Source organism: Ovis aries, chromosome 2, assembly GCF_016772045.2.
Source record: "Ovis aries strain OAR_USU_Benz2616 breed Rambouillet chromosome 2, ARS-UI_Ramb_v3.0, whole genome shotgun sequence".
In the NCBI taxonomy this organism is placed as follows: domain Eukaryota; kingdom Metazoa; phylum Chordata; class Mammalia; order Artiodactyla; family Bovidae; genus Ovis; species Ovis aries.
The window spans coordinates 58,628,491-58,699,295 of NC_056055.1; the positions used below are offsets into that span (position 1 = coordinate 58,628,491).

The window sequence follows — 70,805 nt, forward strand, 5'->3', positions numbered from 1 at the left end:
AGAAGGGGACGACAGAGGATGAGATGGCTGGATGGCATCACTGACTCGATGGACGTGAGTCTGAGTGAACTCTGGGAGTTGGTGACGGACAGGGAGGCCTGGCTTGCTGCGATTCATGTGGTCGCAAAGAGTCAGACACAACTGAGTGACTGAACTGAATGAAATTAAAAGAATCTTCCTCACTGGAAGAAAAGCCATGACCAATCTAGGCAGCATATTAAAAAACAGAGACATTGCTTTTCCAACAAAGGTCCATCTAGTCAAGGGTATGGTTTTTCCCATAGTCATGTATGGATATGAGAGTTGGACTATAAAGAAAGCTGAGCGCCGAAGAATTTATGCTTTTGAACTGTGTGTTGGAGAAAACTCTTGACAGTCCCTTGGACTTCAAGGAGATCCAACCAGTCCATCATAAAGGAAATCAGTCCTGAATATTCATTGGAAGGACCGGTGCTGAAGTTGAAAGCCCAGTACTTTGGCCACCTGATGCGAAGAACTGATTCATTTGAAAAGACTGATGCTGGGAAAGATTGAAGGCGAGAGCAGAAGGGGATGACGGAGGATGAGATGGTTGGATGGCATCACCAACTCAATGGACATGAGTTTGAGTAAACTCGGGGAGTTGGTGACGGACAGGGAGGCCAGTGTGCTGCAGTCCCTGGGGTTGCAAAGAGTCGGACACGACTGACCAACTGAACTCAACTGAACTGTTGCTGATATACAGCTACTATCTATAAAATAGTTATTTAATGAGAACCTACTGTATAGCACAGGGAACTCTACTCAATGCTCTGTGGTGAATTAAATGAGAAAGGAAGCTAAAAGAGGGGATATGTGTACATGTATAGCTGATTTACTTTGCTATATAGCAAGAAACTAAACAGCAATCCAATAAAAATTAATAAAAAGTAAATAAAAATTTTAAAACATACATTGAGTAGAACATATAACTGTCCTCCTGAAATCCTCTAACAGCTTCCCATTACATTTAGAACTGAACTCCTAAAAGGCTCACAAAGACCACTTGACCTGGTCCTTGGTCACCTCTTGGTTCAGCCTTTTACTTGCTCAATCTCCGAACCCCTCCTTCAGTCCCAGGACTCTCTCAGGCTCCTTCCCTCACCAAATTCTCTCCGTACAGCCTCCTCATGGCTGGCTCTGCCCATCTCTGTCTATTGAGGCACCATCTGTTTACACCGTGACTGACCACCTTATCAAAAGTACCCCTGCCCACCCTTATCGTCTCATTTCTTGGGACACTTCTCTCATATCTTTCTAATCTCTGAAACACTAATACTTACTGTAAAATGAGTACATTCTAGAAAGTACATTCTCTGAGAGCTGAGACTATGCCTAACTTGCTCATGGCTATACCTTAGTATCAGGTATACTGATGAGTGCTTGCTTGATAGTGAATTTAAAAAGGCAGAAAGAATGAAATAGATGGCATTGCTGACAGTCTTTGTTTCTGAAAGATTATTTTTCTAGAACATTCCATAGTGAATATTCAAAACTTAACTTTTTAAAAAGTTGGTTATTTTTTAAATAGTGGAGTGAGGATAGGCATGAGACCCTCCACGAAGCCCTGGTGATCCTGGGAAGCTACTTGGCAACTTTTACGAGCCCTTAACTGCTGAGGCCCATCTTTCCACCAGGTTTTTCTGCTGAGGCTGAAAGGCTGATCATAGCATCGAGTACTGACATGTTGTCCTGCAGTTAGAATTCTAGGCAGTGTTTCCACTGATGATGGAATCACTTCTATCCAACTGGCACTGGATCCAATCCCACTTCTCTGACTTTGCACAACTACCTGAAATTTATGACAGGTCTTGGCAAGTTGCAAGCTGTTGAAAGGACATGTTTTATGGGAAAGAAGAGGTAGTTAGAGGAGCAGAGCTGGGGGTGGGGGAGGTGGTAATGCACGATGTTTCTCAGACTCAAAGAGCTGGAATTTTGGAATGTCATCTAAAATTATCTATCCACGCAATCTGAGAGTGGGTCTCTCCCAGCATTGTCCTGGAGCAGTGGACAGGAAAATTATGATACATTCCCTTGTAAGTCAGCACAAAGCCATTCCTAGATGATTGCCCAGAGATTGGGGTGGAGGCTTGCAGAGCTGGGAAATGGGATGAAATTACCATCATTTTTAAGGCTGTCTATATCAAAATATGAAGGATTTTCAGTGTGTTTCACACACATTTTGGGGGCATCTGTTATCAGATTCAAATTGTAGATCTCAGGAACTTGGTGTAACTCCTTCCTTTTCTGATGAGGAAAATAGTCCTGGGTTGAAGGGATAGTGTCAGGTTGGGCCAGTCCTGCCATCAGTGGCTTCATAGATGTTATCCCCTGTGCCCTGCTGGTAATCTCTGCCCCCACTTCACAGAAGGAAAAGCTGAAACCCAGCTCATGTATCTGTCTAGGGTCACCAAGAATCTGAGAAATCAGACCAAGGAGAGAACAGCAAATCATCATCCTTCTATTCCAGAGACTATGACCCTTCTTCTACACACATCCCCCCATATTAAAATGATTTAAAGTTGTCGGTCAAGTCATTTAAATTCTCTGAGGAGAGAGCAAACTCAGAGAAATATGAGCTGAACCTGAGCAATACACAAATCTCGAAAGTGAAGGGTGTGAGCAGGAGCAGTCATACAAGCATGGGCATATGCTGCCCGGTCCCACGCTTCAGGATGCTGCCACTCCCTCCACAGGATGCTGCATCCTCTCCCAACAGCAGGCAAGGCTGCAGACATTATTTCCGTGATTTTGTACTGATGCTGCTTTCTAGTCTGCCAGCCCCAGAGTTGATCCCTGGTATCTCAAGCAGCCTTGGTTAAGCTTGTCCATTTTTTTCTCTGTCCATTCTACCATCCCTTTTCACCCCAAGCTTCTTCTCACCTCTTTTTAGTCATTTATCTCCAATTCACTGTTGCCATTTTGCTGGTCTTCCATGTTTCTGCAACTGCTCAGTGCCACAGGGACATTTTAAACAATCCTTAGGGGGATGGCTCAGAGGAGCAGCTTTCTGGCTGGTGTGCAATATAATTTTTTTAGCTATATAAATTTTGAGATGTGTCTATATAGAAGGCCCAGGGTTTGGGTGATTTTCTCTTCTTCCCTGTGTTTTGAACTTGGCTTGTTTACATACTGCTTTGGTACCCGGAGACACATATGGTATTTTGCCTTTGTTTTCTTACATCTTGAAAAACCTGGATAGCATTTGTTGTTCCAAAGTGATTTTCTCCTTTTTAAAGTTTTCCTGAGGCAAATGTTACACACAGTTGCTTTAAAATATTTAAGTATTCTAGAAATTCAGTGTAGACAGAGAATGTCCAACCTTCAAGACAATTTCAGTTTAGGTGTGTTTTTTAAATAGAGAATATATTCATATGATTCAAAAGTCAAACATATAAGAGTTTTACAGTGAAAATGTCCTAGTTTTCCACCTGTCTAGGTCCCATTGCATCTCTACCTGTAGCCATGTTTCTCAGTTGCTTTTGGATCTTTCCAGAGTTTCTTTAGCAAATATAAGAAAATACAAATATATATTTATTCTGTCCCTTTCTTTTGCACAAAAGGTAGCAAACTACATGCACTATTTTTGCATCTTGATTTTAAAATTTCACAACAGAGCAAAATTTGGCTTAGAACACAAGAAACCAAAAATAAAAGGCAATATGTACACATGTGTATACACACACATGGATGTGCACACTTCTTTTTTTGGTATAACTAAGCAGCCATGAAATTAAAAGACGCTTACTCCTTGGAAGGAAAGTTATGGCCAACCTAGATAGCATATTGAAAAGCAGAGACATTACTCTGCCAACAAAGGTCCATCTAGTCGAGGCTTTGGTTTTTCCAGTGGTCATGTATGGATGTGAGAGTTGGACTATAAAGAAAGCTGAGCACAGAAGAATTGATGTTTTTGAATTGTGGTGTAGGAGAAGACTCTTGAGAGTCTCTTGGACTGCAAGGAGATTCAACCAGTCCATTTTAAAGGAGATCAGTCCTGGGTGTTCATTGGAAGGACTGATGTTGAAGCTGAAACTCCAATACTTTGGCCACCTGATGTGAAGAGCTGACTCATTTGAAAAGACCCTGATGCTGGGAAAGATTGAGGGCAGCAGGAGAAGGGGACGACAGAGGATAAGATGGTTGGATGGCATCATCAGCTCAATGGACATGGGTTTGGGTAGACTATGGGAATTGGTGATAGATAGGGAGGCCTGGCGTGCTGTGGTTCATGAGGTCATAAAGAGTCAGATGTGACTGAGCTACCGAACTGACTGATTGAAGCAGGCTAAATTAATTGAGTCAATAATTGTTCAGCCTGCTCCTCTTTATGGGGCTTAGTAAGAAATAAACCATTAAGAAGGTCTGATGTTCCTTTTCTGATGTAAAAGTTTTGGATGAGAAGATCCCATTTGACAGGTAACAGCAGAAGATGGGAGCAGGGGAGCTGGTCTAAGAGCCAGAATTGCTCAGGTTCATGTTTTGCTTATTGAAAGACACTGAGACGCACCTCTTTTAGGGCCAACCAAAACTGAGCGAGTGAACTGAATTGAACTCTGGGCAATGTATTTAAAAATATATAAAGGTTGAAAGGCGCCTCTGGATGGTGCTGTCTAGCCCCTCATCTTACAGAGGACTAGAAAGTAATTCATTGCCGATCACATAGCACATGTGATGGCAGAAGCAGAAACCAGATTGCTCTTCTTTGTTCTTAGACCAGCGTTCGAAAGGCTGTTTCCCGCTATTTTCCATTTCCTTGTGGAGGAAGGTAGTAGCCTAGTCCTGTCACTAGTCCATCTTTAGAGGAACACTAGGTGGCCTGTGCTCAACTCACTTAGCTGTGTCCCTGGGCTCTCCTAATTGCAACCGACCGAAATCTCACTCAAGCCATCAGAGGGGAGATAAATTCATCTTTGAACCTAGAACCAACTTCAGAGCAAATGGGCAAAGGCAAGGATTTCCTTCAGGGGCAATTTAGACAAGACACCCATGTGCTGGGACTCCCTTCGTTTTTGTTTTGAAAATCATGTTGGAAGGACTCCAAGGGCCCTTGGGTCACACACCCACTCCTACATTTAAAGGCAGAATAGGATAAGCAGCAGCCCCTGAACTGTGATACTGAAGCAAAAGGGACTAGTTCCCAAAGGGGATGCTCCTGGCAGAAAAAAGCCCGTGAAGGCTGGAAAGGCGAACACGACATTTTTCTTTTTACCTTTCCCCTCCTTTGCACAGCTAGGCCCAGTGACTTCATCTCAACTTCTGTCAGTGACCAGAATCCTGAGATATTCTGCTGATTTGCCTGGCCCCCCAGACATTTCAGTTTATCACCATGCAGGCAGATTCCTTAGAGTGAGACATTAGCCCAGCAGAAATCCAAGTTTCAACAGAAAATCAACAATTAACATTATATTCTGAACCGAAGTTTTAAGTGATATTACAAAAGAAAGACATTTTTATTTTTAAATCACTAAGTTCTTATCACTGCAAATTGCACATGAACTTAAATGACTGAACTCAGAAGACTATACATCACTGGAAAATATTTATCCACAGGCAAGAACACATTATCTATCCCAGAGCCTCAAAAAAAAAAAAAAAAACTCTCTTTTTTGTGCACCTTGTTCTATTATTTCAGATTGAGCTTCTGAGATTTATTCATTTCATTCTTCTTCACTCTTCTCAAAAAGAAGAGATATTTCACCCTCTCGTTTAGACTGGTTTAAAAAACTACAGCATTGTTTGTTCTACAAAAGCCTCAAAGACTCTTCATTTCCATTTATGTATTTCAGCCACAGATTCCAGAGCTTTCTGAAGTCTCACTAGTTTCAAACAGTGAAAAGGCCAACAGGAGCAGACCCCCTCTCCACAAGAGCAGAGGATCAGATGTTCTGTGCTGCCTCAGACCCTGGCCACAGTTGATTGCTTTAAGTGTTACCCCCAATCCAACATGTGTTCCTCAAAAAATCTTTTTTAGGATTTTAAGGTCAAATATATATACCAAAAGATGTACCATCTTAACCATTTTTAAATGTGAAAAGAAAGTGAAAGTTGCTCAGTCATGTCCAATTCTTTGTGATCCCATGGACTGGGGCCTGCTTGGCTCCTCTGTCTATGGAATTCTCCAGGCCAGAATACTGGAGTGGGTAGCCATTCCCTTCTCCAGGTAATCTTCCTGACTTAGGGATCAAACCCAGGTCTTCCACATTGAAGGCAGATTCTTTACTGTCTGAGCCACCAGGAAAGCCCATTTTTAAATGTACAGATCAGTAAGTCCATGCAGATTGTCATGCAATCCATCTCCAAAACTCTCTTCATCCTAAAGAACCAAAGTTCCATACATAATAAACAACTCCCCAGGCCTCCCTCCCACTAAGCCCTGGTAGCCACCACTCTACTTTCTGTTCCAATGACTGTGGCTACTCCAGGAGCTTCATCAAAGTGCAATAATACAGTATTTGTCTTTTTGTGGCTGGCTATTTCACTTAGCATAGTGTCCTCAAGGAACCTTTTCAGATTCCCTTCTTAAGCATATGTCATAGCATACGTATGTCAGAACTCCCTTTCTCTTTGAGGCTGAAGAATATTCCTTTGTATGTATATACCACATTTTGCCTATCCATTCATCAGTCAATAGACACTTGGGTTCCTTTCACCTTTTGGTTATTGCGAATACTATGAATTCACAATACTGCTATGAATACCAGTGCACAAAACCTCTTTGAGACTCTGCTTTCAATTCTGGAGGATATGCACCCAAAAGTGGAATACTGGATCATATGGTATTCTATTTTTAATTTTCTTTTTTGAGGAAACATCATACTATTTTCTACAGCACCTACCCCATTTTACATTCCCACCAACAGTGCACAAGGACTCCAATTTCTCCACATCTTTGCCAATGATTGTTACTTTCATTTTAGTTTTTTGTTCTATAGTAGTCCTCCTAATGGGTGTGATTTCATTTCCCCAAGATTTTTAAATGAAACTAAGGGAGGAAGTCAGACTCTCTCATGATGGAAGCTACGGAGATGGGACTCTAGAGTTAATTGTCATATTTCTTGACACGTGAAGATAGTCTGTGTTGTTATTTTAATTTTATCTCATTCAACCTTTATTTGTGGTTGCATCGGGTGTTAGTCGTGGCATGCAGGATCTTTGTTGTGGTGCATGAACTCTCTAGTTGCAGCACATGGGCTCAGTATTTGAGCTGCATTGGCTTAGTTGCTCCATGGCATGTGGGATCTTAGTTCCCCAACCAGAGATAGAACCCGCATCCCCTGCATTGCAAGGCAAGTTTTTAACCACTGGACCACCAGGGAAGTTCCCATGTTGAATTTTTAGGACACAAATTAATTCTACCCATTTCCCCTCCAAAGTTTGGAACCCAACTGAAAACTTTTTAAAAAGCGCAATAGACTTCAATAGGGATCAAAATAACAGCGTCAGTACCTTTCAAGGACAACTGGAAACTATGACTGGAAGTCTAGCTTGTCTTCCCATTCCTCTTCCCCCACTAAACGGAATTTATTTACTAGGCAACAGAGGCAGAGAAGGCCCTGGTGGGTTTACTATACAGAAAGACTGCATATGGCCTAGGGACAGGCAGGATCCACAACAGAATCACAGGGAGAAGGCAGTGCCTGGAACTACCCCTTCACCAATCTCACCACCAAAATAAGCCACTCCTTCATCTCGGAAGAAAGGAGTCTGGAAAAAAGAATGGAAGTTTAGTCCCCAAAAGCTCTGAAAAAGCTTATTTTTGTGGACGTAATTGAAGAAATCTCCCTCCCCTTGCCTCCCTAATAGTTACAACCTTTGGGCTTCTTAGGGCTTCCCTGGTGGCTCAGACAGTAAAGCGTCTGCCTGCAATGCGGGAGACCCGGGTTCAATCCCTGGGTTGGGAAGATTCTCTGGAGAAGGAAATGGCAGCCCACTCCAGTACTCCTGCCTGGAAAATTCCATGGACAGAGGAGCCTAGTAGGCTACAGTCCATGGGGTCCCAAAGAGTGGGACATAACTGAGCAACTTCACTTTCACTTTCACTTTGGGCTTCCTACAGCAGTGGCTCAGAGGTTAAAGCATCTGCCTCTAATGCGGGAGACCTGGATTCGATCCCTGGGTTGGGAAGATCCCCTGGAGAAGGAAATGGCAACCCACTCCGGTACTCTTGCCTGGAGAATCCCATGGACTGAGGAGCCTGGTAGGCTACAGTCCACGGGGTCGCAAAGAGTCGGACACGACTGAGCGACTTCACCTTCACCTTCACAGCAGAGGACTCAGCACTGCAAAAAGGCAACTGTTCTTGCTGTGAAAGGATGCTGTGTTCACATGAGCAGGGCTGTTTCCTGACATCATTACAACTTCTTTGTGAAGACCCTGGGGTCAGCTATGGGACCTAAAGGCTCTGAGATGGGTCTGCACAGAACATATTAAATTTGCTTGAGGCTGTTCTGGTGCCCAAGCATGAAAATTCACTCTCCAATCTGTCTTCCATTTCACATTCTCCCATGTAGGACATTCGACAGAGCTCACTGGAGATTATGTAAGGAACTCAAATGAAGGCATGAAATGACTCCAAATAATAAATGCCAGCAATATTAAAATGCCCTGATTTGAACTATATGAAATGCCTCTACATTATTAAATTCTCAGGGAGGAATTAAAGTCCAAAAAAATAAATATCCTTTCTCTCGAAGGTTGAGCTCTAAAGAAATTAAAAGTTGACAATTATTTCCTGCCCAATTTCTTTTTGGTTCGGGGTCAGGAAGAGGGTCTCAGTCAACAGTGGTGGTAGAGTCTGTCTCTTTCCACAGCTGCTTTCCCTGCAGAACAATCCTGGCTTCAGGCTCTCCAGGCTATCACTCCCTTGCTCAGTTGTCTGGAGTTGATGACTTGTGAACTTAAACTCAGATGGGAGAAACCCATTCTCATGCGGCCAGTACTACAGCCACAGGGCCCTCTCCTCATCAGGCAGAAGTCTAAGGCTGGCTGAGGCATGTGTGCCGTGGCGATAACTCTTCTCAGAAGCTGCTTCTCCTCAAACCCAGCAAGAGGAGGCCCACCTCAAAGAGGCCTCTCTGCCTGCTTGGAGGTTAAGACTGCCCCAGCTATAGCAAGCACATTGCCTCTTCCACATGGGCCTCAGCAGTTCTTGAAGAAATGGAGCTGTTTCTGACTTCTCCAAGAGTCTCTCTAAAGGGAGGCAGGCCTGTGACATGAAGAGCAGCTGCAGGACCAGAGCAGCTGCAGATGCTACCACAGACTTAGAAGGCCAGTCACCTACAAGACCAAGGCTGTTTAACCCAAGGCCCAAGGCACTCGACCCTCCAAGGGAGAATGGGGGATATGGAGAAATATTATTGATATTTACAGTTATAATATTATAATATTAATAGTTAGGTAAGACACATCTTTTCATTGTAGGGAAGAATTATGGGTTTCAAGTTAACCAGACATGGAGAAGCTCTAAATGATTACATTGCCTCTGTAAGTTATGGAGAAAATTTACCTCAGGTTAGTGGAAACTTCAATCCTTGTCCTCTTTGAAAAAGGAAATACTCAAAGGTGTGGACAACTGAAAGTCTTCAGCCTGGTATTTATTTTAACCTAAAGGTCTAAAATGTTAACCTCCAGAGGATAAACAACAAGGACTTACTGTATAGAATAGGGAACTATATTCAAACTCCTGTGATAAACCTTAATGAAAAAGAATATGGAGATATATAACTGAATCACATTGCTGTATAGCAGAAATTAACATCACATTATAAATTAACCATATGCCAATAAAATCAGAATTTTTAAAATTCTATGAAGTTTTCTTTCTTGTTTTCCTTTTTTTTTAAGAGAGAAAAACTTGCTCTACATTTTAAGGACTTTGAGGACATTAAATAACCCAACTAATGCTCACTGGTCTTTCAAGAACAAAGTTAATAATTATCTGGTCTATAGATAGCCTTATCTCCTTCTAAACTGATTCATTGTTTGTTGTATTTTGAATTCCCACTGGTTTGAAATTTAAAGCATGTACAAAGAGAGCAGGGGTGCTTGGTCAAGCCCTTTCAACCCCATAGTACATGATGTGCCTGCGAGCAGCCAGTCACCCATACAAGGGTACTTGTCCTATTGTTGGTTTTTTTTTTTTTTTGTCCTATTGTTTTAAAAACTCTTCAACCAAATTATATTTTAGACTTCTCCTGTAGGTGTGTCAGTTTGAAAACTCAAGCTTTTCGTGTAACAAAATGGTTTTTAAAAGGAGAATCTAACAAAAATTGCCTGAAGAGTAGTGGGAGTTTAAGAGCTCAGGGAACCTAGGCTTTGGACTTCCTTGGAGGTTTAGTGGTTAAGAATCTGCCTGCCAATGCAGGGGACACGGGTTCAATCTGTGGTCCAGGAAGATCCCATATGCCATGGGGCAACTAAGCCCATGGGCCACAACTACTGAGCCCACACGCTGCAACTACTGAAGCCCATGCTCCCTGGAGTCTGTGCTCCACAATGAGAGAAGCCCATGCTCACCACAACTAGAGAAAGTTCACGCACAGCAATGAAAGCCCAGCACAGCCCCCAAAATAAATAAACAGATAATAAAATTAAATTAAAAATTTTTTTAATTCATATAAAAAAAAAGGGAGCTGTGCTTTGGAAGTAATAATGCACAAACGGAGAAGGACTTCAAGCCATACAATAAAGCACATGTATGAAAGACCTGTGTTTTCTATGCAGCAGTTCTGTCAAGAGAGACAGGATAAATATTTGGGGACAGGACCCATTAGTGGACTGTAAACCCTATTTAGCAAGTTGCAAACATAATCCAGTGCATGAAAGTGAAAAGCAAAAGTGAAGTCGCTCAGTCGTGCCTGACTCTTAGCGACCCCATGGACTGCAGCCTACCAGGCTCCTCCGTCCATGGGATTTTCCAGGCCAGAGTACTGGAGTAGGGTGCCATTGTCTTCTCTGATAATTCTCATTAAAGAATGCAAATAGAACACATCAGAGTGAATCACTAGAAGTACAGTGAGAACTATCTGATGAAAATCTCCACTCATTTTGTGTACTCACAGGTAGGTGTGGACCAGGACAATACCTACCACTTTGCATAAAACAGAATTTTTACTGTGGGTTGTGGCTTTTTAAAAAAGTTTGAATACACTATTATGTAGAAACGCCTCAGGCGTCTAAAACACTGAGAAGAGGTTACACGGTGAAGCTCATTTTCCACAGCTATACTAGGACAGACACAGTTTGAAAAACAGACACAGGACATACAGTATTAGAGATTATATATTTGCATTTTCCAAGTTTTCTGTGATAAAGAAAATTGTCATCCACAAAAACATGATTATAAAAAGATCAAATAACCTAGAAGTAAATGGAGTAAATAATATAAAGCCCTTTTTTCATTCCTCCTCTTCCAATCCTAGTGCCTTGGGCAAAGGACACCATCAACAGTTTGATATGCATTATTACAAACGTTTTTCTAGACATGCAGAGACACACATATGCCATGCATATGTAAACAGGTTCCTAACCATATGTATTTAAACAGTCAGTCAGTCAGTTCAGTCACTCAGTCATGTCCAACTCTTTGTGACGCCATGAATCACAGCACGCCAGGCCTCCCTGTCCATCACCAACTCCCAGAGTTCACTCAGACTCATGTCCATCGAGTTGGTGATGCCATCCAGCCATCTCATCCTCTGTCGTCCCCTTCTCCTCCTGCCCCCAATCCCTCCCAGCATCAGAGTCTTTTCCAATGAGTCAGCTCTTCCCATGAGGTGGCCAAAGTATTGGAGTTTCAGCTTTAGCATCAGTCCTTCCAAAGAAAACCCAGGACTGATCTCCTTTAAAATGGACTGGTTGGATCTCCTTGCAGTCCAAGGGACTCTCAAGAGTCTTCTACAACACCACACTTCAAAAGCATCAATTCTTTGGCGCTCAGCTTTCTTCACAGTCCAACTTTCACATCCATACATGACCACTGGTAAACCATAGCCTTGACTAGACGGACCTTTGTTGGCAAAGTAATGTCTCTGCTTTTGAATATGTTATCTAAGTTGGTTATAACTTTCCTTCCAAGGAGTAAGTGTCTTTTAATTTCATGGCTGCAGTCACCATCTGCAGGGATTTTGGAGCCCCCCAAAACAAAGTCTGACACTGTTTCCCCATCTATTTCCCATGAAGTGGTGGGACTGGATGCCATGATCTTCGTTTTCTGAATGTTGAGCTTTAGGCCAACTTTTTCACTCTCCACTTTCACTTTCATCAAGAGGCTTTTTAGCTCCTCTTCACTTTCTGCCATAAGGGTGGTGTCATCTGCATATCTGAGGTGATTGATATTTCTCCCAGCAATCTTGATTCCAGCTTGTGCTTCTTCCAGCCCAGTGTTTCTCATGATGTACTCTGCATAGAAGTTAAATAAGCAGGGTGACAATATACAGCCTTGACGTACTCCTTTTCCTATTTGGAACCAGTCTGTTGTTCCATGTCCAGTTCTAACTGTTGCTTCCTGACCTGCATACAGATTTCTCAAGAGGCAGGTGAGGTGGTCTGGTATTCCCATCTCTTGAAGAATTTTCCACAGTTGTGATCCACACAGTCAAAGGCTTTGGCATAGCCAATAAAGCAGAAGTAGATGTTTTTCTGGAACTCTCTTGCTTTTTCCATGATCCAGTGGATGTTGGCAATTTGATCTCTGGTTCCTCTGCCGTTTCTAAATCCAGCTTGAACATCTGGAAGTTCACAGTTCACGTACAGTTGAAGGTTGGCTTGGAGAATTTTGAGCATTACTTTACTAGCATATGAGATGAGTGCAATTGTGCAGTGGTTTGAGCATTCTTTGGCATTGCCTTTCTTTGGGATTGGAATGAAAACAGACCTTTTCCAGTCCTGTGGCCAATGCTGAGTTTTCCAAATTTGCTGGCATATTGAGTGCAGCACTTTCACAGCATCATCTTCCAGGATTTGAAATAGGTCAACTGGAATTCCATCACCTCCACTAGCTTTGTTCATAGTGATGCTTTCTAAGGCCCACTTGACTTCACATTCTAGGATGTCTGGCTCTAGGGGAGTGATACACCACCATGATTACCTTGGTCGTGAAGATCTTTTTTGTACAGTTCTTCTGTGTATTCTTGCCACCTCTTCTTAATATCTTCTGCTTCTGTTAGGTCCAGACCATTTCTGTCCTTTATCAAGCCTATCTTTGCATGAAATGTTCGCTTGGTATCTCTAATTTTCTTGAAGAGATCTCTAGTCTTTCCAATTCTGTTGTTTTCCTCTATTTCTTTGCATTTATCACTGAGGAAGATTTTCTTATTTTTCCTTGCTATGTAAACAGGAGACTGCAACTAAATATTATTGTGTAACTTGTTCACCATAGCAAGTTGTATTTGTCTTCAATATTTGCATTTGTCTTACTAATATTTTCATGTCCACACTATAAACCTGTTTTTATGTGCTGCAGAGTATTGCATGGTAGGAATTGACATGTACTAATTCAACAATTTCTTCATTTATGTACAATTATGTTGTTTCTAATTTATTATTTCAAAAAATACTTCAATACACATTCTTATACCTGATTCCTAGGCACTTGTATAAAGATTTTTTAGACTGGATGCCTACAGTCAAGAGTTTTAAAATCAGAGTCTTGTTTATGTTGTTTAGTTGCTAAGTTATGTCCAACTCTTTGTGACCCCATGGACTGTAGCCCTCCAGGCTCCTCTGTCCATGGGATTTCCCAGGCAAGAATACTGGAGTGGGTTGCCATTTCCTCCTCCAGGGGATCTTCCCAACCCAGGGATCAAAGCTATGTCTCTGGCATTGGCAGGCAGATTCCTTACTGCTGAGTCACCAGTGAAGTCCAAAATCAGAAGGCAGATACATTTTAAAAATTGATATACACTGCCAAATTTCCACCTGAAAGGCTATATGGACTATTACTTTCTCCAACGACAGAGTGCTCATTTACTCACATTATCTCCAGTACTGCTGCTGCTGATGCTAAGTCACTTCAGTCGTGTCCGACTCTGTGCAACCCCATAGATGGCAGCCCACCAGGCTCCTCCATCCCTGGGATTCTCCAGGCAAGAACACTCGAGTGGGTTGCCATTTCCTTCTCCAAGGCATGAAAGTGAAAAGTGAAAGTGAAGTCACTCAGTCATGTCCGACTCCTAGTGACCCCATGGACTGCAGCCTACCAGGCTCCTCCATCCATGGGATATTCCAGGCAAGAGTAATCTCCAGTACTAGCTCTTACCAATCCTTTCAAATCTGCCTTTTTAAGGAAGAGGAAAGTGGTCCTCATTTTAATTTTCGACTGTTTATGAAGTTGAAAGTTTATACTTGCTTATACTTCTTTATAAAAATATCTGTATGCCTTCTGTCCATCTTTTGTCTGGCTTATAAGTGCTTTAATATTATGGATCTTTAATTACGTTGTATTTCACATAATCTCTCAATCTTTTGTCTCCTCTTTATATTTATGTATCGTTTTTTGGCCATGCCACATGGCATGTGAGGGATCGAAACTGTTCATGCTGCAGTGGAAGTGTGGAGTCTTAACTACTGGACTGTCACTGAAGTCCTTTTAAAAAAGAAAATGCAATCAAATCTATCAGTTTTTTTCTTTCTTTCTTTCATGGAAATTGGGCTTTTCATCTTGCTTGGTAAGGTTTTCCTCACTCCGCCATTATAAAAGATTTTTTTCCCCATCATTTCCTTCTAATTATATTCATATTTCCATGCAGAGTTGGACACGACTTAGCAATTGAATGACAGCAGTTTAAATTCATTTGGATTTTAATTCTGGTACACGGTATGAAAAGAAAACAGTTTTCCAAATAGTCAATAATCTCAGCATCATTTATGGAAATGTTCAACTCTTCCTAAATCAGGTATCAAACCCACATCTCATGCATTGCAAGGCAGATCCTTAACCACTGGCTGACCAGGAAAGTCCTTTTGGAAATGGTTCATAAGTTCTCCAAAAGAATGTTTTCTATTCATGATGGATAGAAAATATAAAGAATGTTTTGAAATCATGGTGGATAATATTTAATATCTTCCCTCTCCTATTTTTGGGAGGGGAAAAGGCCTGAGATTTTTAAAATTATACAGTAAAAATGATGCTTTTGAGGGGTGGGTACAGTTCCATTAAGTTAACTTATGTATGGATTCATGTTACCAGCAACGCAACCAGACTATGGAACAGCTCATCACTGTAAAAAAACCCCTTGCACATCTTCTTGGTAATCAAATCTTCTCACCCCAACTCCTGGCAGTCAATGATCAAAATCTCATTACCATAGTTTTGCCTGTTCAAGAATAGTATATAATGGAATCACAATGTATCTTTTGAGACTACATAAAGATGTAAACTTTTGGTTTCATTAACTTAGCATATTATTTTGAATATATGAGTTAAAAATTTATTCCTTTTTAATTGCTGAGTAGTATTCCATTGTGTGGATGACCATGATTTGTTTATCCATCTACCTGCTGGAAGCTATTTTGATGATTATGAGTACAGCTGCTATAAACCACTGCTATAAAACATGTACATGTTTTTATGTGAACACAAGTTTTCATGTGGGCTTCCCTTGTGGCTCAGCTGGTAGAGAATCTACCTCCAATGTAGAACACTTGGGTTCGATCCCTGGGTTGGGAAGATCACCTGGAGAAAGGAAAGACTACCCACTCCAGTATTCTGGTCTGGAGAATTCTATGGACTGTATAGTCAATGGGGTCACAAAGAGTTGGACATGACTGAGTGGCTTTCACTCATGCTTTCAAGTTTTCATGTAACTTGTGAAAATGCTGGTATATTTAAGTTTAAAGACACTGCCAATCTGTTTTGAAGGACTGCATCATTTTGCATTTCCACGAGCAATCTGAGAAGTACAGCTGCTTTGCAACCTCATCAGCCCTTGGTTCTGTCAGTTCAGTTCAGTTGCTCAGTCGTGTCCGACTCTTTGCAGCCCCATGGACGGCAGCACGCCAGGCCTCCCTGTCCATCACCAACTCCCAGAGTTTACTCAAACTCATGTCCATCGAGTCCGTGATGCCATCCAGCCATCTCATCCTCTGTCGTCCCCTTCTCCTCCTGCCCCCAATCCCTCCCAGCATCAGAGTCTTTTCCAATGAGTCAGCTCTTCCCATGAGGTGGCCAAAGTATTGGAGTTTCAGCTTTAGCATCAGTCCTTCCAAAGAACACCCAGGACTGATCTCCTTTAGAATGGACTGGCTGGATCTCCTTGCAGTCCAAGGGACTCTCAAGAGTCTTCTCCAACACCACAGTTCAAAAGCATCAATTCTTCGGCGCTCAGCTTTCTTCACAGTCCAACTCTCACATCCATACAAGACCACTGGAAAAACCATAGCCTTGACTAGACAGACCTTTGTTGGCAAAGTAATGTCTCTGCTTTTGAATAGCTATCTAAGTTGGTCATAACTTTCCTTCCAAGGAGTAAGCGTCTCTGCAGTCACCATCTGCAGGGATTTTGGAGCCCCCAAAAATAAAGTCTGACACTGTTTCAGTGTTTCCCCATCTATTTCCCATGAAGTGATGGGACCAGATACCATGATCTTTGTTTTCTGAATGTTGAGCTTTAAGCCAACTTTTTCACTCTCCACTTTCACTTTCATCAAGAGGCTTTTGAGTTCCTCTTCACTTTCTGCCATAAGGGTGGTGTCATCTGCATATCTGAGGTGATTGATATTTCTCCCGGCAATCTTGATTCCAGCTTGTGCTTCTTTCAGCCCAGCGTTTCTCATGATGTACTCTGCGTACAAGTTAAATAAGCAGGGTGACAATACACAGCCTTGACAGACTCCTTTTCCTATTTGGAACCAGTCTGTTGTTCCATGTCCAGTTCTGTGGCTTCCTGACCTGCATATAGGCTTTTCAAGAGGCAGGTGAGGTGGTCTGGTATTTCCATCTCTTGAAGAATTTTCCAGTTTATTGTGATCCACACGGTCAAAGGCTTTGGCATAGTCAATAAAGCAGAAGTAGATGTTTTTCTGGAACTCTCTTGCTTTTTCAATGATCCAGCAGATGTTGGCAATTTGATCTCTGGTTCCTCTGCCGTTTCTAAATCCAGCTTGAACATCTGGAAGTTCATGGTAACTGTATTGGTTCATGGTTCATGTATTGCTGAAGCCTGGCTTGGAGAATTTTGAGCATTACTTTAATAGCGTGTGACACGAGTGCAATTGTGTGACAGTCTGAGCATTCTTTGGCATTACCTTTTTTGGGGATTGGCATGAAAACTGACCTTTTCCAGTTCTGTGGCCACTGCTGAGTTTTCCAAATTTGCTGGCATATTGAGTGCAGCACTTTCACAGTGTCATCTTCCAGGATTTGAGATAGCTCAACTGGAATTCCATCACCTCCACCAGCTTTGTTCGTAGGGATGCTTTCTAAGGCCCACTTGACTTCACATTCCAGGATGTCTGGCTCTAGGGGAGTGATACATCACCGTGATTATCTTGGTCGTGAAGATCTTTTTTGTACAGTTCTTCTGTGTATTCTTGCCACTTCTTCTATAATATCTTCTGTTTCTATTAGGTCCATACCATTTCTGGCCTTTATCAAGCCCATCTTTGCATGAAACGTTCCCTTGGTATCTCTAATTTTCTTGAAGAGATCTCTAGTCTTTCCCATTCTGTTCTTTTCCTCTATTTCTTTGCATTGATCACTGAGGAAGGCTTTATCTCTCCTTGCTATTCTTCAGAACTCTGCATTCAGATGCTTATATCTTTCCTTTTCTCCTTTGCTTTTCGCATCTCTTGTTTTCACAGCTATTTGTAAGGCCTCCCCAGACAGCCATTTTGCTTTTTTGCATTTGTTTTCTATGGGGATCATCTTGATCCCTGTCTCCTGTACAATATCACAAACCTCCGTCCATAGTTCATCAGGCTCTTTGTCTATCAGATCTAGTCCCTTTAATCTATTTCTCACTTCCACTGTATAATCATAAGGAATTTGATTTAGGTCATACCTGAATGGTCTAGTTCTTTCCCCTACTTTCTTCAAGTTAACTCTGAATTTGGCAATAAGGAGTTCATGATCTGAGCCACAGTCAGCTCCTGGTCTTGTTTTTGTTGACTGTATAGAGCTTCTCCATCTTTGGCTGCAAAGAATATAATCAATCTGATTTCGGTGTTGACCATCTGGTGATGTCCATGTGTAGAGTCTTCTCTTGTGTTGTTGGAAGAGGGTGTTTGCTACGACCAGTGCATTCTCTTGGCAAAACTCTATTAGTCTTTGCCCTGCTTCATTCTGTACTCCAAGGCCAAATTTGCCTGTTACCCCAGGTGTTTCTTGACTTCCTATTTTTGCATTCCAGTCCCCTATAATGAAAAGGACATCTTTTGGGGGTGTTAGTTCTAAAAGGTCTTGTAGGTCTTCATAGAACCATTCAACTTCAGCTTCTTCAGCATTACTGGTTGGGGCATAGACTTGGATTACTGTGATATTGAATGGTTTGCCTTGGAGATGAACAGAGATCATTCTGTCGTTTTTGAGATTGCATCCAAGGACTGCATTTCGGACTCTTTTGTTGACCATGATGGCTATTCCATTTCTTCTGAGGGATTCCTGCCCGCAGCAGTAGATATAATGGTCATCTGAGTTAAATTCACCCATTCCAGTCCATTTTAGTTCACTGATTCCTAGAACATCGACGTTCACTCTTGCCATCTCGTTTGACCACTTCCAATTTGCCTTGATTCATGGACTTGACATTCCAGGTTCCTATGCAATATTGCTCTTTATAGCATCGGACCTTGCTTCTATCACCAATCATATCCACAACTGGGTATTGTTTATGCTTTGGCTCCATCCCTTCATTCTTTCTGGAGTTATTTCTCCACTGATTTCCAGTAGCATATTGGGCACCTACCGACCTGGGGAGTTCCTCTTTCAGTATCCTATCATTTTGCCTTTTCATACTGTTAATGGGGTTCTCAAGGCAAGAATACTGAAGTGGTTTGCCATTCCCTTCTCCAGTGGACCACATTCTGTCAGACCTCTATAGCATGACCTGCCTGTCTTGGGTGGCCCCGTATGGCATGGCTTAGTTTCATTGAGTTAGACAAGGCTGTGGTCCATGTGATTAGATTGAGTAGTTTTCTGTGATTATGGTTTGTGTGTCTGCCCTCTGATGCCCTCTTGCAACACCTACCGTCTGCTCCAGCAAAACACAGCCACTGCTCCTTACCTTAGACGAGCGGTATTTCCTCACAGCTGTCCCTCCTGACCTTGAACGTGGAGTAGCTCCTCTCAGCCCTCCTGTGCCAGCTGTGTAAACTGTGGGCAACTCACATAATGACTCATCTACAAAATGGGTATGGAAGCAGTTCCCTACCTTATAGGGTTGCATAACCTGTAACATGATTAAGTGTCTTGGTAAATGTTTGATTCTGCCTGGTTACTGTGAATGAAAATACACCAATGACTTCTGGCCATATGATTTATAATAGTTTGACATTTAACTAAGTGGTAAAACTATTTATTTTTCCCACCCCTTTCTAGTCCCCTTAGCCAACTTTATTATTCATATTTTCTCCCACCATAGAGTCTTAGTTTTAAGATAGTAGAGCTTTATCTTGCTCACTGCTGAAACAGCACCCAGAAAAGTCCTGTACATATTAAGCCTTCAGTAGACACTAGCCAATTGAATGGTGCAAATTGCCAAAAAGGAAAGTGTACCATACACCAAAATGTTCATTATAATAAAAAGTAGAAATAAATCTTTCTCTAATGGCTCCCAGTCATATATTTTAAAACACCAAATGCTATAATAAAAACAAGTAATTTATTAAAATTTGAAGGTAAAAACATAATTTTAAAAGATTTAGACCTATGTCAGGCGTGATAGAGTATGGATGCTTTCTTGACATTCAAAATCAGATCCAAGAGTATCATTTTCAGAATGTTCAAGAAGATTGAGTTTACTTCTAGTTGTCTTTGATGAAACAGTCAGTATTTCACTCTCTTTCTTAACAGAAATGTGTTTTTTCGAAGACTCGCTTTTAATTGGTTCATTAACCAATGAGCTATTCTGCCCGATTCCTCTGCTTTTCTGCTTTACAGGTGAGTCAGAGCAGGAATGCAAGTCCTTCCCAGGCTGTTTCTTAGCAGAGTGCTTTTTGATATATTCACCTGTTTTGGTCATTTTTTCTGAGGCAGGCCTGCTATTTCTAGATAACTCCTCTTCTTTTCTTTGACTTCCAGTTCCACAAATTACATCTGCTGAAGGAGCACATGCTCTAGCAATGAAATCTTCAAAAGACTCCTGCCGCTGTTCTGTGACTGGGACTCCCAGGTTGTCTTTGGAAGTCTCTAAGGTCTCCTGAGTAGAGGCTGGGACATGGAAGGTGTCGACAGGCAATGGAATTCTAGCATCACCTGTAATTTTCTGAAACTGGAGAGAAAAACAAGACAAGACAAAAATTCAGTGATGAACAAGGCCTACCGTTGAAAGCATTCAGTCGCTTCAGTCATATCCAACTCTCTGTGACCCCATGGACTGTAGCCTGCCAGGATCCTCTGTCCATAGGTTTCTCCAGGCAAGAATACTAGAGTGGGTTGACATTTCCTTCTCCAAGGGATCTTCCTAACCCAGGGATCAAACCCATGTCTTTTCACGTGTCCTGTATTGTAGGTGGGTTCTTTACCTCTAGCACCACTTGGGAAGCCTAACCATTAAAAAGTGGAGTCTGAAATTTCAATGTTACTCTGCGATCTTATTATTAAAACAGTCAATTGATAATTTAGAAGATTTCAGAGCCAGTTTTTTTTCTAATTATATCTTGCAAGTGATTCTCAACTTAGATATATCCAAGATTATGTCTGCTACATTTTCAGACTTCAGTGTTTACGGTAGTTATTACCTATTTCCTTTCCCTTACTAAAAATAAAACCCTATTCTGTAAGAAAATTAATTTCTTTTCTATCCTCCAGGTATATGTAAACCAGTTTTTTACACAGTTTTACAAAATGGAAAACATGTAAAAATGTGTCCAGTTTGTGACCAGACTGTGTATCCAAGCTGTCAGTTTTCAAGACCAGTTTGAGACTGGCTAAGGTGAGAGTTGGAGGCTCCACATAAGGCTGGAGGAAAAACTGACAGGTTTCCCCCTCCCATTTCCATAACCAGGTGACTCACTATAGTATACTGCCTATGAACTATGTCTGGACCACTTATTTTAAATAATTATCTATATCAGTAATTGTACCTTCATTAGTGTTCCTTCATTGTAAGCTGACTGCATACAAATAGAAACCTAGATGAAATATGAATAGAACAGGCATTTATACAATTTAAAGTTTAGGATATTTTCTCTAAGGTTTTCTTTCTTCACTAAGGATAGTTTGCTTTAAGTCATAAAATTTTCAAAAGAATTTCCAGTTTTCTTATTTACAACAATGCAGTATCATGAAATTTACTAGGCACAAATGTACTAATCTATCAAAAAGTAGCTCAAAGAGGCTTCTAGCTCCTCACCATATGAACTCTCAGAGACTGATCATTATTATCTTCTTTCTGATTTGGAAATTTCCTTTTTGCCAATTGCTCTTAGAATCATTAAGTTCTGTTCTGTCCACTTACTTGGATATTTTGCATCTGTCCTAAGGCACTCTGCTGTAATTCTGATTTTTCTTCTTCAAGTGCCTTCTTTTTTTCTTTAGGTGGACTACTAACAGTAGAATTCATCTGGGGACGACCTAGTAAATGAAAATCTGACTGATCTATACCAGCCATTGTGGCCAGCTGCCCAAGCCTGGGCCAGAGGAGAAAAGGAGAAAAAGACAAAAGTTACTATAATCACGGAAGAGCAGCTTAGATATCCCCAGACCTACAATCAGGAAACACTTCTAACATCTTAAAAGCCAACACCTACTCCAGACTACAAGCCTCTCTCTTCCGCATTCTCAGCCCTTTCCAAAAGAGTCATCCTCTGGGATACATCCCATCTCCTTGCCTATTACCACTCCATTTCAAACACTCTCACTAGCAGCTTCAACATCGACCACACATACCATCCACTGCCTCTCACCTCCATTCCCACACTCCATTACTATTCCTCCAGCTCCCAAGAAGCGTCTGCTTCTTCCTTCCCAATACCAATTCATTCCCTGACCAAACAGCACTCCATCAATTATCAATCTCCACTTCCCTCTTTCGACAAAACTGCTCCTGGTTAAGAACCACTGACCTGCATCTTCCCTATATAATTGTTTTTAAGTCCAAGACAAAAACAATCTTAACTCAAACTTATTGAACAAGAAAAATAAGTGAAAGGCAGTAAAATTCATACGCATTCCCAAATATTTTCAATTAAAATTGCCTTCAACGTAGTCTTTACAAAATATTATACCTACTAATTACTCTGTCTACAGGTTACTTGTTTATAACGGGCTTCCCACTCTACCAAAGCAGGCTCCCCTGTTTGCTTTTCTTTATACATTTCCTCATTAAAAAAAAAAAATCAACTCTATTACCTATAATTCACTGCATTTGGCTAAATATGGTCATGGAAGTAATAAAAACTGCTCAAGTTCCTCAGCAAACTACCTCTATAGTTACAAAGAGAAGAATGCCACGAAGAGAAAGGAACTAACCCAGCATCTTTAAGGAGATCCAAGAAAGCATGGAACTTTCGGAAAGAATTCTCAATGCTGCCCAAAACACCTTCATCATCCAGGATCATGCTTGTCAATGAGTGTGCATGAAGGGCTTCAGACAAAGAGAAATTTATATTTCTTAACTGGGCATTTTCATGTTCCAACTATAAAAGAAGATTGAAAATATTTGACATGATTTTTTCTCACTATCATCAAAAGAAAACAAAAGTAGTCTCATCTAGTCTAAAGAATAAAACTAAAACATTCAAAGTGCAATTTGTTGTTCAGTCACTCAGTCGTGTCTGACTTTACGACTCCATGGACTGCAGCATACCAGGCTTCCCTGTCCTTCACCATCTCCTGGCATTTGCTCAAACTCCTGTCCATTGTGTCGGTAATGCCATCCAACCATCTCATCCTCTGTGATCCTCAAATGTAATTAATTTGTAATTAATCTAACTCTCCATCAGTTAAGACAGAGACCATATCACATAATAACCGAAAGGCAGAGGCACTCAACAAAGTCTCCTATACAACATATATATAAATAAACTGAAATGATTGTTTTATTAATGATCTTTCAAAAGATCACATTTTAAACTGGTTAAATTCATAATGGATCCTCATTCCACATTAGAAAATTACCCGATATTAAGTTTCCCTTAAATTAGAAAATGAAGCACAGAACCTAATTTGAACAAAGCATATTGCAACTCTGCTGAATGTTAAGGAATAACTAAAATATCCAATGCTTAAGTTTAAAAGTCCTAAATCATAACCAGCCCAATTTATTAACTGTACCATCACCAATATTCTCCTTGGCTTCTTGAAATATTCACTCCCATGCATTCTTCTTTAGATCATTATTTCTGATTTGCCCTATATAAAAATCAACTCTAGTATTTCTCAGAAAGGTCGTTATGTTCATGATGCCCTCATGTCTTACATAAGCAGGTGTTCAATATTTACTGAATGAACTAGTGTCCACCAATCCAGTAGATGCACTTTCAAAACTCCCTCCCTACACTCACTCTGGAATGGATTTTATTCATATAGAACTTTCTAGCTTATGCTCTGCTTTCATGCACATTACCTAATGTAATTCTCACAGTATGTATTTTTACTTTCATTGCATTCTTACTAGTTTTCCAATATCTTATATTTATTTAAATGACTCATTTTCCTAATTCACTGCCAGTAAAGTCTCATCATGTCATTTACGTTACTAGATATACAATATATACACAAAATATGCTTTCTTGAATCAAATAATCATGAACAGAAAATAAGCTAACATCATATAAAGCACACACAATACACAAAAAAACAAATTTTTGCATTTTTAAAAACATACCTTCTGGGACACATAATATAATAATATATATAAACTATAAGCATATGCCTAAAAGGAAAATGAGACGTGAGAGTTCTATTTCATCCTGTATCTAGATCATATGATCACTAAATACCAGTAAATGTAAAGGTCCATATGATACCACCAATTTGCAACATATTAGTTTTGAAGTTTACAAACTATATGCATATGGCTTAAAATAAAATCAAAATAAAACCAAGAAACTTTCAAAAGTGTAAGGAGAAACTTGTTTACCTCACTGACTCGTTTATCAGCCTTAAGCCTTATTACTCTTTCCTCCTTTAACTGCTTTAAGCACTCCTCCAGTTTTTCCTAGTGTAAAGAAACAGAGTAAATATTATACCTAATTCATAGTATGATATTCCAAGGCATTTCCAACTGTAGACTTCATCATGATTTAGGGGTAGAGCCAGAAGAGAACTCAGACTTTAATCTGCTACCTGGAATATCATATCATGCTTGTGAAATTAATTATTGAAATATATCAAATTAGCATAGTAAAGATTTATTTAAATCCCACTCTTTCCAACATAAATCTGTGGCAGCTCACCATAAAAGGTGCATGCGTATAACATAGTAAATCAGAAATAAAAAATTAAGACCAAGAAAGAAAAATTCCGCTTTTATTTGTGGGTCTCTTTACAGCAGGAAGCCCTATTAATGAACATGCTTAACATACCTGAGTTACATAACTGCAGATTCAAAAGCATTTTTTAAAAAGAGTAATCACTTTTAAACCAACTTACTATATGTCAAGCACTATTCTGGAGTTTCCTAGGTATTAAATATGAGGAAAGAACAATACTAACTTCATGTTATCTTACAGATGAGAAAATGGAGGCAAAGGAGCAGAGTAAGTAGAGCAGCACAGCCAAGCTCACACCACTAAGAAGCAGAACCAATACTGTGAATTCAGGAAGCTGGGTGCCATTCCTGTCCACAGAGGTAGTAGTCTTTCCATTCACGAAGGTCAGTAAAATAAAATGAACACTGGTAAACTCTCACAATTCTTAAAAACTCATGAAATTAAAAGACATTTATTCCTTGGAAGGAAAGTTATGACCAACCTAGATGGCATATTCAAAAGCAGAGACGTTACTTTGCCAACAAAGGTCCGTCTAGTCAAGGCTATGGTTTTTCCAGTAGTAATGTATGGATGTGAGAGTTGGACTGTGAAGAAAGCTGAGTGCCAAAGAATTGATGCTTTTGAACTGTGGTGTTGGAGAAGACTCTTGAGAGTCCCTTGGACTGCAAGGAGATCCAACCGGTCCATTCTGAAGGAGATCAGCCCTGGGATTTCTTTTGGAAGGACTGATGCTAAAGCTGAAACTCCAGCACTTTGGCCACCTCATGCGAAGAGTTGACTCACTGGAAAAAACTCTGATGCTGGGAGGGATTGGGGGCAGGAGAAGGGGGCGACAGGATGAGATGGCTGGATGGCATCACCGACTCGATGGACGTGAGTCTGAGTGAACTCCAGGAGTTGGTGATGGACAGGGAGGCCTGGAGTGCTGCAATTCATAGGGTCACAAAGAGTTGGACATGACTGAGCAACTGAACTGAACTGAAGACACTTAGGTCCTTGAAGCAGAGGACACTGCTTATGCGTAGGCAGAATTCTAAAAGAGATCCTAAGATTCCTATGCTGAAGTACACAATCCTGCCAGTTTTTCAATCTAGGTGCTGTAGTGAAGGGATTTTGTAGATGTAATTAATGTTCCAAAATCAGTTGCTTTGAAAAGAGGGAGATTATTCTGGGTGGATGTGATATGATCAGGCGTCCAAGGAAAAGGAACTGGACTTCTCCTAAAGATCTGAAATACAAAAGGGACAAGAGGGAGATTCCCCATTACCAGCTTTGAAGAAGTCAAGCATGATGCTGTGGCAGGGAATACAAGTGGGAGGCCTCTAGCAGCTGATACTGTCCCCCAGCTGACAGTCAGCATGGAAACGAGGACCTCTATTTAATCAAGTGCAGAATCTGAATTATGCCAATGAGCTGAAGAAGTTTGCAAGTATTCTTTCTTGGACCCTCCAGATAGTAACACTTTCAGGCTGATATCTCGATTTTAGTTCTATGACACTCGTGAGGTTTGATGAACATCCAGTACAAACATGAACATCCAACATCGGGGGCCTGATGTCTTACACTTAAATTTCACACACTTTAACACTCTCTGGAGGGAACCCACATGCTCCCACTATGTATCTGAGTGGAGAACTCAGTCATGCTGTGCTTGGACTTCTGACCTACGGAACTGTGAGCTTGTAAAATAGGTATTATTTTAAGTCAGTAAGAGTATAGTAAAGGAAAATTAATATACTACTCAATCTCCAGGTTCAAGAACAAAATAAATGACTGTTATTGTTTTAAGTCATTGTTTCCGGGTGGTTTCTAATGCAGCAATAAATAATCAGAACACCTATGAAAACAGTAAGGCGTATTTATACATTTTAAATGCTTTCAACAATCACTTAAAGAATAAGGAATTCTATTATATGTTATCATTGTGAGAGGAACTGGTATCACTTTATGGACAATGACTTTTGGTACACAGCAACAATCTTACATCAGCAGTTCACCCTAAGGAAATCAGAGATGTGAGCAAAGATTTATCTACAAACATGATGTCATAAGATTATTTATAATCAAACTCTAGGGGAAAGCTAAGAGCCTCCAAATTGGGGTTGGTTTAAATAAAAACAGCACACCATATGAAGGAATGCTCTATGAAACCACTAGGAAAATAACAATGATAAGAGGGCTCAACCAGAGTTAATGAATGGGCCTGAGGAGTTCTATATTCAAAATATATCTATGTGTTTTTCTTGGAAGATGGTCCATAAGCTTTATCAAATTATCTGATTTAGAAAAATATTTAGTGACATGAAAAAATATCTTTAATACCTTTTTAAGAAAAAAGAACAGAGGTGGCTTTTATTTCCTTCAGTAAGTTGTTCACTGCTTTCAAAAATTTGCTCAATGAACATATTTTTATGCTCAGAACATGCTTTAAAAATTGACAGTCTATAAAACTTCAAATTCTTTAAAGTTTCATTACTAATGCCAACCAAGTTTTCGATGGGAAAAAGGAGAAAAATTCCTCTACTTTTAATATAATGGTTAAATAAATCTTCTAAAATTGATTTCAAAGAAATTCTAAACAAATACGAAAACAAACAAAAAACCCTCACCACCGTCTGAGCAAAGCAGACTAAATTACAATATTCTTGACTGGTTCTAAATAGCACACTAACGTGCAGTAACATGAAATAGTTTCTCCCTCTAGTGGAAAGTATTAGAACACAGCGTTAAATTTTTCTGAAAAAGTGAACCCCTCTCCTACAAAATAATTCATGTCCCTTAAACAGAAATATGGAGCCAAAAAAATTAGAAAGTAAAATTGCTTGATATTCTATTAGTTAGGTAAGAGTAATGATAAGCCTTTGGAGAAATCTTTCCTGTCATCTGCTCTCCTTCCTCCCTTTGGCTAGGTTGCTTTTTCTGGAACAAAGCTCCCATCATATTGTATACCAAATTTTATGTTCAACCTTTTTTAATATTTAAAATGACTGAAATCAATCATTTCTCATATAATCAGGGGATTGATTCATAACCTGGATTTTTTTTTCAAGCGGGCTACAAAATATTTCACTGAGTGGGGTTACTGGCCAACTATTCCTTTGATTACACATTTAAATCCCTTCCAACTTTTCAATATTATAAGACAAAATAACCATTTTTATGCATGAAGACCTTCTTCCATATTTAGAAAAACATTCTTGCAACAAAGCCATAAAAATGAGGCTGAGATCAAAGCAAACATGTTTTTCAGGCTTTGAGATACCTATCCCCAAACTGCTTTCTAAAAGATTCCTAAGATTTTATACAGTCATCAGCAATGTATCACTTGGTATATAATCACTACAATAACTTTTGGCTTGTTTCCTCACTTAGAATGCAAGTTATTTGAAGAAAGGGGGTGTATTTTATTGTTTATCCCCAAAACCTGCACCTAGCACAAAGCAGTCAATAAATAATTGCTGAATAAGGAAAATCCCTACCAATGCAAGATGTATACAGTATGAAAGATGTGTGCTTTTTCTGTAACTGGATAAGTGAAAACTTGGCATCTCCCTTAAGTGTATACTTCTTTGCTTATAATTAGTAATTAAATTTCTCTTTTAAATTATATTTTAAAAATTCTGAGGCAAAATCCTGGCCCTACCCATTAGCTCTATAATTTTGGACAAGTTCCATAATGCTACACTTCAACTTTCTTATGTGTAAAGTGGAGATAAGCTCCCACATCACAGAGCTCTTGTGAGGATTACATGAGCTAAAACATGTAATAAAACTTATAAGCACTCTTTAACAAGAATGCTTGGTACATAGTCTATTCAATTAATGTTGAGTGAATGAACATGCGAATGCAAACAGTAGTGAAAGGCTTAAAACGAAACAGTCTCGTCCCACACCCACATCCAGCACCCTAGAGGTGACCAATTCTTTAAGCAGGTTTGCAGGTTTTTACTTGTAAATTATTATATGCATATTGAGAAGTACACAGAACAAAAGTGTCAATGTGACGAAGCGGCAGGGGTTGGGATTTTCAGAGTATCTCATTGATTTACTGAGTGTACTTCTCAGACGTAGTGGTTTCCCCAGGATTCAGAAAGCTGTCATGGATCAGACAGGCAGCAGACCACCAAACAGTGACCACGACCCATAACTTACATAACTTACAGTGACTTACATAACCCATAACCACCACTCAAATCTGCAAGTACTTGTCAGCATCTTAAAGATCCCGCATATCCCTCCCTCATCTCAGGCCTCTTTCCCTAGTTATAAACACCATCCTCATTTCTTGACTACCATTTCCTTTAACCTGGCTGCATCTTTCACCATATGGAGCTTCTCTGATAGCTCAGTTGGTAAAGAATTCTCCTGAAATGCAGGAAACTTGGGTTCAATTCCTGGGTTGAGAAGATCTGCTGGAGAAGGGGTAGGCTACCCACTCCAGTATTCTTGGTCTTCCCTTGTGGCTCAGCTGGTAAAGAACCCGCCTGCAATGCAGGAGACCTGGGTTGGTTAGATATCCTGGAGAAGGGAAAGGCTACCCACCACTCCAGTATTCTGACCTAGAGAATTCCATGGACTATCCATGGGGTCTCAAAGAATCGTACATAACGCAGCAACGTTCACTTTCAACTTTATGTAAAGGATCACGGTGTACGCTGTCTTTTCTATTTTATTTCTTTCACTCAACATTGTTTTAAAAAATTCATCCAGATTGCTATCTGTAGTTCTATTAGGTTGGGGCAAAAGTAAGTGCAGTTTTCTGCATTGTTGAAATTTGCTATTTGATATTGGAATACATTCTAAATAAATGTGGTTATATCAATATATCATTTTAATGTGCATTCTCACTTTTTTTTTGCTAACGATTTATTACCTGCTGTTTTTATTTAATACTTATTTTAGACTATGGAAATGATAACTGGCAACATTAACAACACATTTGGCCCAGGAACTGCTAACGAATGTACAGTGCAGTGGTGGTTCAAGAAGTTTACGAAGGAGACAAGAGCCTTACACATGAGGAGTATAGCGGTCGGCCATCAGAAACTGACGATAATTGAGAGCATCAGCAAAGCTGATCCCCTTACAACTACATCAGAAGCTGCTGAAGAACTCCACATCAATCATTCTGTGGTCATTTGGCATTTGAAACAAATTGGAAAGGTAAAAAAGATTGATAAGTAGGTGTCTCATGTGAAGTGAAAGTCACTCAGTCGTGTCCGACTCTTTGAGACCCCATGGCCTATACAGTCCATGGAATTCTCCAGGCCAGGATACTGGAGTGGGTACCTTTCCCTTCTCCAGGGGATCTTCCCAACCCAGGGATCGAACCCAGGTCTCCCGCAGTACAGGAGGTTTACCAGCTGAGCCACAAGGGGAGCCGGGTGCCTCATGAGCTGACCAGAAATTTTAAAAACATCATCATTTTAAAGTGCTGTCTTCTCTTATTTCACAACAATGAACCATTTCTCAATCATATTGTGATGTACAACAAAAAGTGGATTGTATACAACGACCAGTGACAACCACCTCAGTGGCTGGTCCAAGAAGACGCTCCAGAGTACTTCCCAAAGCCAAATTTTCACCAAAAAACGGTCACAGTCACTGTTTGGTGGTCTGCTGCCTGTCTGATCCATGACAGCTTTCTGAATCCTGGGGAAACCACTATATCTGAGAAGTACACTCAGTAAATCAATGAGATACTCTGAAAATCCCAATACCTGCAGCTGGCATTGGGTTGCAACGACAACACCTGACCTCACATCACACAACCAAAGCTTCAAAAGTTGAGTGAATTAGGCTATGAAGTTTTGCCTCATCCGCCATATTCACCTGACCTCTCGCCAACTGACTGCCACTTCCTCAAACATCTTGACAGCTTTTTGCAGGGAAAACACTTCCACAAGCAGCAGGATGCAGAAAATGCTATTCAAAGAGTTGTTGAATCCTGAAGCATAGATTTTTATGCTACAGGAATAAGAAAACTTATTTCTTGTTGGTAAACAAGTGTTGACTGTAATGGTTCCTATTTTGATTAATAAAGATGTGCTTGAGCCTAGTTATAATGATTCACTGTCTGAAACTATAATTATGTTTTCACCAATAGTTTATACAATTTTATTCCTTGAAAGCTTTCCCACTGTACAAATATACATAATTTATTTAATGTTTCACTCTTACAGGACACTTTGGGTTTTTTCTGTTTGTCCTAACGCAAGCACATGAATCCTGCTGTACCGGTTATTCGGGTGCATTTACCCAGGGCGGAGGTGAGGGCTGCTGGGTTACAGGGTATTTACATACCTTCAGTTGATGGAGAGTGCTAAACGCTCTTCAAAGTAGTATTGATTTATACTTCAGTATAAGCAGGGTAGAAGATTCCCATAGTACTCCAGGTCTACAGTACCTGATACTATCAGACTCTGTCAATCTCACTAGCATGTAGCTTTACTAGTTTTGATTTGTTTCTCTCTTATTACTTAATGAAGTTGGGCACTTTTCCATGTTTACTGGCTATCTGGATATCCTTCTTTATGAAGTTTAAGAAAACTAGTCTCATTTTTAATTTTCCATTTCCAAATACTATACTTATATGATTATTTCTGACTAAATTTGAGGCAGTATCTGTTAACTTTCTAATTTATTAGGCAAGGATTTAGTTCCTTTACACTCTTTCCTATATCCACACTGCTTAGTAAAGTTATGTCATTATTAGTTTTTCCACTGGTCATGATCTCTTCCACATGTAGTGATATACTTAAAAATCTATATTGCTGATCAACTATAAACTCTATCAATGTTCCGCTTTGTAAAATGAGGACGTTCCGGTCTTTTCCCCTTTTTTCTACCTCCTGTCTACCTTCCAAACCTAGCTTTTATATTGTCAAAGTTGAAATTTATATTCAACTAATTTATATTTATAAATTATAATTAGTTTATAATATTTATATATTATATATAAAATCTATTATATATATAATTTATAATATATTATATAATTATACATTAATATTATATATTATATTATTATAACTATAATATATTATAATTGCATTTAAAATATATAACATATAATAATCATATAATATATTAAAATATACTATAATTATATAATTATAATTATGAAATATATATAATTACATTATAATTATATATAATATATAATTATATAGCATATAATTATATATTAAATTATAAATATATTATATTATATTTGAATATATATTTATATATTATATATTTAAATATATTATATTTATATATTATATATTTAAATATATTATATTATATATTATATTTAAATTGTATTAAAATATAATTATATAATTATAATATGATATATTATATATATATTAATATATATTGTATAAAATATATATTATAAAATATGTATTATATAATTTATTATATATATAAAATTTATGTTTATATATTTATAAATATATATAAATATAATACATAGTATATATTCTTTATATATAATATATATTTATATAGTATATATTTATAAATTTATAATTAAGTTATAATTATTAAATTAATAATTAAATTATTCAACTAATTTATATTCAGCTAAGTTTTCTGTTATTTGAGAGACAGTATGGAGCAATGTTTAAGAGAAAAGGCAGAAAGCCTGAACTCAAAGCCCCAATCCAACCATAAATCAGGGACAAGCTGGGCAAGTTCCTTCTCTGGCTTAGCTTCCTTTTCTGAAAAGCGGGAATGAAACTAGCACCAACCTCATAAGGTTATTCAGGGCATTAAATGAGTTATTCAGAGCATTAAATGAGTTATATGTTAAAAATACTTAGAATATAATATATACTAAGTATATATCAGGACACGATACATTTCAGTACATACTAAGTGAATACTAATACATACTAAGTATAGTTCAGGTTAGTTATTTGTTGTTACATGCAAGCTGACAATAAAAGCTGCAAACCAAGACAGTATTTCTACTATTACAATTAAATTAATATTGCCCACTGCAGACATATACTGTGTCTCTATGTATAGATTATACCTCTTATACTGTTTCCATGTCATTACCCTTGCATAGCATGACCACATACCCTCAGATGCCTTGGGCTGTTCCAGTTTATACCTGCTGTCCTGATGTTACAGAAGTATAGTGACTCCTTACATTATTAGCATTCTGGTTTGGACAACAAATTACATAGGTGGTCACTGCCTTTGTGTGTCACTTAAAAGGGGGACACCCGTAATGTCAGGTTAAAGTGGATTCTTCTCTTGTCCACCAGTGAAGTTGCTCAGTCGTGTCCGACTCTTTGCAACCCCATAGACTGTAGCCCACCAGGCTCCTCAGTCCATGGAATTTTCCAGGCAAGATTCCTGGAGTGGGTTGCCATTTCCTTCTCTAGCAGATCTTCCCAACCCAGGGATTGAACCCGGGTCTCCTGCACGGCAAGCAGATGCTTTACCGTCTGAGCCACCAGGGAGTAGTTTAAAATCTACAATAGTTTAGGGAATTCACTGGCTATTCACTATAGGAACTCACACTTTGACTGCCAAGGACGTGAGTTCAGTCCCTGGTCGGGGAACTAAGATCCTGCAATCTGAGGTGCAGCGCCCTCCCCACCCCCCAAAAAAATCTACCATAATTTAGTTCACTTTATGTTTATGTCAGTGTAGCCTTTTTCCCTCTGGAGTTCAGTTTCCTCCTCCTCTTCCTCTCCCTGCTCCCTTCCAACAGTACCTAATGCATAGTAAGTAAAATACGCCTCAATGTGTTTCTAAGCTGTCAATCACACAACTAATGGAAGGCTCTCAAATCTGTATTAGCTGACTCTGCACTGAACCCTATGTTTCCTGAATCCCCTATTACCTTCCTTCTTAGTTTATTCCCTCATTTGGCTGGATTATTTCTACAAATAACTTGTATAACACAGAGGGTAAGCTTTTCAAATTTCTTTACATATAAAATATCTTAGTCAGCCTCTACTTATGACTGATAGTCTGGCTGGATACAAAACCCTAAGGTGAAAATTATTTGCCTGAAAAACTTTGGAGGTATCTTTCTAATGCCTTCCAGAATCCATGTGCTGATGACAACAATAATAAAGTCAGATTTTTTTTTTTAGGTGACCAGTATTTTTTTCTCTGTAATGTATGTATCTTTTCAGTATTTTAAAATTTCATAGTGAAGAGCATCTAGGTAGAGGCTATTTTTGTTTAGCTATTTTCAGTTTGAGGCCTGAAGCTTACTTTCAGCTATGGGGAATTTTCTTGCCCTTTGACAGCTTCCCTCCAATTTTTTCTGGATCTAGAATTTTTAATAGGAACATGCTGGACCTCCTCGATGCAGCCTCTCCCAATATATCACTTCTATCACATTTTCCATTCTTTCTTTTTTATATATTGAGAAATTTCTTTAATTCCTACTGAATTTATTTCAGCAACCACATTTTCATTTCCAAGAGATTTCTCTGCTTTCTGACATTCCCTTTCTAATTAACACTCTATTCTTATTTTAAAGTTTCCAGCTCCTTTTAAGCCTCTTTAAGGACACAAAGTAGGGTTTTTTCTTAAATTATTTTGTCCCCTAAATTTTCCCTGGTCCTACTAGGATTTGTTTTCACTCTTTCCTCACCTCTCTTATTGAAAGCTTTACTCAACTACCAGGCGTATGACAGTTATTTTCTATTTAAGAATGAGATCAAAAAGCTCCCTGGAAGTCAGTGACTGACTGGCTTTTCTAATGCAGGAAAAAGTGGGTAGTAACTATAATAGGATACCCCCAGGTACTCTTTTCTAGGGTGTAAAAACTCACAGTAGCTACCCTAGTTGTCTCCAGTTTAATTTTTTCAAAATGAAATTATCTCATTTCAGGAGAGGGAGGGTGGGGCTGGTATTCAACTCTTTCAAGCACAAACTCAATGAGCTCCCCCTATTTCACTCACCTGCTTAACTAACGTCACTCTCTCCCCCACATGCACACCTGAGTATGGAGCTATTTCCGCAGGGGGATCAGACTCCCCCTCAGCTGTCCCTGGGCATATTGTAGGCGATGGTTCCCCTTGTTCTACTGCTTCAGTTTCACACTCTTCCGCTTGTCTCCTGTCTTTCAAAGATATTCTGAAATCTCTTGATTGTTGTGGGTTTATATATTTAAACACTTTGATACCATCATTTTAATGTCTTGTTAAAACAAAGAAGAGCTGAAAGGGTTCTCAGAGCATCCTGAATCTATTCTGTAGTCACAGTTTATAAAACTTCTTGGTCTTCCCCAATGTCTACAACTGCTTTTAGAAATATCAATACAATATCCCAACCTACTGGTGAAGGAAACAAACACAACACATCTAAAAGGACAACGAATGTGGGTTAGATGCCCTAGGGTCCTATCTTACTCTACAACTTACCGGTAAACCACTTATGTGCTACAAATTTTAGGTGCTCGTTTGTAAGATGAAAAGGGGGTAATTCTACATGAACTACAGATTCCTCCTACTATAATATTTCATAATAAAATTTCTCTATATTGTCACTAATTTTAACTAAAAAATTAAAATCTTAACTTTTTCTTTTAAAAATCAAACTAATTTCTGTTGTCCTTTAATAATGGGCTAGTTCAAAATTTATCAAGATTTCATACTAAAAGAAAATCATACTAAGTAATTAAAAAAAAAAATTAAACACAGACTTTTCAGCATAATAACAAGGTGCCCTGAAATGTGTTTCCCTTATTTACTATGAATTATCAGCTCTGCATTTAAGTTGAAATAAAATTAATATATTATTTTGAAAAGTAAAAATTCCTTATGAAGATCAATTTTTCTTTTCTGTCCATACAAACAGCAATATGGAATGACATTAGATGTCAGGTTTATTAGGCAATATAATGGAGCTTCTTGCTATTTTTAGGAAAGAAGAATATCAATACTGAAACATTTTTTCAACTTTTCATTAAAAATGAGGTCATACACCCCTCCTATAAAAAGAACTGTCAATTTTCTCATCTGTAAAACAAGGGCACTGAATCAGCTGACTACATTCATTTAGAACTCAATTCCTTCAAGTTTATCTTAAAGATTCTCCCTATATCGAATATTAAGGTTCTAAAGAAAAGCAAGTATGTAACTAGTCCACCATTCACCTTGGTCTAAGCTAAGTTCAGGGGATACAAGGCAGACAGGAGGGGAAAACAGAAAGCTCCCACACAAGTTGTCAAGTATTGCAGTCAGACGCAACTAATCTGTTTGAAAAATAATCTTCTCTGTATTTTTAAAGTGATAACTTTATACCTGCAATGCTTCCTGTTTCAAACTGATTTTCTCCGGCTCTTCCTGAACACTTTCTGAGGAATCATCGACCTCTTCGATTTCTGATGAGGAAGGACTCTCTATGGTCACAGTCACAGGAAAATCTGATTGCTTTAAAAAAAGAAAACAAAATTATATAGAAGACAACATGAACAAGATACCAAATATCCAAATATTAAAGGACATTTAACACAAGCGATCTGAGGTATCAAGTTATTATCTGTAAATGTCTCCCATTGCTCCTTAGTCTAAAACAAGCAATGCTGCTAAGTCAGTTCAGTCGTGTCCGACTCTGTGCGACCCCATAGACGGCAGCCCACCAGGCTCCTCCATCCCTGGGATTCTCCAGGCAAGAACACTGGAGTGGGTTGCCATTTCCTTCTCCAATGCATGAAAGTGAAAAGTGAAAGGGAAGTTGCTCAGTCGTGTCCGACCCTTAACATGGACTACAGCCTACCAGGCTCCTCTGTCCATGGGATTTTCCAGGCAAGAGTACTGGAGTGGAGTGCTATTGCCTTCTCCAAAAACAAGCAATAACAAAGTAAAATTACAGTAACTTATTTTTGCTATGTTACTGTACAGACCTCTGGTGTACATGGTTAGGATTAGTATTTGGAATTGTCCGTATTATTTTATTAAGTTTCTTTCATAGAAGACAAGTAAGGAGCCAGGGTAAACATTTTTTCTCAGATCACCTTTATACTGCAAACTAGAAATTTATTCTTCACCATCAGACACAAATAGTCTAGAAGAAAAGGTAGTTTTTAGGAGGACAATTCATCAGTAAGGGGACTGGTAAAGAATCAGAAGAATAATTAGAAAGTCAACATATCTAAACTGAATAATAAACAGAATTTTTACAATCAGTCACTCCAGTACTTTTGCCTGGAGAATCCCATGGACGGAGGAGCCTGGTAGGCTACAGTCCATGGGGTCGCTAAGAGTTGGATACGACTGAGCGACTTCACTTTCACTTTTCACTTTCATGCATTGGAGAAGGAAACGGCAACCCACTCCAGTGTTCTTGCCTGGAGAATCCCAGGGATGGAGAAGCGTGGTGGGCTGCCATCTATGGGGTTGCACAGAGTCGGACACGACTGACGCAATTTAGCAGCAGCAGCAGCAGCAGCAGCAGTAGCAGCAGCAGTCACATATACATACACAATTAAAACTGACCTATCAAAACTTTCATTTTCTCATCATCCTTAAGCCAAAATTAGTGTAATTATAATTCAATTCTCCTATTGAGCTTCACTGCCACTGGAATGTTGTTCAATAAGATATTTCCATTTAAAAACTGACCTGGTCACAACCCCATAAAAGTCTATAGGTCAATCAGATGTGTGTTAGTTTTATATAACTGTGCAGAAGACAACTCACTAGGATATCATTCTGACAAGCCCTGCAGGAGAGGAACTCCCAATGGTAGAATGAGGCATGCACCCCTCTATCAGACATCCAGGGGCAGGACTGACACCCAAGGTGCTCTTCTTTTAATTTCAGCAGAGCAACTACAGTCTCCTAAGACCACTGGCAGGATTAGCTTGCTCCAAGGCCATGAGGCTGTAAAAGATGGCAAGTGTGCAGCCTTGGTGAGGAAGAAGGATCGCTCAGAGAGCAGAGGTTGGGATATGTTGCTTCATATTGGCTTGAAAATCAGGAACTTGTACAGACAACCCTGAAACAACATTTTCTGAAAACACATGAACACTCTTGGGTATGACGGCTCCACATAAGGGGTTAGAAATGGCAATCAAGTTCGTTCTACTGGGTAATCCCTGACTTGGGGACTGGAGAACCCATTTCCTTGCTTACAGACATAACCACAAGGCTCCCAGTGTGCCATATCCATATAACTACACAGAGGCAATGGGAGAATGACAAGACAGGTTTTAAATGGGTTTATTTCAGAGAAGGAACTGTTTTTTGTAAGGCTCTGTTCAGTTTAAAAAGCAAAGAGTATGATCTCCCACCCTTTCCAATTCAACCCCCTGTATACAATAAATATAATAACCACATACCTGCAACTGATTACACACATCACGAGCTTTGATTAATGGAAAACCCCTAAAAAGATATTAACAAAACGAAGTTATATCTTGATGTTCACATATCACCAGTTAATTGCATTTAATATAAGTTTTTAGTATCATGAACAATATCCACATAGAACTGTATATAAAAATAAGTCAGCTCAAAACAAGGACCTGGAAGGCCTCTGCTATATAAAAAAAGTGAACACAATTTAGCAGACCCACTTTGTGACAACTCTCTGAACTGCCGAGAGGCACCTTTGGTTCCTATGTTCAGGGTGGTTGAGATTTCAGTCTACCTTCTTAACTGATGGTATGAATCATTCTCTAATTTACAACTCCTTATGATGAGGATGGGCCTGAGATTAATAAGTGTCTTAAGAAGAAAATATGAAAACACAAAGCTCTTAAACTAGAGTGCAAAGACTGGGAATTCAATACTATAGTTTATGCTTTAAGAATCTATATTACCATTTGCAAAAGTAGTCAGTTGTCCAATGGGGATTATAAATACCAACTAAATGTGAGCAACTGAACAGGTATTTTACACAGTAAATAATTACTTCAAGTACTATTTAAAATCAATTCTCTATGTTTTCTTAAGCAATTGTTAACACCGAATTTCATCAATATGCTCAGATGCTCAGTTCTGTCTGACTCACTGTAATCCTACGGCCTCTAGCCCACCAAGCTCCTCTGTCCATGGGATTTTCCAGGCATGAATACTGGAATGGGTTGCCATTTCCTCCTCCAGGGGATATCGGGATCTACTCAACTCAGGGGCCAAACCCACGTTTCCTGCATCTCCTGCGTTGCCAGGTGGATTCTTTACCACTAGCGTCATTCTAATTTCATGAATATTACCAAATAAGTCACTTGAAAATAACCTAGAGCAATTTATTTCATCTAGCAAGCCTAGAGCTATAGTTGAAAAATTTTACTCACAGCTCTATGACAAAATTACTATGAACTTATCCCCTGGATAAGTAATCAGCTAAAGCTAGTTAAGTCTAGTTTGACAAACTAAATCTGATTTACTGAATTAAGCTCGTTGATTTAGGTTAGTTTTAATCCATATTTCTCATCCATTCTGCATTAAACTATTCCCATGCCTAGAATGTCTTTTTTCCCATTCCTACAGATCCAAATGTCTACTTCTATACTGTGGGGCTTGACTCAACTACATTTGCCTTTACTGAAACTTTTCTCATCTGCACAACTGGAGAGAATTTTAGTCTCCTCAGGACTCCCATGGGGTTACCTCTGTTGTGACACTTGAGAAAAACTTCAAACTCCCAATTATTTTTTGTTTTTCTTTCTTAGAGGACTCATTAGGCAGAATCCATGTGCGAGTTATCTTTCTTTCTCTATTGAAACCACCAGAGACCTCCCACATAATAGAAGCTCCAAAATAAAGAATTCTAAATGACTAAAAGACAGGGAATGAAAATGCTCTACCTGTTCCTTTTTGCACGTTCTGCAGTACGCCATGGCAGGAAACCAGACACACCAGGCGGCAGAGGTTCAGGAGCATAAGAATCTTTACCAGTGGAGTGTTTGTTTCCATTACTTACAGGTTTCTTTGTGGCCAGTCCTATGTTTGAGAAATCATGAAAAGAAGGAATCAAATGCACTAAAAGCCTACAGAGCAACTATCACACGCGTACACACTGAAAGGAATAAACCAGGCACTTTACAATGATGTCAAGGCCATTAAAAACAGGATCGTTTTGTAAAAATGTTTTACATAGGCCAGCACTTTTTAAAAATGTAAGTCCACTACAGTAACAAGTTATTTTAACCAAAACAAAAGTACTGAGGTATGCAGAACATGCAAAAATAAATTTTTTAAAAATCGCAAAGAATGATACATTTTATGTATTATGCAGAGACACTCAATCTGAATCTTAGAACACCTTTGGCATTTCTGAATCCCAAGAATAGAGAAACATAAATACACCCATGACTTCTGCCAAATAGAATCTTTGCGATTAGACCAAAATTTCATTTTATGATTAACTTTTCTATGTAAAAACAAATAAAAGTTATCACTGTATACAAGTTGCCAGGTGGTAGATGAGTCAATGTTACCCTCCTATAAGTCTGTTGACCTTCACTGTTCATTTGATTTCATATAGAAAACACACAAAAAAACACACACAAAAAGTGAAACCCACTGGATCAAAGAGTGAAATGCGGAGACCTACCCTACACTTCAGTACTAAAGAGTCAAGTATTTTTATAAGAAATATTTAGTAGCAAAAAGGAGACTTACAAGCTAATACTTTCTTTAGAACAAAAAAGTTCACATTTAAATGTTTAATTTGAACATTACTGAAAACAAACATCATAGTTAAAATGATTGTATTTATTCTTCAAACCTACTGTACTTTAGCAGCATTAGGATGGCATCTAAACTAGAGGGTATGTGGTGATACAGGACAAATTTTCATATAGTGTAGCTTACTGATAACCACCACATGATCCTGTGTTAAATTTACATGCCTCAAAATACAGAGGTGCTCAGTTCATTTTGTGCTATTTTGTTTTTTAACTTAATTATTCAAGGAAAAAAGTCTATATGCATGTGGTTTGTATGCGTATACCTTTACTTGCAGAAAGTAATGCAAATATATTTGTAATTAAAATTTTAAAAATCACATTTGTCTCATTAGGAGATACAAACATTTCCGATAAAAGTTCCCATCTTCTTAAGGCACACGTAATTACACTGTAGATGTGACACACTTCACACAGCTATTTAACTCCTATACTCACCTGGATCTACCTAGATAGCCAGACATTGATTTGGCTTACCTCTATGTCTCCAAATAACTGAAGCAAATACAAAAGAAAAAAAAAGCCCAAGAAATAAAATAAAATTACTCTTAAAATAGCTCAGTGAGCTTGCAAGCATCAGTTACATTTCCACTTTGTTTAATCATGCTAAATTTAAAAAAATTTGTTTTATTCTCATTCCATGATGCCCTATTCTATACCACCACATATTAATATTACAGAATTTCTAACATGTTTTACATATACATGTTATTTACCTATATTTCTATTTCTAATATTATAGCAAGTCAAATTAGCTATTTTAAGAATGCTTTATATATGATATAAACTTTTAATAATAGTATGTGATTAGTGTGATATAAAAATCTTAATTTCTTTTTATAGACCATTTGATTGATTACTAAACTATCACTGTCTTAAAGTAACAATTGGCAGACAAATCATAAGCTATTTTTAATAAACACTGGATAACTTCTATTTAATACATTATTCTCTAAGCAAGCTGATTAATGGGAAATCAAAATCATACATCTTTTAGTAGGAAAAAAAGAAGTTATATTTCTGAAGATGCTTATAATAGCTTATTTCAGGTTATTTCCAATTTTTCATAAATTTCAATGAAAATATTAGAAGTAATCATCAACCAGGAAATATTTTGTCAAAATAACAAACCTTTTATGAAATGTAAATACAGAAGTTGGTTAATATTAACATCTCCTTAAATTCATTTATAATTTCTGTATTCTATAAATTCTCATAATATGTATCAAGGCAATTATAGTCTATTAATAATATCTGTGTGGTTAATACTGGCTGTTTAAATTTCAGCACATTGGAAAACATAAGGGCTATAATTTCTAGTAGCATTAAAAACGGAGAAGGCACTGGCACCCCGCTCCAGTACTCTTGCCTGGAAAATCCCATAGATGGAGGAGCCTCGTGGGCTACAGTCCATGGAGTCGGTAAGAGTCGGGCACGACCGAGTGACTTCACTTTCACTTTTCACTTTCATGCATTGGAGAAGGAAATGGCAACCCACTCCAGTGTTCCTGCCTGGAGAATCCCAGGGACCAGGGAGCCTGGTGGACTGCCGTCTGTGGGGTCGCACAGAGTCGGACACGACTGAAGTGACTTAGCAGCAGTAGCATTAAAAAAAAAGTTACCAATTCTAATAGTAGCTTTTCCTTTGCGACTGCTTCCCAAAATTATGGTTCTCTTTTTCTGTCTAGCAGCTTTGGATGGTTCCTTCACTGGTTCCTTCACCGATGGAGAAGTTATCCATTGGTACTGAGAAAGAAATAAAAAATATGCCATTTAAGTTATGGTAATTTATGAAGGTTTGATCTTAATTGGAAATTAAAATATTTTAAGTTAATAAAAGGTTTCTGACAGCATTTCTGGGAACCTGAATTAAAGAATTACACAATATTTTCAAAAACAGAAAAGCCATTTGACTAAAAACTTTAGTTTAAGATGGCCGAAAGTATCCTTATAATTTTTTTTTTTTTAAAGAAAGAAAGACATTAAAGTGAAATTCTTTCTAGAAGACTAAAACATGTTATACCTCTGACTTGGCACTTCTTCCATTCTGGAGAACTTTTTTGATAATGGCTTTCATCACAGAATGATCTAAAGTAAAATAAATTGAAATGAGAGTATTTATTTCCCAATGAGTGGCTATTTCCATTTAAAAACAAAAGCCAATTACTGCTTTTCCCATAAAATTAAATATGAAATCTACATTATATAATATATACCTATTTCTCCCTTTGTATATTCTAATTTCTTCCTCAAAAACCTAAGATGCCATCTTGCAGACTGACCCCAGTGGCTACTATTTGGGTAGCAGCAAAGGCCAAATTTAAACACTTCACATCTAAAGTGGCACTGGGTACCTTTGGATAGAAAGCAGAGTCTGAGAACTGTCCAAACACTCAGATACCTCAAAGGTATCTAAAATATCAAACCAAAGTCTCGACATTCCCTCAAAAGCTGCTCCTCCCATCAGCCCCCTTCTAAGTGGTACCACTCAGTTGCACACATAATCATCAAGGACTTGACTCTCTGTTAATACTTCCTTCAACCCCACATCTAATCCATCTGCAAGTCTTGTTAGCTACACCCTCAAAATACAATCTGAATGCAATCGCTTTTCACTTGCTCCAAACTTCCAAGCTAAGCTAAGCCATAAACATCTTTCATTTCGATCACTGAGACAGTCTCCTAACTGGTCTCCCTGTTTCTCTTCTTTGCCCCAGCCCCCCATGTCTATTCGCTATGCCGGGGTCATCTCATTGAGACATTATTTAGATCATGACTTTCTCCAATTCAAAACCCTCTACTCTTTTAGAATAATCCATCTGGTCCCATCACTTCATGGGAAATAGATGGGGAAACAGTGGAAACAGTGTCAGACTTTATCTTTGGGGGCTCCAAAATCACTGCAGATGGTGACTGCAGCCATGAAATTAAAAGACGCTTACTCCTTGGAAGGAAAGTTATGACCAACCTAGATGGCATATTCAAAAGCAGAGACGTTACTTTGCCAACAAAGGTCTGTCTAGTCAAGGCTATGGTTTTTGCAGTAGTCATGTATGGATGTGAGAGTTGGACTGTGAAGAAGGCTGAGCGCCGAAGAATTGATGCTTTTGAACTGTGGTGTTGGAGAAGACTCTTGAGAGTCCCTTGGACTGCAAGGAGATCCAACCAGTCCATTCTAAAGGAGATCAGCCCTGGGTGTTCTTTGGAAGAAATGATGCTGAAGCTGAAACTCCAGTACTTTGGCCACCTCATGTGAAGAGTTGACTGACTGGAAAAGACTCTGATGCTGGGAGGGATTGGGGGCAGGAGGAGAAGGGGACGACAGAGGATGAGATGGCTAGATGGCATCATTGACTCAATGGACGTGAGTCTGAGTGAACTCCAGGAGATAGTGATGGACAGGGAGGCCTGGCGTGCTGCGATTCATGGGGTCAAAAAGAGTCAGACACGACTGAGCGACTGAACTGAACTGAACTGATGTCTTTACTCTGGCCTTCATGACTTTACAAGATCAGGCCCTGGCTAGCTCCTTGACCTCATGGCATACCACACTCTTCCTCACTCAGTGCTCTGGCTATGTTGGCCTCCTTGCTTTTCCTTAAATATTCCACCCACCTACATGCTTGCATCCTCATTGTCCCCTTGTCCTGGAATGTGCTTCCCCCAGATCTTCCATGGCTTGCTCCTCTCTTCATTCAGGTCTCCACTCAAACATTACTTCTCTGGTAAAGTTGTCCCCTAGAAAGCATATTCAATGTAGGCCTGCCTGCCCTCCTCACTCCCTTTACATTAAGATATTTTTTTACTTCTGGGAGGGATCTGGGGCAGGAGGAGAAGGGGACGACCGAGGATGAGATGGCTGGATGGCACCACTGACTCGATGGACACGAGTCTGAGTGAGCTCTGGGGGTTGGTGATGGACAGGGAGGCCTGGCGTGCTGCGATTCATGGGGTTACAAAGAGTCGGACACGACTGAGTGACTGAACTGAACTGAACTAAAACTATACTCCGCATCTGTTTACTCATTTCTACCTGAACTCCTTCAGTAGAATGTAAGCTCCAGGAGGGCAAGACCTTGTCTGTCTGGTTCAGTGCTTTATCTCTGGTTTAGTGCCGAAACCCATATCTGGTACACAAAAGTTATTAAAAAATTCTACTTGTTAAACTGACAAAGGAATAGAGCACTCATTCCAAGAATTGCACAAGAAGAAAATAAGGCGCTTGGCAGAAGCAAGATTATCTAGGTTCATCTTCAGAGTAGAGGCAAGAATGATTTACAAGTATAATTCACTTTAATTAGTAAATTATCTGCTAAAAACATAAGTGAAATGCAACATTAGGAAAGTAAGCTGACCTTGAACAACACAGGTCTGAACTTTGTGGGTCCAGTTACACAGATTTCTTTCAATAAATATATACTACTGTTCTATTCGATCCAAGGTTGGTTGAATCCACAGAGGCAGAACCACTGACTGTAAAGTTATACCCAGATTTGCAACTGTGTGGGGGTCAGCACCAGTAACCCCAAGTTGTCCAAGGGTCAACTGTGTAGTTAAATACATTAGGTTTTTCAAATTGTCAATACATTAAAAAGTGCTTTTGTTTTGCTATTTTTTTAATCAATTAAAAAAAAGTGACCACATACCAACAAGTGGATTTTTTCTTATATCCAGAACGACCAGAGTTCTATTGGTTTCAAGGGCTTTTAGTAAAGCATTTGCTCCTTCATTGGTGAGGCCACACTGCTGCAGGTCAAGTGCTTTTGGTGAAAGACAAAAAGGTCACTTGCTAACTCTATACAGATTAACATGTAGACAATTCTCATTTTCCCACATGTGGAAAAGTCCTGCATAAAAGTAGTCATAGCAGGTTTGTAATTTTGGGTACTGAAAAAAACATAAAAATATATGCACACATACCTAATGCAAAATCCAATTTAAAAACCTCTTCTTGGATGTACAATGACTACCCTGCATTTAGTTACCAATAAATCATCCAGCATATTTTATAATTACAGAACTGAAGAATAAATTGCATATAACCTATGAGCACAAAACAAAATGAATCTCAGCTCATAATCAACAAGTGTAGTGGAAGTGAAAGTCGCTCAGTCATGTCCGACTCTTTGTGACCCTATGGACTATAAGTCCAAGGAATTCTCCAGGCCAGCATCCTGGAGTGGGTAGCCTTTCCCTTCTCCAAGAGATCTTCCCAACCCAGGGATTGAACCCAGGTCTCCTGCAGTGCAGGCGGATTCTTTACCAGCTGAGCCACAAGAGAAGCCCAAGAATACTTGAGTGGGTAGCCTATCCCTTCTCCAGCGGATCTTCCTGACCCAGGAATTGAACCAGGGTCTCCTGCATTGCAGGTGAATTCTTTACCAAATGAGCTATCAGGGAAGCCCAGCAAGGGCAGTAGTGGCACTGTAAATCTCACAAGCAAAAACTGGTGAAGCTCAGAAACTGCACTGCATTCTATTGATCATGATCTTGAGTTCCAAATCAGTCTTGAAACTAGTTAAAAGGGGAGAACAAAGTAGAAAAAGTATAATAAGTGCTTTAGAATAAAAAAGACAAAGAAGTCTAAGAGGACACAAATAATAACAAATTCAAAGAATGTGTGAATAGAAAATACATGCTAAATACCTATCATGAAAGAATGTTGGTCAACAACACTTTCTGTAAAAGGTCAGACAAAATCTAGGACAAATGATCATGAATTCTAATAGTTCTGGGGCTGAACAACCTATTTATCTAAACCAAAGGTTATCATCAGTACAACAGCATAGGTATTAAAAAATAGTAAATGAAAGGAAACTATCATCAGTCTTTTTCTAAAGAGCTGTATGTCCCTGGGTTGGGAAGATCCCCTAGAGGAGGAAATTCAACCCACTTCAGTATTCTTATCAGGAAAATCCCACGGACAGAGGAGCTTGAGGGACTATAGTCCGTGGGGTCACAAAGAGTCAGACATGACTGAGCAACTGACCATGGCATATATACTATTACATTAAGATAACTGGAGTCTTTCAAAACCCCGTGACACACAGAAATAGCAAGGTCAGACATGTGGATCTGACAGGATATGATGCAATCCTCACAAACTCCTAAAACAGACAAATGGACACAGGGTATAATTAACCAACTAGCCAAATTAATACAAACAGTCCCTAAATCTCACTAGTAAAACAAATGAATACAAACTAAAATAAAATGTGATTATTTGCCTATCCGATTAAGTCATCATGTAATAAAAGCTTTCAAAATCAGTATGCCCTTTTGCTTCATCAACTCTCTAAGAATTTAACCAAAAGAAATAATCAGAGATATAAGCCAGGATGTGTATGAAAACTGTAACTGAAAAACAGGACACAGCTTATATACAACAGTGAATAAGCAAAGTGTACTGTGGCATATTTATATAAGCGAACACTGAACAGTCACTAAAAATGATGCTATAGATGTAAATTATTGACTTGTTAGGATGCTCATACTTTATTAACTGAAAAAAGTCGCATAAAAAAGGGAGAGGTCTTCATTTTTGTAGTTTTACAGTTTTTAAAAGTGCTGTAAGCCAGTGTTTGTAAGGGTTAGGCTACAAATTGGCACCACATTTCTGAATGGCAGCTTGGCAATGTGTACCCAAAGTTTTAAAAATATCTCACACTTAAGTCATTCCACTTTTAGTAACTTATTCTACAGAAGTAATCCTGATGGACACAGAGATGTATATACAACGTGTTCACATTGTTTCTGATAGGGAAAGGCAAACTGTCTAAATTTAATTGCAAAGAATTGATTAAACTACAGGACATCAATATGATGGAATACTACATGGTACATCATTAAGTGAAAAAAGTAGGAATATGAAATAGCAAGTATACTACATTCTATTTTTGTAATACCTAAGTGTACAAATACATTTATAGAAAGAAAAAAAAAAGACTGAACATATATACACCAAAATGAATGGTGATTATGTCTGGGCATTAAGATTACAGGTAACTGCTCTCCTGTTACTCTCTATTTTCCATAAAGAATATGTGCAACTCAGAGAAAGTAAAATAAAAGCTATTGAAAAAAAATGAAATTAAAAAAATAAAAATCCTATGGCAACAGTATCATGCCAAAAGCTAAGCACATCTAGTATGAAAAATTCAATATATTCAATTTTAGAATTTACCTCTAAGCCATAAATCCTCACTAAGAGATTCTGCAAAACCACTTGCACCAAGGTCACCAATGAGCGTGTTGCAGTTCAGAGTGATGCGCCTCAAACCAGCCATGCAGTCAAGATCAGGTCTCCTGTAACGAAGACTCTCAGCCCAGGTTTCTTCATGCCTTCTGATGGTCTGATACTTCACAGATTGAATGGGATGAAAGTAAGTCACTTGAATGAAGAAACAGCGTATGCCTACTGAGTATAGCTTATTATGTCAGAGATTTATACACATGCACGTGCCAAGCACATATGACAGGAGAAATTAAACAGTCAATTCTGCTTTAGGGATCCAGTGACCCAGACTCAAGTCTGTCAGTGATCAGACTCTAGCCACTGGATGACTGTTTTTCATTAGCTATATAAAGTTTGACAATTCATTTACAGTCTATGAATTTTATTTCCCTTATCTGCCAACCCAGGGAATTAGTTCTAAATTGCGTCATTGCTGAGGCTCTAAATTATATCATTCTGTCCTCCAGTAGTCTCCAAACATTTGACTGGGCACCCTCTAAGAAAAAATTTTAACATGCATCTTATTTGTTAACAAGTTACATACATGAAGTTCTATACATATAGTTTGTGTACACTGTAAACGACACAGATTTTTTAAATGATACAAAAGTAAACGGGGTCTAATATCTTCTTCTAACTTCTAAGGTATTACTTTAAAAACTATATTTACAAAATGGATCTTACATACTGCTTTAGGTATACACACCAACTTTAAAGGCCTGGACTATGCAAAGTCAGTTTGATGTGCCTTGATGGGCCGAGAATTTGACATTTAACCACTAGCATTATCTTAAAGACATTCAGTTCTTTATATTCATAAAATACATTTTGTTAACAAGGAACATTGACTTTAAAGGAAAAAATCTTATTACATTCTTGAACAAGACTCAAAGTTCCTCTGATACTCTAAAAGAAAAATCATTAGTGTCATTTTTCTATTAACAATAACTACACAGTACTTATTATGTGCCAGGCACTATTTATCCAAATGAGTTCATTTAAACTTCATAACAAAGCACAGAGGTTAAGCAATTTGCCCATGGTCATCAGCTATGAAACTGGGAGAGATGAAATCTGAACCTAGGACATTTGGCTTCAGCACACAAGCTCACCACCATTTTCTATCCCCGGGATCAATGGATTTGCCCTGTATAGGTGCAAAGCATTTTTTAATTTTTATAATTTCAATTAAAAAACTTTCAGCTTTGTGGGCCATACAGTTTCTGTGGCAACTACTTATCACCATGGGTGTAAGGTGAAAGCAGCCTTAGTTACCATGCAAACAATGGGTGTGGCTATGTTCCAAAAAGCTTTCTTTACAAAATCAAGGGATGGGCTGGATTTGGCCCCCCAGCCATAGTTTACCTATCCTTGATCTGTACCATCAAAGTATTAAAAAGGCTTCATGTCAAATTATTCAAAAATTTTAGGCCTAACCATTATAAAGTTGTTAAGGCAGTATTTTTAAAACTACATTTAGAGAGCTCTGAAGTAGTAATTTTTATTAGTTTATAGACTATAGCAGCTAATAAGTACTTCATTTATTTAAGTCTTGAAGACTATAATGACAGTTTCTTCACAGTATTACAGTAAATGTTTTCAATAACTAAAAAGACATAAAAGTATTTAAATATTATTATGTAGTATATATTAAATATCTTATTTCTAAGATTAAGTGGACTATCTTTACTAAATGAAGAATCTCAAACTGAAAACTGGTCATATTCTTTCAACAAAACTAAAGCTGCACTCACATGTATCAAAAGACAAAAATCACTGCCATTTGTACCAAGAAATTAATGTGCTACAATCACATATGTTTTCATGAAAGTTTAAACATAAAATCACCTTTAAGATCTTGGCCATGTGATCTGCTCCCTGCCATGTCAGATTACACCCCGTGAAGTTTATTGTCTTAAGAGTGACAGAGTTCTTTATACCTTGACAAACAACTAAAAGAAAAAAAAACAAAAACAAAAGAAAACCACACACACAATAAGATGAAGAGCCTATATATTGGTCAGACTTGACTTATTTGCTTTTCTTGAGTCAACTGGAGGTTTACAGCGAGATTCTTAAAATCACTGTCGCCAATCTTCCCCAATAGCTGTATTCTACAATAAGTCAGCGATGAAGTGCTACAGTGTTCCAGTTTACAGCAATAGTTTAATTCTACTTAAATACTAAAACTGAATACACTGAATACTGCAAACTTTATTCCTAACCACTCAGTTAAGTATTATATACCTTTTAACACACATGAGAAAAAGAGAAAAACCTAAAAAGCATAAGCCTCTTACTTCTATTTCCAATGATATATCCCAATTTTCAATCAACAATTTAAATGTCAGCTATGAACTCAGAATCTTATTAGATACTATGCAATATAATACCGTAATATAAGACAGACAATCTCAAACTCTGTTCCCTGAAATTGAAATGCAGCCCACCTTAGCCCTCCAGGCCAGTACTGGGCACAGTGAACACCCACGAATGCTTCAGGACCCCAACAGTCACCTTCTTTGTGATTACCTCCATGATACACCCCTGCCAACACTACTGAGCTTGCTCACCTTTTAAATGCTCTTACAGTACTTTGAATATATCTCCTACTTTAACACATTCCTCAGTGCATTATAATTATTACTGAAGATAGATGTCCTAACAATTTAAAGGTACAGATATTTTGTTGCTCTTGACATCTTGCTATTTCCCTTCCCACAATATTTCTTAAAAAGAAACCACAAAAATATAAACACACACAAAAAACAGAAAATACAAAATGTGTGGTTTGGGGCTTAACGCAAACTGAAGTAAAATCAGTGCTCAGAGTATCCAGCATGACAGACTTCCATGGTACAAATGAGAACGGACCACGGTATGAGCAGGTACGGGAAACAATCCAGGCGGGGACAGCACCAAGAAAAGGTAGACAGGAATCAACATGGTGTGCAGTGAATCACAAGACCAGTCTGATGGGAAGAAACTCAAGACTGACACTCACTTTCTAAACCTCCATCTCCAATCGGACAATTCGCAAGAGACAGGTGCACCAGAGTGGCCGATTTATTCAATCCCTTTAATGAGGAAAAAAAGTTCAAAATTTTATTGGTTTAGTTTTCCCCCAAAGCAACAATCAAATGTTGGCAGGACTCATGGAAGGCTTACCTTTGTCAACATCGTTAAGTCTCTCTCTCTCAGAACTAGCCCGTTTAGCTCCAGGTTCCTTAGCGCACCTGATGCACTTAAACAGCATTTAAGAGCTTTACACAACTGGAAGGTCACATCTTTATTTCTTATCGCAGGCACACGACTTCTGTAAACTTTATTTCTGTCAGAAGCTAAAGCAAAATTATTGTAAAATGAGTGACTTCAACCATACATTTTATCATCATTAAAAAGCATCCACTCTGGGCTAAGCATTAGAAAAGACTCCTGCCCTTTAAACCCTCTTTAAGTGTGGACATATGTAAACTCAAAACTTCAATCACATGAGATAAGGAAACATAATCTATGTGTACAGAGGTTCCTAAGGAAGCAAAAACTTATATCTAAGTAATGGCTTCATGATCACCCTGAAGCTGAGTCTACTAAGATGACACTACTTAGAGATGGACAGGGAGGTGGATTAACTGCTGAGGGAGCACCCTTGTGAAGACATTCAAACCTGACACCTGCTGGGCACTGTAAATACTGCAGGTGGGGATGATGAAAGTCCAGGGGTACAAGTGGGAGAAGAAACATTAAAATAGAAATGCTGTCACTCCACTCCAGGCTCAGGCCACCACTGGGCTGCTTTTCTGGAATTTTAGATGAAACTATACAGTATGTTCTGTGTTTTCTTGCCACCTCTTAACATCTTCTGCTTCTGTTAGGTCCATACCATTTCTGTCCTTTATGGAGCCCATCTTTGCATGAAATGTTCCCTTGGTATCTCTAATTTTCTTGAATATATCTCTAGTCTTTCCCATTCTGTTGTTTTTCTCTATTTCTTTGCATTGATCACTGAAGAAGGCTTTCTTATCTCCCCTTGCTGTTTTCTGGAACTCTGCATTCACATGCTTGTATCTTTCCTTTTCTCCTTTGCTTTTCGCTTCTCTTTTCACAGCTATTTGTAAGGCCTCCCCAGACAGCCGTTTTGCTTTTTTGCATTTCTTTTCCATGGGGTTGGTCTTGATCCCTGTTCTCCTGTACAATGTCACCAACCTCCACCCATAGTTCATCAGGCACTCTATCTATCAGATCTAGTCCCTTAAATCTATTTGTCACTTCCACTGTATAATCATAAGGGATTTGACTTAGGTCATACCTGAATGGTCTAGTGCTTTTCCCTACTTTCTTCAATTTAACTCTGAATTTGGCACTAAGGAGTTCATGATCTGAGCCACAGTCAGCTCCCGGCCTTGTTTTTGCTGACTGTATAGAGCTTCTCCATATTTGGCTACAAAGAATATAATCAATCTGATTTCAGTGTTCTGGTGATGTCCATGTGTAGAGTCTTCTCTTGTGTTGTTGGAAGAGGGTGTGTGCTATGACCAGTGTGTTCTCTTGACAAAACTCTATTAGCCTTTGCCCTGCTTCATTCCGTATTCCAAGGCCAAATTTGCCTGTACCCCAGGTGTTTCTTGACTTCCTACTTTTGCATTCCAGTCCCCTATAATGAAAAGGACATGCTTTTTCGGTGTTAGTTCTAAAAGGTCTTGTAGGTCTTCATAGAACCGTTCAACTCCAGCTTCTTCAGCATTACTGGTTGGGGCATAGACTCAGATTCCTATGATATTGAATATTTGCCTTGGAAATGAACAGAGATCATTCTGTTGTTTTTGATATTGCATCTAAGTACTGCATTTAAACAGTGTCAGACTTTGTTTTTTGGGGGCTCCAAAATCACTGCAGATGGTGACTGCAGCCATGAAATTAAAGACGCTTACTCCTTGGAAGGAAAGTTATGACCAACTTAGATAGCATATTCAAAAGCAGAGACATTACTTTGCCAACAAAGGTCCACCTAGTCAAGGCTATGGTTTTTCCAGTGGTCATATATGGATGTGAAAGTTGGACTGTGAAGAAAGCTGAGTGCCAAAGAACTGATGCTTTTGAACTGTGGTGTTGGAGAAGACTCTTGAGAGTCCCTTGGACTGCAAGGAGATCCAACCAGTCCATTCTGAAGGCGATCAGCCCTGGGATTTCTTTGGAGGGAATGATGCTAAAGCTGAAACTCCAATACTCTGGCCACCTCATGTGAAGAGCTGACTCATTGGAAAAGACTCTGATGCTGGGAGGGATTGAGGGCAGGAGAAGGGGACGACAGAGGATGAGATGGCTGGATGGCATCACCGACTTGATGGACATGAGTTTGGGTGAACTCCGGGAGTTGGTGATGGACACGTGCTGCAATTCACGGGGTCACAAAGAGTCGGACACAACTGAGCAACTGAACTGAACTGATACAGCATGTAGTCTTTTTTTTTTTTTTCTGGTCTGTCTTATTTCACTCAGAAAACCTGTATGCAGGTCAAGAAGCAACAGTTAGACATGGAACAATAAACTGGTTTAAAATTGGGAAAGGCATACATCAAGGTTGTATGTTGTCACCATGCTTATTTAAGTTATACACAGACTACATCATCCTAAATGCTGGGATGGATGAAGCTCAAGCTGGAATCAAGACTGCCAGGATAAATATCAATAACCTCAGATATGCAGATGATACCACTCTATGGCAGAAAGCAACGAGGAACTAAAGAGTCTCTTGATGAAGGTGAAAGAGGAGAGTGACAATTCTGGCTTAAAACTCAGTGGCATCAGGTCCCATCACTTCATGGCAAATAAATAGGGAAACAATGGAAACAGTGACAGACTTTATTTCTTGGGCTCCAAAATCACTTAGGATGATGACAATAGCCATGAAATTAAAAGATACTTGCTCCTTGGAAGAAAAACTATGACAAACCTAGATAGTGTATTAAAAAGAAGAGACATTATTACTCTGCTGTCTAGTCAAAGCCATGGTTTTTCCAGTATTCATGTATGGATATGAGAGTTGGACCATAAAGAAGGCTGAATACCAAAGAATTAATGCTTTTGAACTGGGGTCTTGGAGAAGACTCTTGAGAGTCCCTTGGACTGCAAGGAGGTCAAATCAGTGAATCCTAAAGGAAATCAGTCCTGAATATTAATTGGAAGGACTCATGCTGAAGCTGAAACTCCAATACTTTGGCCATCTGATGTGAAGAGCCAACTCATGGAAAAGACCCTGATGCTGGGAAAGACTGAAGGCAGGAGGAGAAGGGGACGACAGAGGATGAGACGGTTGGATGGCATCACTGACTCAATGGACAGGAGTTTGGGCGAACTTCAGGAGATAGCAAGGACAGGGAAGCCTGGCAAGCTGCAGTTCATGGGGTCGTAAAGAGTAGGACATGACTGAGCAAGTGAACAACAACAATTATTCAGGCTGTTGTGCATAGCTCATTCCTTTTAATTGCTGGGTGGTATTTTGTTGTAAGGACATGCTACAATTTATCAATAAACCTACTGATGGACACTTAAGTTGTTTCCACTTTGGGGCTACTGAAAATAAAACTGCTCTGAACATTTGAATATTAAAAAAATTAAAATGATAGAGATGTTAGCTGAAGCAAGTCTGGGAGAGAGTATGGCTTTTATCCCATAGGTCATGAGGGCTGGGACTACCGCTGGCTCAATAAGGGTGCCGCCAGTGATTAGGAAAAGGAGCCCCGCTGCTGAAGGACCAATTAGATAAAGGGAATGATTAGAAAAAGAACCCTTCCTCAGGGCCATAGAGCCCCATGAGGCTTGGCAGAGCACAGTTCAGATTTCATCCTTCTGTGCAAAACACAAGCTGTGCAACTAACATGCAATAATCCTGTGTGGGAAAGTTATTGCAAGCATTGTTTTAAACATATCTTTTTATTTTAGAACATCACTCAAGCTGAGTAGGCAGATGGACTTAGAGGAACTAAGCCCAAGGGTAGCAAAATCACCTTAGAGGAACTAAGCCCAAGGGTAGCAAAACCACCTAAGTGCTTCTGCAATAGTCCAGGCAAAATGTAATAATATGGATGAAGAAGCAAGTTTAGGAAGAGGCCAAAATCTACAAGCTAGACCCACTGGATGCAAGACATAAAGAAAGTTCAGTGAAGGAACTATGAAGAGAATGCTTTCTGCCATATATTTTTCTTATACTCAATGCAAAATATTAGGGAAAATTAAGTACAGTGGCCTTTAAGGTCCCTTTCAGCTGTAAGTAAGTGCCTTCAGAGGTAAGGAACAGTTCCTACACCTGAATGGGATGCAGAGAATAATCTGACTTCCTTTCACCAGGGGATGAGCTGAGCTGTCCTTGGAGAAGGCAATGGCAACCCACTCCAGTACTCTTGTCTGGCAAATCCCATGGACGGAGGAGCCTGGAAGGCTGCAGTCCGTGGGGTCGCTAGAAGTCAGACAGGACTGAGCAACTTCACTTTCACTTTTCACTTTCATGCACTGGAGAAGGAAATGGCAACCCACTCCAGTGTTCTTGCCTGGAGAATCCCAGGGATGAGGGAGCCTGGTGGGCTGCTATCTCTGGGGTCGCACAGAGTTGGACACGACTGAAGCTACTTAGCAGCTTAGCAGCAGTCCTTAGAGAAGAGTTAACAGATGGTGTGAACCCTAGATCCTAGAAAAGGGCCAGGTACATGACAAGCATTCAGGTTTTTTTTAAAAAATCATTTCCTCTCCTAGATCTACACACATCTCCTCTTCTGGCTACTTTCTCTCATTCATAAACATTCTCAGGTGTGTCCACTTAAAAAACATCTCAGAACTACAACTCACTGGATCTTCTTTGCGCATAACCTCATGCCTTCAAACACCTGTCCTCCACAAAACCCAGATCTATACCTTGGGCCCAGACCTGTTTACCAGTTGGCTCTAAAGCACTGAAGATGAAGTAACACCCTCTCCCCATCCCCACTCCCTTCCTACTGTGCTCTGTATCTCTCAGAAAGATGTGGCTTTTCACCCAAGCTTGCTGCCTTCCTTTTTCTAACTGGTCACTAGGTCCCACCCATTCTGAATCATTGATCTCTAAAATCCAGTCCAACCATTTATAACTTAATTTGGACCCTTAGATTCAATTCATCTGCATCCAATTAACTGTCTTTCACATGGAGGTCAGAGTGAACTTCTAAATCAAAAGTCCATCTCATTGTTCTTAGTGTTTCCCACAGTCTTCAGGATAAACAACCAACCTTCTGACAGGACAAACAAAGCCCCTTTCTGTCTGGCCCCACAGTATTTCCAGTATCAACTCTCATCTCTTTCCCAAACCCTGAGTTCCACTCTGGTACCTTAGTTTTGCCATTTTTTTCTTATATTTCTCAACCTCTAACACAAACTGCTCCCTCCTGCCACCCCAGAAGCTTCTACATATCCTTAGAAAGGATGGTACTGCCTCCAGAAGCCTGCTCTGAACCTTTTCTTCCAAGATTCTGTGCTTTGCATAAGGGAAAGGTGGAGGGGAAGGATAAATGAGAAGCCTGAGATTAACCTATACACACTATTATATATAAAATAGATAACCAACAAGAACCCACTGTATAGCACAGAAAACTCTACTTGATAACCAGTATGGGAAAAGAGTCTGAGAAAGAATGGAGATATACATATATGCATGTATAACTGATCATTTTACTGTATACTTGAAACTACAATAACACTGTAAATCAATTATATGCCAATATAAAATAAAAAATTCAATTTAAAAAATCCTATGTTCTGTAACTCAAGAACTCACTCTTTCAGAGTACTGACTACAGTGCTTGTATCTACCTGCTGCCTGGTAGAAGGGGAGATCATCCAGGGCAGGAGGTGACTGAACTCTTTCATGTGCAAGGGTACTTTACACACATAACCTGCCTAAATCTAAGAACCCATGGAAAAAGTGGTTTTTAATGTCATTTTACAAGTGTGGAGATTGCAGTTGAAAAGTAACCGGCCCAGGTCAAAACAGTATAAACTCTGGAATTCAAACCCTAAGCTGCCTTCACATTTGTGCTCTTTCCACTATGTGATACAACTTTTTTTTTTTTTTCTGAGTCCTGTCTTAATCAAAAGGAAATGAAGCTGGGATATATCAGTTTCCTAATCTCTTTGTTCTGTACAACGCAAAGTTATTCAATAGACCAGGTAACATCTGTCGAACAATTAACAACGCTCCAAACTGTGCATTAACAGAAGTGAATTCTGCAACAACCACAGACACGTGAAGCCCACGTTAACAGATGAACACAGCGATCCTTAAGGCACTCGACCCGGGTCGCAGAGCCAGCAGGAGTCCTAGGCCTCATGCCCCATCTCCTGTACACACAAGGGGCACTGGGCACCCTTCCAGTACCCAGGCTACGCGTTGCACCATCTAAAACTCCGCCTCGCAGCGGGGATGGGGGCCCCTGAAAGCCGGAACTACAAACCTGTTTCGCCAAGCCACGGCTGGAAGAAGCTCTTGATGCAAATCAAGGGCAGATCTTTATCATTCTTGAGGGTGCTCAGAAGCGGCGTCCAGTCGGCCACGCGGAGGCGGTCGGCGTTGAAGTCCAACACGCCCTCCCGCAGACAGGCGCGCACTGCGGGCAGCGGCACGGAGTCCTGCAGCGCGCACAGGTACTCATAATGCGAAAAGAAGTCGGCCGCGCTATCGCGGCGCAGCTTCACCGAGTCGATCATGGCCCGAGCGCGGCTGCGGGGGACGCAGGCTGCGGACACTATGCCCGCACCCCGCCTCGGGGCCCCGGGTCGCCACCCGGCTCCTGGGCGCCCACCGCCGGGCGGCTGCTGCCGCTCAGCGTGAGCAGGAGCCGGGGAGCCGCCAGAAGACTCAGCGCCCCAGGCCCCGGCTGGGTAGCCCCCTAGATGCTGTGTTTCCGCGCTGCCTCCCGCCCCACGGCACCGGCCGTTGGCGCCCGCCTCATCGCTCTCCGCGGCGCGCGATCGCGATTCAAGCGGGCAGGCGGGTGCACGAATACGTCAGCGCGCTCCCCGTGCGTCAGCACGCAGGCCCCGCCTCCCGTGGGGACAGTGCCGGAGGATCGGGGCGGGGGCTTCGAGAAGAGGGCGGTGCAAAAGGTAGGTGGCTTAGGGCATTCGGGGATAACAAAAAGCGTTTACTGATCCAAATGAAAGTGAGATATGGTTGTATCAACGCATTTTACAATGGTCTAAACTCCCGGTAAGTGTCTGTGCTTGCACCACCCAAGAGAGGGAGTATACTCCGTAAGGATGCATGTACGGCTGAATGAAAGACACCTGTGGATCATTAAATCGTCATGTGTGTGTTAATTTCTGCAGAGAAGTCTTATTTCTCTAGTTTCTGCCTGCTTGACACAGTTGGTGGCAAATGGCTTCGTGTTCCATGCATTAAGAACATTATCGTAATTACTAGTAATCATTTTGTTTCGGACTGATAATGATGACTGTGTCTGGTACCTAGCACTTTGTGTGTCCTCAGTTCAGTTCAGTTCAGCTGTTCAGTCGCTCAGCCTTGTCCGACTCTTTGCGACCCCATGGACTGCAGCATGCCGGGCTTCCCTGTCCATCATCAACTCCCTGAGCTTGCTCAACTCAAACTCATATCCATCCAGTCGGTGATGCCATCCAGCCATCTCATCCTCTGTCGTCCCCTTCTCCTGCCTTCATTTTTTTCCCAGCATCAGGATCTTTTTCAATATGAGTTCTGCGCATCAGGTGGCCAAAGTATTGGAGTTTCAGCTTCAGCATCGGTCCTTCCAATGAATATTCAGGACTGATTTCCTTTAGGATTGACTGATTTGACTTCCTTGCAGTCCAAAGGACTCTCAAGGGTCTTCTCTGACACCACAGTTCAAAAGCATCAATTCTTTGGTCCTCAGCCTTTTTTATTGTCTAATTCTCACATCCATAGATGACTACTGGAAAATAAAAGTTTTTTATTTTAAAAATAAAATAGCTTTAACTAGATGGACTTTCGTTGGTATAGTTCTGTCTCCTAGACATAGTTTTAAGGACTGTTTTAGTATGAAATCATCCAATTTTCCTAACAACTCCACAGAGAATTTAATACTGATTATCCACTTTGCAAAAGAAACTGAGGTACAGGAAGTTAAGTAACTTAAGAGGAAGAATTCAGACAGTTGGTGTTAGATTAACTATGCAAGGAGGCCATTAGACTGAGGTGGCTCCAGTGGACTGATGTGGCACTTAGACTGATGTGGCCACCTACAAAAACCAAAACCTAAGCCTATAAATGTCTCAGTTACAAAAACTGGTAAAGACAACCAGTCACAAAATCACCAACTAGGCTATAGAACTGTTGCAGATCAATAATTACTTTGCTTCTACCCTTTTAAAATAAAAATCTCTGCAGCTTCTGTGGGTGGAGCACATCTAACCAATTCCAGTTTGGTGCTGCCTGAATTGAATCTCTTTTCACTCAAGTAAACTTTTAAAATTGTAAATATGCCTCAGCTTATCTTTTAACATTGGGCTTAGACGTTGGATTTGTATCCAGTTTCTAGAACAGTGGTAGTCCTCTGATCAGGCCTTGCCATTATGTTTACAGCATTCCTTTTCTACCCACTGCATTCTGGATACCTCTGCCTACTACTAGCATGGGCACACGTGCTGCTGCTGCTACTGCTGCTGCTGCGGCTGCTAAGTCGCTTCAGTCGTGTCCGACTCTGTGCGACCCCATAGGCAGCAGCCTACCAGGCTCCCCCGTCCCTGGGATTCTCCAGGCAAGAACACTGGAGTGGGTTGCCATTTCCTTCTCCAAGGCATGAAAGTGAAAACTGAAAGTGAAGTCGCTCAGTTGTGTCCGACTCTCGACGACCCCATGGACTGCAGCCTCCCAGGCTCCTCCATCCATGGGATTGTCCTGGCAAGAGTACTGGAGGTGGGTGCCATTGCCTTCTCCATGGGCACACATGCTACACTAAAATTTCCTAGATGTGGATGGTAATGACTTTTACCTACAACATGATCAAAATATAGCCAAACACTACCTCTATCTTTCAACCAACTTGCGAAATGAAACATTAGCATTTCTGTTGGAGACTTTCCCAGTCACAACCATTCCCCAGCTGACCTTGGGTAACCACTCTTTGGAACTTGGTATTCATCACTGCAATGGATGTCTTTATATTTATGCTACATTTGTAACTATTCTTAAACAGCATATAATATTCTATGTTTTCTTTTGCTACTTGCTTTGTTTAGTGTTATCTTTCCTAGGTTCATCCATGCTGACATATGAAGGTGTCAGTTCAGTTCAGTTCAGTCAGTTGTGTCCGACTCTTTGCGACCCCATGAATCGCAGCACGCCAGGCCTCCCTGTCCATCACCAACTCCCTAAGCCTTAGAAAGCATCACTACTAACAAAGCTAGTGGAGGTGATGGAATTCCAGTTGAGCTATTTCAAATCCTGGAAGATGATGCTGTGAAAGTGTTGCACTCAATTTGCCAGCAAATTTGGAAAACTCAGCAGTGGCCATGGGACTGGAAAAGGGTCAGTTTTCATTCCAATCCCAAAGAAAGGCAATGCCAAAGAATGCTCAAACTACCGCACAATTGCACTCATCTCACACGCTAGTAAAGTAATGCTCAAAATTCTCCAATCCAGGCTTCAGCATTATGTGAACCATGAATTTCCAGATGTTCAAGCAGGTTTTAGAAAAGGCAGAGGAACCAGAGATCAAACTGCCAACATCCGCTGGATCATGGAAAAAGCAAGAGAGTTCCAGAAAAACATCTATTTCTGCTTTGTTGACTATGCCAAAGCCTTTGACTGTGTGGATCACAATCAACTGTGGAAAATTCTGAAAGAGATGGGAATACCAGACCACCGGACCTGCCTCTTGAGAAATCTATATGCAGGTCAGGAAGCAGCAGTTAGAACTGGACATGGAACAACAGACTGGTTCCAAATAGGAAAAGGAGTACGTCAAGGCTGTATATTGTCACCCTGCTTATTTAACTTATATGCAGAGTACATCATGAGAAACGCTGGGCTGGAAGAAGCATAAGCTGGAATCAAGATTTCTGGGAGAAATATCAATCACCTCAGATATGCAGATGACACCACCCTTATGGCAGAAAGTGAAGAGGAACTAAAAAGCCTCTTGATGAAAGAGGAGAGTGAAAAAGTTGAGCTTTCATGTATTTCCCTTGATGTATAGAAGTCCCAAGTAGGGAAATACCGTAATTTATTTGTATAGTTTCCTGTTGATGGTAATTTAAATTATTTCCAATTTTCGGTATAATTTATTTCTTGCTGCATCCATTGTTTTTATTCTCCAGCATCATCTAGTGTAGTTGTCTCCTATCTTCTTAAAGCTCCCTCTTCTGTTTTCCATCAAGCCACTTTCAAGCCACTTGATTTTTTTTATCCTTCTCTAATGCCTTCTTTTCAGTCTCACTCTCAGATGTCTCTTGCTTACCCATTTTAAATGTTGGCCCATTTTAAATGTTGGTATTCTTCAGATTCCTATCCCCAGTGTATACCCCTTTCGACATTTCAATTTCTCTGAGTGATCTTATTTCCTGCTCAGGCTTAACTTCCCCCTCCAGGATGATGCCTTCTAACAAAGATCTCTCTCTCCAGTTCCTCCTGGAACTTCAGACTGCTTCCTGGAAAGCCGTAGATTTCTCATTGTCCTCAGCAATCAGGTCTGTATTCTTTAGCTTGGCATATGAGCTCCATCATGATTTGACTACCTCTGTTGTCTTATTTCTTGCCCTATTCCTTCCTGAATGTCTTCTTTAGATGTGTGGAACAGCTTGAAATTTCTGATGTTCTGTCGTTTCTATCTGAGCCTTTACAGATGCTGCTTCTTTACTAAGACCCTCCACTTCTGCTTGCTCTTCAGTGAGCTGATGTCCACTGGTTTCCCGGCCTCAGGTTGGGGACCGGCTTCCCTGGGAGGCCTTCTTTCCCTAGTCCTCCTTTCTCTTCTGCTCTTTTGGTGCCTCACTACTCTACTCCCTGACATCCCCGTGTCAAATACTTCATATCTCCAGTGGCAAGCATCTTTTTATTTGTTAATCATTTGTTTATAAATAAATGTATTATTTATTTTAATTGTTTATAAATAAATCTATTTATAACTGCCATATAATATGTGGGATCTTAGTTCCCAGACCAGAGATTGAACCCATGCCCCCTGCAGTGGAAGCACAGAATCTTAACCTTTGAATTGCCAGGGAATTCCCAGCATCTTTTTAGATGGTTTTCCTTCCATGAACAGTAAGCCCTTTGGAGGCAGGGGCCATGTCTCATTGATCCTTGTATTTGCTATGCCTGGCATGGTGTTGGTACAGACGAAGTGCTGATTAATGATTACTGGAACATTTTCATCTCTTCTCCATACAAGTCATTACTGCAGATGCAGATCAGGCAAGCTTTCATCATATTAGTTAGTCATTTAACATATTAACTTAAACTTTATTTTCCTCGAGCTTACTATGTTCTATCTGGCAGGATTTCTTTCAAAGTTTGTCTGATATTCTCTCCCCTGTGTGCTTAGTTGCTCAGTCCTGTCCGACTCTTTGCAACCCATGGACTGTAGCCCACCAGAGTCCTCTGTCCATGGGGATTCTCCAAGCGAGAATACTAGAGTGGGTTGCCATGCCCTCCAGAGGATCTTCCCCGCCCAGGGATCAAACCCAGGTCTCTTGCATTGCAGGCAGATTCTTTACCATCTGAGCTACCAGGGGAGGCCCAGGAATAGTGGAGTACCCTAGCCCTTCTCCAGGGGATCTTCCTGACCCAGGAATTGAACCAGGGTCTCCTGCATTGCAGGTGGATTCTTTACCAGCTGAGCTACCTAGGAAGACCATTCTCTCCCCTACTTATATTTAATTATGGCTCAGTAGTAGCGTTGGTTCCTCTTTCAGCATCTGATGTTTTCTACCCACATATTTCTAGGAACATGAGCAAAAGCTGCCCTCCCACAGCACCTCTGGGATCCTCTGATAATTTAGGTCCATGTCTGGCTCAGACAAAATGCCTTGGCTTCTCCGTAGGGACTTGAGCTGGGAGGGGCAGGCCTACTGAGCGGTACAGGAAATGGTCCTCCTTCAGGGGTCTGCTGAGTGTAAGTTTGACTAGAATACAGTGTTTTGTTTTGTTTTGTTTGCCTCTTATTAGTCCCTGTACTTGACCCCTGGTCCATCATGCCAACATTGTACCCACACTGCCAGGCTGTTTTCTCTTCCCATGAAACCTTGGTGCTGATGCTTTCTGTTCATCTGTAACATTCATCTTCACACCTGCTTTCGGAGCATTATGCTTTTTTTTGGATCTGGTCACAGAGCTATGTCAATAACATAGGCTGTCTTATTTTTGACATATGGTCCCCATTTCTTTCTTCCCCTCCCTTACTTATGATTGTTCACAATGACACTTCCAAATCTCTACTCTTGTCCTGTCCTGTTAGACTATTCGATGTCTCTGCTCTCTCATCTGAAGAGAATACCTCTTATTTCACCAGGAAAAGTGAGATTTCACACACCAACTTCCTCCTCTTCTGTTAACCCTGGCTGCCTTCCAGTTCATTCTCTGTAATGCAGCCACTAACCCTCCCTCTTGGAGAAGGCACTGGCACCCCACTCCAGTGCTCTTCCCTGGAAAATCCCATGGATGGAGGAGCCTGGTAGGCTGCAGTCCATGGGGTCGCTAAAAGTCAAACACGACTGAGCGACTTCACTTTCACTTTTCACTTTCATGCATTGGAGTAGGAAATGGCAACCCACTCTAGTGTTCTTGCCTGGAGAGTCCCAGGGACAGGGGAGCCTGGTGGGCTGCCGTCTGTGGGGTCGCACAGAGTTGGACACGACTGAAGCGACTTAGCAGCAGCAGCAGCAGCAACCCCCCTTTTTAAAAATTCTTCTGTGACTTCCCATTGTTATTAGGATAAAGACAAACCTCCTCACAGTGGTCAAAAATGTGACTGGCTGCTGGTTGAGAACTGTTGCCATTCTCTAAGATAAGGAGCTTGCTTCAGAATGTAAATCATATCACCACTAGATATACTGTTTCGTTCAACAGGCAGGGCTTTCCTGGTGAAAGAAGCAGTGTGTTGAGTTGCATTCTAGAGTAAGCTTCCCTCTTTTGCACTGGCATTCTTAGTGCACTAGTCTGCAGAGCAGGATGTCCGCTGGACATGATAGAGCATGGTCTCTACAGCCTCATCTTGCTCTTGTGCCTCATTCCCTTTCATTCTCAGTCGTCCAGCCCACAGTGGCCTCCTTTCAGTCCCGCATACTTACAGCGGCACATTGTCCCTGCTGTCCCCTCTGCATGGAGTATCCTTCTGTTTAGTTTGCACCTGATTAATTCTTCCTCATCCTTCTTATCTCTTCTTTCTCATGCATCACTTCATCAAGAAAGCATCCCCTAACATACTTACCTCATCAGATCTCCATATCATAAGCTTGCATAACACCTCTAGTCTATAGCCTTCATCATATTTCACATCCGTTTTTAGACAGGTGTTACCTTATAGTCCATGAGGAAGAGATCATGTCTATTTTGCTTACTCCTACATCCCCAGTGACTGGCTCAGCCACTGACAACATTTGTTAAATGAACAAATGAATGTATCCAATCAATGACTAAGCCCTGACAGTTTTTCTTTGTAACATCTCTCATACTTCTCCCTTCCATTTGTGTTGCCATTACGCTAGTTTGCCGTTTATTATTTTATACCTGAACTATGGTGGTTGCTTCAGGTCATCCCACCTTCTTGCCTATATCCTTTATTACACCTCCCAAGGTGCTTTCATTATGCAATCGCCCTGTTCCAAACTATCCATGACACCCATTACCAATCAATACAGCCAAACTCTTTAAGATTGACATTCAAGACCCTCTGTAATTTGACTTTAATTTCACTTTCTCAATTTTTTTTTTAAATAAATGGGTCTAATTGTCTCTGCATGTTTGCTCCCTTCCTGATCTACTTACTTTATATATATATATATATATATATATATATATATATATTTTTAGTCAGTGTATTTTACACCTTCTCTGGGAAAACTTCACTGAGAATCCAAGCATGCTATGGATCCCTTCTTTCCTCTCAGCTTGTAAACAGTTAACAGAATATATGTGGAACTGCGTAAGTCATCTATATCTTATCTCCCTCTCTGGTGTCTAAGCTTCCTGAGAGCCACGGTACCTCTCTGTGTTCTGTGCAGTTATGATTATAACAGTGTTACAATCAGTAAATATTTGGTGAATGAATGAATGAGTGAATGAGTCACCATAAGAAGAGTATTCTTTCATTCTTTCACTCTTTTTACACTTTCAAGTTTCTGTAATCCATTGCCTTAGACAGAGGTTGCTTTGTGGCTGCACAGTATCCAAGCTCACAGGGTCTTGTAAATAGCTGTTAAGAGCATTTCTCTACCATTCTATAATAGCTTGTTCTCCCTCTCAAGTGGAGCGAGGAGGATTCACTATTTATTAAGTGCCTTTGTTCACTTGGCATTTAGAGGCGCCATGACATCACTGCTCTACACTCAGTGAAATGCCTGTTTTGTTTGTAATTTTACCTTGTGAATAACACCTATCCACAAAGATGTTTCTTTACAATTTTCCATCCTTTTAGATTCATGAAAAGCATTTTAACTACCTACAAGCAGAAAATGAATAGAAAGGCTTTGCATTACATTTAATAAAAGCTTAGGGAGACGTCTTCATGGTACATTACTAAACTTATTTGGGGAAACTTTAACTGTGTAAAATGTGTTGGAGAGGTACCAAGAAGTCTCAAAATTTGAGTACACAATTACATGTAAGCATTGTGGCAGCCATCTATATAACAATGATTTGGAGAATGTTGTATTGGTCAGCTCTTGCTCTGATAATGCTTTAGAATGAATTGTCCTAAAACTCAGTTACACAAACAAGGATTTATTTTTCTTGGACCTGTGAGCTCTAGCTGCAGTGTCTCTCGTTTAGACCTCTAAGTGGGCAGTTTTGCTGCATGCTTTGTGTAGTTTTGAGGTCTTTCCCACACATCTTACTCTGGAGCCCAACTGTAGGGCTGCAGCTCCTAGTCATGGTCTTCTCACAGAGTTCACTAAAACACAAGAGGTGAGCCCAACCACACAATCTCATTTAAGGCTTCTGCTAGCATCATGTCTGCTAACACTCCATTGGCCAAAACATGTCACATATCTTAAGTTGAATTTAGAATGTGTGTATATATTTAAATTTGGGTGATCTCACAGAAGATTGCAATTTGGACAGTGTTGCCTTAGAATTTTTATTGGCATTTGCAAATTTGATAAATGTTGTATAAACTTTTTCACCTTTGAGAACTTTTTGAAATTGTGGGACAGTTTCTATGGGAAAAGAGGAAAGTAGTTCAGCCAATAAAAGGAAAAACAAATGATTGAATTTGAATATCATAATTTTGCAAACTCTAATGAGTTAACAGATCTAGTCACTAAGTATCAGTGATTGCTAACATCACAAAAAGAAAAGAGCTAGATGTTGTCTGCTTCCTGATGAAGTAATACATCACTATCTATGCTGCTGCTGCTGCTAAGTCACTTCAGTCGTGTCCAACTCTGTGCGACCCCATAGACGGCAGCCCACCAGGCTCCTCCTGTCCCTGGGATTCTCCAGGCAAGAACACTGGAGTGGGTTGCCATTTCCTTCTCTAGTGCATGAAAGTGAAAAGTGAAAGGGAAGTCGCTCAGTCATATCCGACCCTTAGCATGGACTGCAGCCTACCAGGCTCCTCCGTCCATGGGATTGTCCAGGCAAGAGTACTGGAGTGGGGTGCCATTGCCTTCTCCAATCACTATCTATAGTCTTTCCAAAAGAATTGATCAGTTTCCTATTTTATAGGAAATAGAACAGAGGAACATGTTGAACTTCACCATGGACATATATTTAGGAAAACCTGTATTGTGGGAAACGCTACATGTCAAATGCCTTGCGTTCTTCAGCAGATAAATTGAAGGGCGATAACAGAATGAAAAAGTGACCTGTAGATTAAAAGAGAAAAAAATTATTATTTAAAACTAGACAAAACTAAACCATCCTGTCTAGGGAAGTAATGTAGGGTGATACACTTATAAAGAAGTTTAAGGAAAAGCTAATTATAAAAGTCAGGAAAATGATTATATTTTGGAAGAAAGGAGTTATAATTGGATCAGGACATATGGAGGGGCTTTAGGCAAAGTTCTGTTTCTTCTCCTGGGTGTCAATTACAAGGGAATTTGTCTTGGAAAATCATTAAGCTATAAATTTATCTACATGGTTCCTTTATGTTTTATTTTATAGTAATAGTATTTTGTTTTTATTTTTAAGTCAAACACCTAGGAATAAGTATACTGGAAAGTTTGCAAAAATTCTGCACAGAAAACTGAGAAACTTTATTGGGAAAAATTAAATCAGATGTAAATAAATGGACAAATATATCATGGTCATTGATTGCAAAGACTCAGCATTGTAAATCAATAATCGTCACACTTACTGCAGATTTGATGCAATAGGAAAATCAGTGATCTCCACACATTTTACAAATTCCTTGCAACAGGAGTCAGAATCCTTGTGTGTGTGTGTGTGTGTGTGTGTGTGTGTGTGTGTGTGCATATGTGTGTGTGAATGTGTGAATAAATTCAAACTGAATCTAAGATTTAGTTGGAGATTCTTAGGACCAAGCAATAGTGAGACATGAAAAACAAGAACAAAGTCGGAGGACTCACACTATCAGACAACAAGACTCATTAAAGCTATGATAATTACAACAATGTGGTGTTGACACAGAATTGAAATAGAGCAATGGAACAGAAAGGTTTGAATGTAGACTCATATATGGTCACTTCATTTATGACAAAGGTGACAGTACAGTGTCTTTCAATAAATGGATTTTTTCAATCAAATAATGACCAGTCTTTTCAATATCTGTTTTTAACAAGAACTTGATTCCAGTTTGTATAAAAACTCAGTAACTAAAAGGCCACTTGACAGAAAAATGGGAAATGCTTAAACAGGCACATCACAAAGGAGAATACCCAAAATAATCAAAAAACATAAGATGCTCATCCTAATGAGGGAAGTGAAAGTTAATTAAATTAAAGCAAATAATAATTAATCAGGGAAAAAGCAATTAAAACCACAATATGATATCACTATATGTATCACCACATCAGTATAGCTAAGATGAGAAAGAGAGTTGATGAAGTGGAGCAACTGGAACTCCATGCGTTGCTAGCGGAGCAGTAAATTGGTATCAGCACTTTATGCTGGCCATACTGTGGGAAGCTGAATGGATGCCTAGCCTGTGACCTGGCAATTGCACTCCTAGGGTATCCTCAGCGGATCTATGTACATATATGTCCCAAGAGACACACAGAAGACTGTTCAAAGAAGCACTAGTCATATAGTCCCAAACTAGAAATGACCCAAATATGGGCCAAGAAGGGAATAAATTGTGGTAACTTCCATACAACAGTAAACAGTGAAAGTGAATGAACTCTTGCTATATGCAAAAATATGGCTGACTCTCACAAATTTAATGTCGACTGAAAAAAGCCAGATGCAAATGAGTGCATATCATATATTGCTTCATAACAAATTACCACAAAATTTAGCAGCTTAAAGCAACACACATTTATGATCTCAGTTTCTGTTGGTTTCAGGAACCCAGGTGTGACTTACCTGGGTACCTCAGCCTCAGGCTGTAATCGAGGTGTCAAGTGGGACTGTGGTCTTGTTTTTGTTATCTTCATACACACCCAAGTGGTAGAACAGTCAGACAGGATTTCTATACTGAGGGTGCTAGTGTCCCGAATGGAGAGAATTGTCTCGGAGAGATGCCCAACTCCTCCTCCCCAACTCTTGTCTGTACGGGAACATGGAAAAAAAGTAAAGCTCAGTGGCTGCGTAATGGCAGGAAGAGGACGACACTGGCACTAGGGAACATTTTCTAGTGCTTTGTGTCCACTCCCTGGGCTCACAGGTGGTATAACCCAGGGGCCCTCATCCATTTCTTCGGAGTTGTACAGAGAGTAGGAAGAATTCTTCCTTAGCAGATGTCACTGACATTAAACACAAGGGGAATGGGACTTCCTGGACCTGGGCTTATTCACCACCAAGGCTCACACCGACTTCTCATGTCACGGCAACCAAAATGCATGAATTGGCTGCATCTTGTCAGTAAAAAGGACACAACATCCTCAGAGCCCAGCTTCTTGGGTCACAAAATTCTTTAAATTAGGTACAAATGGATAAACATGCTAGATTGTCACTAGTTTTTATGTCAAACCATATACAAAAGTCCATTCAAAGCTCTTTTTGTAGGAGTGGAAAAAAAAAAAAAAAGAAAGTGTTGCAGCTCTTACTGCCTTTGAGGGAATATATATATGTATATAGGATAAATCTTCATTTATGAAACTAACCCCAGCACACAATGTAGTAAGAAGTGAATTCTAATCTCAGTATCTTTGCAACATCAAGTCAAGAATATATTGAAAACTTTAGGTAGTCCAGGATATAGAGTTCAGCAAAGCAGCTGCCCGAAGATGGTCAAGTCTTATGGATTAGAGTTTTCTTCTTGCAGCAAATTGTATTTCCCCAAAATAAAGACAGCAGTATTTCAAATTCCACAGTCTCTTCCAGAGTTTTGCTAGTCTCCACTAAAATTTGGAGTTTGTATACCTTTCCGTTGGGTGGGACTTTGTGGCTGTCTCAGTGCATAGAATGCAGCAGATGTGATTGTATTACTTTCTTAGGGCTGCCATAACAAAGTACCTGGATGGTTTAAACAACAGAAATTTATTCTCTTATGGGCTGGAAGTCTGAAACAAAGATGTCAGCAAGATTGAGTTTTTTGGAGAGCTCTGAGGGAAAATCTGGGCTTCCCTGGTGGCTCAGATGATAAAGAATCTGCCTGCAGTTCAGGAGACCTGGGTTCAGTCCCTGGGTTGGGAAGATCGCCTGGAAAAGGAAATGGCTGCCCCTTCCAGTAGTCTTGCCTGGGAAATCCCATGGACAGAGGAATCTGATGGGCTACCGTCCATGCGATTGCAGAGTCAGACATGACTGAGAGACTAACACAAGGGAAAATCTGTCCATGCCTCTTAGCTTCTGGTGTTTGCCAGAGATCGTTGGCATTCTTTAGTTGGTAGGTACATAATTTCATTCTCTGCTGTTGTTATATAAAACATTCTTCCTTATGTGTCCCATCTCCAAATCCCCCTCTTCTTCTAAGGGCACAAGTCACTGGATTAGGGCCTAACCTAATCTAATATGAGCTCATTTTAATTTTATTGCCTCTGCAAAGACCCAATTTCCCAGTAACGTCACATTCACAGGTACTGGGGGTTAGAACTTGAACATGTCTTTTGAAGGGACACAGTTCAATGCACAACAGTGAGGTTAAGTGATTTCTAAAGTTGTCATAAGAGGCAATCCAACTTCTAACTGAAACTTTCTTTAAGAATGCTCACCTTTGGAACCCAGCTACCATTTTGTGAGGAAGCCCTGGGCACATGAGAAGGTCACATATAGGTATTCTGACTGGCAGCCATAGCTAAAGTTCCAGCCCTCAGCTAGTATTAATCACCAGTCATGTAAGTGAAGAGGCCCTCAGTGACTTCAGTGCCAGCCTCTGAGCTGTACCAGTTGGTGCTGAGATGAGCTGTCTCCATTGATCTCTGTCCATTGCAGATTCGTGAATAGAAAAAATATGGTTGGTCTTTTAATCCACTAGGTTTTAGGTAGTTGGTTTAGGATAGCATTTGATTACTGGAACACTACCTGTTCAGGACCTTACCTGAGACAGCTGGAGTCTTCTCTGGTAGGATAGATGGCCTTGAAATCTGGCTGTGGGTTTCTTTGGAGTTCAACTATCCTTCTTTTAGGACACAACCTGAAGAAGATTGACTAGGTATGTAGGCATTACCTGCTTCAGCCTGGCTTAAGTAGAGATGTAGCCAAGTATTTCAAGTGTTTACTGCCTTGCTAGTAAGGAACTCTCATCCTCTGGAGTTCCAGCCAGTGGCATTGAATGTGGTTCTTTTTTTTTTTTTTTTTTTAACTGAAGGATGATTACAATATTGTGATGGTTTGTGGCATACATCAACAAATCTGTCACAGGGCTACCTGTGTCCCCCCCGATCCTGAATCCCCCCTTCCCAACTCCCTCCTCACCCTATCCCTCTGTATTGTCCCAGAGCACCAGCTTTGGGTGCCCTACTTCATATGGTGAATTTGCACTGGCCATCTGTTTTACATAT

The 70,805-nt window shown here is 39.9% G+C and overlaps 1 protein-coding gene and 1 non-coding gene across 6 annotated transcripts; both read right to left on the bottom strand.

The window, feature by feature from the left end:
* Positions 1-19,819: 19,819 nt before the first annotated feature.
* CEP78 (centrosomal protein 78) lies at positions 19,820-57,509 on the bottom strand. 5 transcript variants are annotated; one of them, XM_012122261.4, is made up of 16 exons: positions 56,984-57,509; positions 50,673-50,845; positions 50,509-50,581; positions 49,353-49,456; positions 47,454-47,628; positions 44,917-45,030; positions 42,294-42,358; positions 41,893-42,016; positions 39,389-39,524; positions 37,919-37,964; positions 35,880-36,008; positions 24,261-24,338; positions 22,649-22,815; positions 21,636-21,807; positions 21,262-21,309; positions 19,820-20,447 (listed from the first exon to the last, which is right to left on the bottom strand). In XM_012122261.4, exons 1-16 carry the CDS (start codon positions 57,234-57,236, stop codon positions 19,884-19,886), a joined length of 2,421 nt encoding a protein of 806 aa, XP_011977651.3. In that variant the 5' UTR covers positions 57,237-57,509; the 3' UTR covers positions 19,820-19,883. The 5 variants fall into 5 exon arrangements, with proteins under 5 accessions (XP_011977651.3, XP_042099256.1, XP_011977659.3 ...); XM_042243322.1 differs by lacking the exon at positions 44,917-45,030; XM_012122269.4 differs by lacking the exon at positions 21,262-21,309.
* Positions 33,003-33,074, bottom strand: TRNAG-GCC (transfer RNA glycine (anticodon GCC)). The gene has a single exon. It is a non-coding gene; the product is annotated as a tRNA-Gly (tRNA).
* Positions 57,510-70,805: the final 13,296 nt, after the last annotated feature.

What these genes read in the sequence shown, in the direction of transcription:
- CEP78 (XM_012122261.4), bottom strand. Translation starts at nt 57,236, where the DNA reads ATGATCGACTCGGTGAAGCTGCGCCGCGATAGCGCGGCCGACTTCTTT. An exon ending in TGGAGATGGAGGTTTAGAAA is followed by an intron (nt 49,457 to 50,508) that starts GTGAGTGTCAGT and finishes TTTTTCTTTTAG; the next exon opens with TTGTTTGTCAAGGTATAAAG. An exon ending in GAACGTGCAAAAAGGAACAG is followed by an intron (nt 37,965 to 39,388) that starts GTAGAGCATTTT and finishes ATATCTTTTTAG; the next exon opens with GGGTTTTCCATTAATCAAAG.